This window comes from Acomys russatus, chromosome 2, assembly GCF_903995435.1.
Source record: "Acomys russatus chromosome 2, mAcoRus1.1, whole genome shotgun sequence".
Lineage (NCBI taxonomy): Eukaryota > Metazoa > Chordata > Mammalia > Rodentia > Muridae > Acomys > Acomys russatus.
Window position 1 is genome coordinate 36,395,580 of NC_067138.1, and position 72,089 is coordinate 36,467,668.

General features: G+C 40.2%; 3 protein-coding genes across 4 annotated transcripts in view; 1 reads left to right on the forward strand and 2 right to left on the reverse strand.

Moving 5' to 3' along the window:
* Tmem67 (transmembrane protein 67) overlaps positions 1 to 7,708 on the reverse strand; it is a 45,844-nt gene extending 38,136 nt beyond the window's left edge. Inside the window, exons 1-3 of the mRNA XM_051160405.1 lie at positions 7,470 to 7,708; positions 5,822 to 5,910; positions 786 to 879 (exon numbers count right to left, since the gene is read on the reverse strand). Coding sequence (XP_051016362.1) covers positions 786 to 879; positions 5,822 to 5,910; positions 7,470 to 7,692 — 406 coding nt within the window. The 5' untranslated portion in view covers positions 7,693 to 7,708. The remainder of the gene's footprint in view (positions 1 to 785; positions 880 to 5,821; positions 5,911 to 7,469) is intronic.
* Positions 7,709 to 15,029: 7,321 nt separating this feature from the next.
* Positions 15,030 to 21,846, forward strand: Rbm12b (RNA binding motif protein 12B). 2 transcript variants are annotated; one of them, XM_051160418.1, is made up of 3 exons: positions 15,030 to 15,205; positions 18,293 to 18,342; positions 18,885 to 21,846. In XM_051160418.1, the coding sequence occupies exon 3, from the start codon at positions 18,913 to 18,915 to the stop codon at positions 21,463 to 21,465; it is 2,553 nt and encodes an 850-aa protein (XP_051016375.1). In that variant the 5' UTR covers positions 15,030 to 15,205; positions 18,293 to 18,342; positions 18,885 to 18,912; the 3' UTR covers positions 21,466 to 21,846. The 2 variants fall into 2 exon arrangements, with proteins under 2 accessions (XP_051016375.1, XP_051016384.1); XM_051160427.1 differs by lacking the exon at positions 15,030 to 15,205 and adding an exon at positions 15,296 to 15,424.
* A 4,863-nt stretch (positions 21,847 to 26,709) lies between these two features.
* Cibar1 (CBY1 interacting BAR domain containing 1) lies at positions 26,710 to 47,780 on the reverse strand. The gene is made up of 9 exons (XM_051160440.1): positions 47,533 to 47,780; positions 46,823 to 47,057; positions 44,447 to 44,515; positions 43,682 to 43,783; positions 41,759 to 41,779; positions 39,950 to 40,054; positions 32,449 to 32,562; positions 28,234 to 28,353; positions 26,710 to 27,016 (listed from the first exon to the last, which is right to left on the reverse strand). The coding sequence occupies exons 1-9, from the start codon at positions 47,763 to 47,765 to the stop codon at positions 26,933 to 26,935; spliced, it is 1,083 nt and encodes a 360-aa protein (XP_051016397.1). The 5' UTR covers positions 47,766 to 47,780; the 3' UTR covers positions 26,710 to 26,932.
* Positions 47,781 to 72,089: the final 24,309 nt, after the last annotated feature.

The window sequence follows — 72,089 nt, forward strand, 5'->3', positions numbered from 1 at the left end:
TTTCTTTTCTTTTTTGGTGTTTCAAGACAGTGTCTCTCTGTGTCAGCCTTGGCTGTCCTGGAGTAGCTTTGTAGACCAGGTTAGCCTCGAACTCACAGCAATCCTCCTGCCTCTGCCTCCTGAGTGCTGGGATTGAAGGTGTGCACCACCACACCGGGCTACTTTTATTTTCTCACATCACATTTTCTAATGACTGTTTTATATAGAATATGTCTTTTTAATATTAATTTTTCAATATCCCTTTCTAAGAATGGGCATTAGGAAACATGTTTACACCTTTGCTCTATTAGGGTTGATGGCTGTCATACTTGGTTGGGGGTACACACCTTTAAACCCAGCCCTTGGGTGGCAGAAGCAGGCAGAGACTGATCTACAGAGCAAGTTCTGGGGCAGCCAGGGCTATACATAGACACTGTCTCAGGGCCAGCAGGAGGGCTTGGAGTGGTATCTGAGGCCCATGTAATTTCTGCAAGTTGTCTTTTGATGTCCACACCAGCATGCAATACACAGGTGCACATCTAAGTGCTTGTGTGCACATGTACACACATAAATAAAAAATATAATATAGATATCATATCATGTTTTATTAAGGAAATATTTAATTTTGAATTGGGAATGATTCTTAAATTTTCTTTTCAATGCCTGCTGTGTTAAGCGTCATGAAAATTTGTACTACAACAACTTTTAGACAACTACAAAGCCATATTAGTTAATGTCATTTACAAAATAAGCACAAATAAAAATTCATCATCACTATTCTATAAATATTATATTCTTCTTCTTACCTAATATATAGCCAGTGGGACAGTGGCATTTTCCTTCAGCAGTTAAGCCACTAGGGCAAGAAATACAGTCCCATCCATCTTTGGTAACACCTTTCTAAAGTTAAAAAAAAAAAGACGTTTTCTTTAGTTGATCATATAAGTTCAAATAATATTTGTCAACATTGCATTCACAAATATAAAAACAAAACAACTCAAGATAATTTTATAAATAAAAGCCAGTTATCAGTTTACTTTTACTTGTCCTTAAATATTCTAATTATTAAAAATCAAGTTTATTGGCTTTTAAATTTTAAGTTATGATTCCAAGTGGGTTAATGACATGCCAACTATAAAGTTATTAATTTGATTCAAGAGAATTCAATAAAACACTGATCCAGTTCATTAGTAAAAGTGTACTAGCAAAGGTTTTAATAAATTTTAAAATTATGAAGACTTGACCTTCTTATAGTATATGGTTTAAGAAAAATCCAGAATAAGTCATTAAAAATACAGTTATTCTAAGCATTACAGCAGTGAGGAGAGGAGGCAGTCATAGTTGATCTGAAGGTTAGGTTCTTTGATTCATGTAGAACAAGTTCGGCTTTGACCAGAGGTACAGTCCTGTTTATGAATGCACAGAGGTGTAGCTTTAAGACCTTATTAAACAAGCATTGTTAACTGAGACCAGTGACCAGCAAGCCCAGACACAAATTCTGAGCTCGGGAATCAAAGCAGCCACAGAAAGCAGTGTCAGCAGTGTTAGCAGCATCAGTAGTGTTGGCAGCATCAGTAGTGTTAGCAGTGTCAGCAGTGTCAGCAGTGTTAGCAGTATCAGTAGTGTTAGCAGCGTCAGTAGTGTTGGCAGTGTCAGCAGTGTTAGCAGTGTCAGCAGTGTTAGCAGCGTCAGTAGTGTTAGCAGTGTCAGCAGTGTTAGCAGTGTCAGCAGTGTTAGCAGTGTCAGCAGTGTTAGCAGCGTCAGCAGTGTCAGCAGCATCAGTAGTGTCGGCAGTGTTAGCAGTGTCGGCAGTATCGGTAGTGTTAGCAGTGTCAGCAGTGTTAGCAGTGTCAGCAGTGTCAGCAGTGTTAGCAGTGTCAGCAGTGTTAGCAGCATCAGTAGTGTTAGCAGTGTCAGCAGTGTCAGCAGTGTTAGCAGTGTCAGCAGTGTCAGCAGTGTTAGCAGCAGTGTTAGCAGTGTCAGCAGTGTCAGCAGTGTTAGCAGTGTCAGCAGTGTTAGCAGCATCAGTAGTGTTAGCAGTGTCAGCAGTGTCAGCAGTGTTAGCAGTGTCAGCAGTGTCAGCAGTGTTAGCAGCATCAGTAGTGTTAGCAGTGTCAGCAGTGTCAGCAGTGTCAGCAGTGTTAGCAGCATCAGTAGTGTTGGCAGTGTCAGCAGTGTTAGCAGCATCAGCAGTGTTAGCAGTGTCAGCAGCATCAGTAGTGTTGGCAGTGTCAGCAGTGTTAGCAGCATCAGCAGTGTTAGCAGTGTCAGCCATTTTAGCAGTGTCAGCAGTGTTAGCAGTGTCAGCAGTGTTAGCAGTGTCAGCAGTGTTAGCAGTGTCAGCAGTGTTGGCAGCATCAGTAGTGTTAGCAGTGTCAGCAGTGTTGGCAGCATCAGTAGTGTTAGCAGTGTTGGCAGTATCAGCAGTGCCAGTAGTGTCAGCAGTGTCAGCAGCATCAATAGTGTCAGCAGTGTCAGCAGCATCAGTAGTGTCAGCAGTGTTAGTGTCAGCAGTGTTAGCAGTATCAGTAGTGTCAGCAGCATCAATAGTGTCAGCAGTGTTAGCAGCATCAATAGTGTCAGCAGCGTCAGCGGTGTTAGCACCGATAGCTGGTGGCTGGTGGCTGGCGGCATCAGCGGAAACAAAACCAATAAACACAGAACACACAAAGCTCACACTCTCAAAGATAACCAGTTAGAAACAAAACATGCAGTGGTCACTATCATTCATACAGTCAACCGAGCTTGACTGATTTCTACCTCACTCCTGTATTTACCACACAACCTATGGATACGCCAGAAAACACAGGCCTTTTGCCCTGGATGGGAGTGAAAGGGTTTTGTAAGTGGATGAGGGGTTTTAAGTGCCCCATACCCAAGGATCCACCTGGGAAATTGGCAATGGAAAAGATGTGTCAGCTTGTGTGGTTTGGAGGAGGGGAATGGCTTATGAACCTGGGGTCAAGTGGATATGAGGAGCAAAGGAAACAGAGGCTCCTCCTTTACCTACAGCATCCCTCCCCAGCAAGGGGACCGGAGAGCTTGGTACCACTAGGAAGGAGTGAGTCAGGGGAATGCCTCTAAAGATACAGCTAACGGGTAGGGTTTAGTAAGCCTGGCCCTCTACTCCGATAATAGAGGAACGAGAAGAGGTAGGTTCCCCAAACTCCATTAGGACTGAAAAAGTGTCCCTGGTGCCCAGAAGGACGCTGAGTGTGGTGCCCACCGGAGGCTCCCTATCAGAGACGGCGGTGGTCGGGCCAAGGGAACCAGGGCCTCCTTGGTCATCCACGGCCAGATCTAGAAGGACATGAGGACAGTCAGCAGCTCAGTGTCCCTCTTGATGGCGGGTGGGCACAGCTGGAATGTTTTGCAAGGGTTTGGACAGACCTGGCCCCAGTGACCCTTCTGACTGCATTTGAAATGGGGACCAGGAGAGTCTCTGGCTGTGGGAGCCTGGGCAGCTGCTATGGCCAGCTGACTGGGTCTAGCTAGCATCAGGGTTTTTCATCTCTCCCGAGGTACATCTTGAAGGCCACGGCTAAGACTTCTGTCTGTGGAGTCAAGGGTCCTTTTTTAGAGGCCAGAAGGAAAGGATGAAAACTGAGCTGGGGTGGGGGTGGGGGCTCTTTTCCACAGGAAAGGATTGGGGAATGGCGTCACAAAAGCCATGAGACCCTAGGGAAGCTGTGGGATTCCAGGCAGCTCCAAAGGGAAGGTGGGAGAAGAGGGCAGGAAGGGGTGCAACAGCCCAGTAGGGCCTAAGGAACTTCAGGGTTACAGTTCTGAGAGTGGTGGGGTGGGGCCAGGTGAAGAAAGCTTGCTGTAGACTTAAAGACCATGGCTAGGGGGGTACCTCTGCCTCCAAGAGTATCATAGGGGTGCCAGATGCTGGATGGTCACTTCCTCTGACTCAGGGAAAGGTTTACACCAATCAAACAGGAAACAACTAATTGCCACTGGTGAGCGAGGAGCTGAGCTCCTGCTGAGCCAGAAAGTGAGTCTGTTGCTGGTGCACAGAACATGAGGAATAGCGTTCCAGTGAAGCTGAGATCTCAAGGGGAAAGGCAGGTACCAGGGGAGAGCCTGTCCAGTCACAGGACCAATGTTAAGTGCTGCAGCTCTGAGGAAAAAGGTATCGTGGCAGTCTGGAGCCAAGTCACACCACACACCTCACACAGGAGATGCACTGGGAGAGGGAATCTCAGGAGGGTGGCTGCCTCTGCTTGGATAAGAAGCAGCAGAGGACTGAGCAGAAGCCAGGGTTTATAGAACATTTCTTGGGGAGGAGATTTCCAGGATTGGGATTGGTGGGATTTCAAGTCTAGAGCTTGGGACCAGCCCAGGGATTTGGTGGGATTGCAAGTCTTGATCTTGGACTTTTTACTCTGTAGGGTAGAGGCTAGGTCCAGCTATTAGAACAGATAGAATGTTCTGTGGATAGAACCTAGCAGGTGGAGGTCCTGAGGGAGAGGCCTGGCCACGCACATGGCTTGCTCAAGGGGCTTACAGTTATGCCTGAAATCAATAGAGATGAATGCCAACAACTAGTGAATGACACAAATTAGACTTTGTTGAAGAGACTGGACCTTATTAAGAAATGTTTCTGGGCTGGAGAAATGGCTCAGTGGTTAAGAGCACCACCTGCTCTTCCAAAGGACCGGGGTTCAATTCCCAGCAACCACATGGCAGCTCACAACTGTCTGTAACTCCAAGACCTGACACCCTCACACCAACACACATAAATTTAAAAAAATAAATAAATATTAAAAAAAAAGAAATGTTTCTACATTGGCATGCTTCTATAACACTAAAAACTACATTAGTTTCAATAATGTCACTGGAAAATAAACCTGTCCCCAGAACTATATCCACAGCCCTTTGTCATTAGTCATTTCACTACAGCTAGTACTTCTAACACATGAATTAAAATAAATATGGCAATCAGACCTACAGAACGAACAGTTCAGAGGATTACTGCTAATGTATTAGACTCTGAGATTTAACTTTCAATAGAATAAGAAACATTACAAAAGGTGGTATCGGCACACGCTCGTAATCCCAGCAGCCTCACGCCTGGAATCCCGGCACTCAGGAGGCAGAGGCAGGTGGATCTTTGTGAGTTCGAGGCCAGCCTGGTCTAGAAAGAGAGTCCAGGACAGCTAAGGCTACACAGAGAAACCCTGTCTTGAAAATACAAAAAATAAAACAAAAGCCAACAACAAAAAATACTCAGAACTGTTACAGACTCCTAATTAGCTTAAATGATTAGAAAATATATCTTTATTCACTATAATTTAGGCCATGTAGCACCTGCTAATTGGATTTTCCTGATGCAATGAAGTCCCAATATGCAATGAACTGACTAACCAAACTACAGAACATATTTAGATTCCTACTGATGCAATTAGCATCTCATAAACTTATTGTACCTTGCATAGCATTATGAATATCAATTATCACATAAGATGAGTGACACTGTAGATGTAATACACTGAAAACCATCTGTATCAAAGAATATTTACCCTGAATTGTTCTACATATGTAACACTCACCTTCTCGTCTCTATATCTGAATTACTCTATGAAGAAAGCGGACATAATTTTTCACAGCTTTGTTCTTTGGGATATCTGACGCAAACATTTTCCTAACAAAATGAAATTTTGTTTTTTTCCCCCTAAGTTTTCATATAGTTTTATTGACCTCTCAAAAGTTACACTAACAAAGTTAGCTTAATAACGTTAAAGTTTGTGAAGAATGGGAAAGATTATATTGAAGTTTGAGAGATGAAGACATTTATTAATTTTTTCACAAAAGTTATTTTAAAATAAATTCTTCATACCATGTTTTCTGGACACTTTTTACAAATAATGGAAGGTCCTCCGTTATTAGAGAGCATATAATATCCTGGTAGACATGCACATGAAGTTCCTAAAAAGAAAAAGAGACAATTTTGTCCTTAGTAAATAAAACTCCGAGACAGGAAAACTTAGCAGTTCTTAAGGTTATGAAGCTGGGAGCTGTGGAGTGTGCTTGTAATGCTGATACGTGGGGGTGGGAGGTGGCAGGAAGATCAGGCAGGTGTGCACTCACAGGGGATTTACGTGAGGCAGCCTGAGTTGTGTGTGTGTGTGTGTGTGTGTGTGTGTGTGTGTGTGTGTGTGTGGTGTCTGGGTCTCTCTGTGTGTATACATGTGAACATTGAGTGGGTCACTGATTTATAACTTAGCTTCTTGCCTAGTAAAATGGAGAAAATAACAGAAGCTACGTAATAGGGTCAAGACTCAGAAATATGTCTGGCATACATCTGGTATTATGTTGCCACCTTTTAAATTGCAATTATTATTAAAATACGAAAACTACTTACTTGCTATAGGAATTACACTCCACGTCACTAAGCTGTGTATGTGTGTTTAATGAGTTTTAATTTTGCCAATATCTTATTGGGGAATTATTTTCATTCAAATATATCACTGTTACTCTTTGTTTAGAAGGACAGCAATTGCTGTTCAGTAATTACACCTCAGCTTGTCTAGGTAAGTTAAGGAAAGACTTCTCCAAGCAGAAACAGCACCCATAGGAGTCTATATGCAACACATCTTCATTCATAATCATGAAACTGACACAACACAAAACACGTTTTCTCTTCACCACGCCCCCAACACACACACACACACACACACACACACACACACACACACACACACACACACACACACACACACTCTTCTGCGCTGCCCAACAACTTCAGTGAGACTATCAGGCCTAAAGACGGTAGAGTTAACCTAATTGAGACGCCAAGCATTTCAGATTTTAGTAAACAGAAACACACTTATTCGGAGTAGTTTCAGTGAGAACTAGATCAATTGATGCTACTAAGTCTAAAAGGACATTCGGAGCCAACAGTAAGAATCAACAATAAAACAGGCAGGTCCTAAGGGAATCTGGAATCCTAGATGCAAAGCTGGGAATACATAGGTGGGGGGGGGGGGGGCCGTGAGAGAAAAGAGACAAGAGTTCTCTTAACTTCTGTGTAAGGCACACAACATCTGGATTTCAGTGTCCTTTTGTGTACAGTGTAGAGTCTGATCACAGTTACTGTTGCAACCAGCTCTAAATCTCTTGAATTTGGAATTAGAATAAACGGTCAGGAAAGTTTGATTACTAATTCACATTTCGCTGCCCCGCCCCCATCCTTTCTTTCCTGTCAGGGCACCTCACTCGTAAGTTATTTCTATTCGACTTTTGTTAGGAGACTTTCTAGATGCTATCTTAAGGATTCCCTGCAGTGATTGACACCTGGAAATGATTCCTGGTTAAGGGTAGGGTGGTGGGGCCAGCGTTCCTAATCTCTTAAGTGTGCGAATTGCAACCCTCCCAGGAAAACCTTTTCTTAGGCAAGGTGGCCGTGCGTTTTCCTCTAACAAGATATCTGGCTGTCAGGAGACTGTCATTTTGGTCAGGGTCCATCCACCCTCAAGCCACCTCACCTAGAGCATCCCGCCTCTGGTTGGCACCACACGGGGCACAGGAGAGTGCTGAGATGTCGAAGTACTGGTTGAGGTCGCACGTCTCCGGCCGCCGGAAAGGGAAGGAGAAGATCTGAGCCCATGAGACTTCGCAGAGTACCAAGAGAAGGAACGCAGTGCCAGTCCGGGCTGAAGAGCAGGATCCGGCCGCCATGGCCACCACAGGCCCTGCACGCGTCGCCATGGTACCCGCACCCAAGGTAAGCTGTCGCCCGCTCCCCAGCAGCCTCCGCGGCGAGTTCGCTGAGCTGATTGGACAACCCGGTTCGGCACTCTCAGCTTGGCCCCGCCTGGTTGCTAGGTTACAGCGCACGCAGGAAAAGATGGGTCAGAGGCTAACTACTGTTTCAAGAAGGTGGCAATGGCATCCACAAGAGAAATAAGAGGCAACATAATTTTCACAACAAAGGAGCTATAGTATGTATTTTTAAAAAATCTCACTGAGGACAGGGGTTGTTTCAGGTCCTGAGCTTGATTTTCAGCAAAGTAAAACAAACAAAAGCATTGATTTCATATGCAATATCAGAATACCTTTATGACAAAAGACTTGGGGAATCCCTGGCCTACTAGACCTTTTTTTTTTTTTTTTTAACTTTCCTTGTTAGTGCTTAAAGCATGTGTATAAAGCTCATCTTACTTGGTTGAAAACCAAATTTGCACATACATGAATGTTGCCTTTAAAGTAGACACCCTTGAAGAGTGTTAGTTCATTACACTCATAGATAATTTATGCCTCCCAAGACAAAATAGCCTTTAATACATAAAGTTCAATTCTATTTTACTGTGTGTGTTTGTGTATGTGTGTGTGTGTGTGTTAGACTTTTGTATCTGTTTATCCTTTTCTCCCCAATAAAATCATCTGGCATATGCTTTTTTTTCTTATCAGTAGTAGCTTGCCCTGAGTTTTGTATTCTCAGAAAAGTTAAAAGTTTTGTAATAAAAATGGTTCTCTGACCTTAGTAAGGAGGATATATATCATTGTCTTTCTCAAAAGACTAACTCTGATCTGGTTTCTAGAATGTAAGAAAAGAGTTGTTTGCTCTTATGAAGATTCTCCCTCCAAAGAAATATCTTAAAAAAAAAAAAAGCTTTTGAGTCATTATCTTATTGAGCTTGAAATAACTTATCTGGATGCATTTAAAATTGATGAAGACTAAGAAAGGAGAATTAGAAGGGTTGGGACTAGCCTGCAGATGTGCCATGGGTGTGTCTAGACTCCAGTCTTCTTGATGGAGTGCATACTTGTTGCTGATCTCCAGAGAACATTAAAGCACTGCCACACACTTCCTGCCCACTGTGTAATTAATACAATACTTTCCGCTCATGATGACCTCACACTTTGCACTGTGCCAAGCACTTGAAAGCTTTAGTCATAAGTTTTGAAAACAACTTTTGAATGAAGTACTATTCCATATTAATGAAAGTAGAGATGAGAGTATAAAAAAAATGGTAGATGGAGACAAAACTAATACTATCTGTAGACTCAATTTTCTTAACCAAAATATTTTATTAACAACTTATTGACCGAGCCTACGTCAATTATAACCCGATTAACCAAAACAGTAGGAAATGAAGGTTAATTGACACAAAACAAAACCTTAAGGATATCAGTCCCGGGGAACGATTCTCCGGTTGGGAGCCGCAGGATTTCTTCCACTGGAACCGGGGATAACCAGACCCCAGAGCCTCAGCAGGAGCCTGAGCTCTGAAGCCTTCCCTCAAGTGTTTTTCTGTAGGAGCTTCTTGAAGGGCAGTGATGAACAGCCAAATCTCTCCCAAGTCTCCAATCCTTGGCACCGCCAGTTCTGGGCTCATTTATATAATCTCCTCCCAGAGTCTGTTCACAGGATCTTTTTCATCTGGTAGCAACTAAGCTCCTGCATGAGGTGGTTGCTCTTCTAGTGAATTAACATCACCTGTTCTCTCACTAGACCGTCCCGATCCCACACTTGGGATCCTAAAAAACAGGTTTCTCTCCTTCAACTATATTTTGCTAATTCCAAAATTTGTTATCTCTTTACTATATTAAGTGGCTGCAAGATATATAGATGCAGGAAAGAAATGCCTCGTTTACATGCACCCTCTCCAGCTAAGAGGGAAGCCACAGTCATATACCATCTACACAGGATATAACTGCCCAACACCTTTGGCCACCGAATTTAACAAAATTTCTAAGAAATAAGAATTTATCTGTAGTACAAGGACTTGACATTGACAAACACAGATAACGTCAAGATAATTGTACTGTAGGTTCACCAGGCAATATGAACATTAGGAAAGAATGTAGACTAAAAAACTATTAGGCATAAAATTGAGATTGTATCATTTGTATTGTTTTTGTTGCAGGTAATTGAAGATCATACATCTTAAGCCAATTCCTAATAGCTTCAGTGAAAATAAAAGCGTAGGGCTGAAGGTTTGTGGTGGCTGATGTTTGGTGTACTGGCTCATCCCTCGTAATTGTAAGAGGCTGCAATATGCCAGACACGAAGTTCAATTTTAAGATAAGAGTAAGGACTGCTGGTGTGATGTGATGGTGCACGCCTTTAATCCCAGCACTGTGGAGGCAGAGGCAGGCAGAGCTCTGTGAGTTTGAGGCCAGACTGATCTACAAAGTGAGTCCAGGACAGAGGGGCTTGTTACACAGAGAAATCCTGTCTTGAAAAACTAAACCAAAACCAAAACAAAAAACTATAGGAATAGGGAAAGAAGCCAAACAGCACATATCTCTTGCCTCCTTCTCCTTCATCAAACATGCAAATATTTCCTCATATCTTGTATGGGATTCTGTACGTGTATATATCGTTTTGATCTTTTTAAAACAACCCTAAGCATGTAGTGCAATCATCTTCATTTACCAGGCTTAGGGACATGTTCAATATTACCCAGTTAAGATAGAGGAGTCATTTATGAAAGTGGCAGAAACTAGGGGAACATGGTTTAATGACAGCTTAGAGAGAAATATACCAGACAAAGAACTGCTTCAGAGAGAATAACACAGGTTATTGAGTAGCAGCTATGAGGTAGCCACCAAACTATGCTCTCCTTTATAAAAGCAATACTAATCTGTTATCATCTTTCTGCAAATCATCATTGTTCTATTAAATGGAGGTAAGAATTAAAGATTTAAAACTCACTTAAATTCTGTTTTTTTTTTTTTCTGGGCCCAGGGGTTCTGCTCAAACTATGGCACCAACCAAGGGCAATACCTAAGGTAAGCATCAAACCCCTACCCAGATCTAGCCAATGGACAGAACATTCTGCACAGTTGAGTGGAGAGTGGGGTATGACTTTCACACGAACTCATATTTGACCATGTCTCCTGGAGGGGGAGACCTGGTGGCACTCAGAGGAAGGAAGCAGGCTACCAAGAAGAGACTTGATACACTATGAGCATATACAGGGGGATGAGGTCTCCCTCAGTCACAGTCATAGGGGAGGTGAATCGGGTGAAAGCGGGAGGGAGGGAGTGATGGGAGGATACAAGGGATGGGATAACCATTGAGATATAATATGAATGAATTAATTAAAAAATAAATTAAAAAATTTGAATTTGCAGAAATGAACTTTGAATTTTGTTAGTCAGTTAAGCTGTAGGAATGGTTTAACCGGAATGCTGTGCCTCCTAACAATGTAAGTGCTGCAGAGGCGGGTTACATTAGAGAAATAGTCTTCGGAGCCAGCAATTGAATGGTCACGGTTTACATGGAGAAGTATGATTTCATTGTAGTGCTTGGACAGAAGACATACAGCATCAATGAGACATAAGAATGAACAGAAAAAAATATTTTGAGATATTTTGCAAAAGAAATTATGTAAAAGAAGACTTTAAAAAATTATTTATACAGCCAGGTATGTTGACACACACACATTTATTGCCCCAGCACTCACGGAGATAGAGGCAGGTGGATCTCTGTGAGTTCGAGGCCAGCCTGGTCTACAAAGAGAGTCCAGGACAGCCAAGGCTACACAGAGAAACCCTGTCTCAAAAGACAAAACAACAACAAAAAAAGTTATAAAGGCTATATATCTGTAAATAACGAGGAGAGATTTAACATAAATACTGAATTTCCTCTTGTTCAGGAGAAGAGTGAAGGACTGAGGCGGAAGTCTGGGAAGGCGGAACTTCACCGGGGGAGATTCGTTCTTTCCCAGAGCCCTCAAGGAGAGGAAGAGAGACTCATGAAGCCAAAATAGAGCCCAGCGGGGAGGTGAGAGAAATCCAACACCATCAGTTTTCTGAGAAAAGAAAATGAAAACAAGTAGGAAAATTTTTGAAATGACATGGTGAGTAACTGGGGAAAAACCACTTTCAGATGTAAAAGAAATGGCTGTATTCTATGATGCAGGGGTAAAGCGTGTTGGCATGGGGGGTGGGGGATAGAGATAGCAGGTAGAGTACGTAAGTCCTAGAGTAGGGGCGAGCAGTGTGTGGAGAAGACGGGGTTTGCTTAGCTATGAGGTAGGGAGGAATGGCAGAGACGGATGTGGACCAGGTCCAGTGCTTGGTGAAGAGGTTGAAAGGGGACGTCATGGCTATTCACGAGGTCAAACTGACGCTAGAGAGATATAACCACCTGAAAACAGAGGTGACGAGACAATTCAGAAAGCCACTTAGCCTTGAAGAGGCCTTCAGTAATTTTTTGAGACATTCATTCGGCGTTTCTGTGATATAGACATTTGTTCCTAAGTGTCTGGAAAGAAGCAAAGACTCTCCATAGTTCAATGTGATTATTTCATCTTACAGTCTATGCTTTGCTGTTCTGGAAACTTTAGGTTTTCTATTTGTAAAAATGCTTAGGTTCAATAATGAGATCACCATGTGGTCACACTGACAAGAACTTCCCTTTTTATATTACAATGGTAGAAATGATGGACATTTACTGTGGTATCCTTTTTTGGGCAAAGTCTCTGGGAACTGAAGGGGTGTGGCCAGCCCAGAGCAATGTGGGAGGTAGTTGGGGTTGGCAATGCCTGTCAGTATGTTGAACGTCTATGAACATTCCTGTCCAGGTGAATTAAGTTCTCATTAAATCTCGGCTGAACTGTCTGTAAACTTGGGTGAAAACCATCTCAAGTACCCTTAACTGAGAAACACGTATTCCTCATCTATTCTCATCTCTTGGCCCCTTCTACCCCCCTATGGTTATGTGTGTGTGTGTGTGTGTGAGAGAGAGAGAGAGAGAGAGAGAGAGAGAGAGAGAGAGAGAGAGAGAGAGAGAGAGAGAGAGAGAGAGAGAGATGCATGCATGCCACAGCACACACATATAGGTCAGAAGACAACTGAGAGGAATTGGTTCTTTTTGTTCATGTCCATGGGGTCAGGGACTTGAACTGAGGTCACTGGGCTTCTCTGAAAGTACTTTTACCTATTGGGCTATCTGACCATCAACCTGGGTCATGTTTTGAGATGAGGTATTCATCTTCTGTTTCCATTCTTAGCAGCTTTCTGTAAGGATTTGATTTCATGTAGAAGGCACATAAAGAGTAGACCTGATCTCAACTTTGCTTTGCCAGTGTTTCCTCTTGTTACTGAATTTTGCTGCTTAAGAGTACCAGTTGAACAGGCTTGTACTAAGGAAAAATGCTCTAAGATTTCAGACCCTCTCTGCATGGTTTCTGGAAGCAAATCACTAGGGTTCAAATTCTGGATTTATCTTTTACCGTTTATATTACCTCAGGGAGGCTGTGTAATTTCTTACATCCCATTTTTCACTTATAGATAAAATAAGAAAAGAATACTATTTACATTTGAACAAAGTTCTGAGACTAAAAGGAGATAATGCATAGGCCTGACACATAAAACCTCAATAAATGTTAGTAAGCTTTTGAGATTAGGGTCCTGAGCCCTCAGTTCCAGGGCCAAAGCAGGGTTAAGCTATCTGGTAGTCAATGAATCGCGCCTCTCATGACGTCCTCTGCTTCTCTGTGGATCAACTTGACATTTCAAAGATCTCACCAGCACTTGTAATACTGCTTTACACCGTCAGTATTTCTCTCAAGCCGAGGAGGCAGGTGCTCTTATTATCCCCATTTTAGGACAGCAAACTGAAGCACAACAGAAGGTGTTCCAGAAACATCTTTTATTCACTTGTCAGACACACAAGCTCTTGATTCGTTTTCTTTCCTTCTCTTTCTTCCTTTCTGTTTTATTTTTTCCCTTTTTCTTTTTTGGTGTTCCAAGACAGGGTTTCTCTATAAAGCTCTGGCTGTCCTGGAACTCACTCTGTAAACTCAGAGAGATCTGCCCGGCTCTGCCTCCCAAGTGCTGGGATTAAAGGCGTGAGTCACCACCTCCTGGCAACCTCTTGTTTCTTACGACACCACACTTAGGACATTATTTTACAGTGTCAGAAACTAAAATCGTGTGTTCTAAGATTTAAGTGTGTTTCTGTTTTCTTCATGAGCTTTGCATCTACTCATACATACACGCTGTGGTTATTTTCACGTAATTAAGGAAAACCAAACACAGAGCAGGCGCCACAGAACACGCTATTTTTCATTTCTCAATTCTCAGAAGTGGTCTCTTCGTTTCGTTTCAAAAACTCCAGGTGAAATTGAATTTATAAAGGTACTTACCAACGTTATTGATGTCTATTAGATTGATTAAGCAGTATTTATTAAGCCCCTACCTTAACATTGAACTTGCGCACAATCCACAGCAGTAAAATGAACATTTCTGGGCTTTTCGGAAAGTTGAAGTGCCTTTCAGAAGACGCTTACACCTGTGGGAATGTGAAACCAAAACAGGAGGCACACTGATAACAATGTGTTATATATAATATTGCTAAGTCTCCATACCGTACAAGAATAAGTGTCTGTTGTCTAAGCCTGCAAACTCTGTTTTTTAACCTATGCCGAACTTGTGACCCCATGATGTCTGCCCACCCTTTTACCTTGCTAAACTCTTGAATCTGTGATATATGATCGCCCTTTTAACTTACGAAAATATATCTTCCCAGAAACCTGGATGGCTCACTCCCTTCGATATGAAGTAGTCTTGTACTAATCTACCTCACAGGCAGCCTTGAGCCCTGATTCCCCCACTCTTCTGTCCAGATGCTAACAGTTAGCTCAACAGCTGTTTTCTATCAAAACCCTAACCCTTCCCCATAAAAGCGACCTCAAAAGCCAGCGAGGGGCTGCTCTCTGAAGTAGCGACTTTGGGAGAGGCAGTGGTAGGCTGGCCAGTCTAAATACAGCTTGCTCTAATTGGACAGCCGTGGAATTGTTTTTTGTTTTGTTTTGTCCTCCCTCGGGTCTAACAGAAACCGCAGCAGTGAAGGACAAAGGAATCTCCAGCTTTCCTCCTTTGTATCTTCTCCCTTAAACGGAAAAGATAACAAGAAGTTTGTCTATTTCTGCAGTTGTCTCCAGCAGATGGGAATTTCGCAGGGGGCGGGTCCCAGCTCCGGATTGGCTAGGAACAGAGCACAGAAGCTCCGTGCTACCCAGCGCGCAGCCTCCCACGCTCACTCCCCTTGACCACAGCGAGGGGCGTTGAGGGTACGCACATGCGCAGTCCGGGCGCCCGGGTTGCGGGTTATGCCTGGAGAGCGCATGGGCAGATTCACCGCACGTCGGTTTGTCCCGACGGGAAGGCAGTGTGGGCGCCATCTTCTCCGGGGCTACCTTGGGGCTCAGCTGGCTGTGGGGAGGCTGCTGCGACGAGGAGCGTCCCAGCCCCCGTTTGTGTGGTGTGTGCTCATTGCCCAGTGTGAAGCATTTCTCCTGGGGCGCCGGGAGGGGAGGCGGGGTGCGAGCAGGAAGGGCGGGCGGGCGGGCGGGGCTGGGGCGAGCGCAGGTAGTGCACAGTTAAGAGCCCAACCGACTCCGACCCCCTCCCGCCGGCCTCCGTGTGGCGGGGTGTGCACTTGCAGGGATCTTGACAGCGCAGGTCTCGGAGCATCGCCTAGGTATTTATTTTCTTTGCGATGTCCGCGTTCGTGGCGGCGCGGAAAAGCTCCGTAGGCCAGTAGCCTGGAGCTGCAGGGGTGCAGAGCGGTGCGGTGAGGCTGGAGCCATTCCCCTCGGGCGAGCCAGGGTGGAGCATTTGCCCGCAGGACAGCGGAGCGCGAAGGCACGTTGGTTGGGAGGTCCTGGTTAATTTGAAAGCCAATTTGGCCTCAGAGTCTGGGGACTGTATCGGATCTGACATGGCAAGTTGGCCTGGCGCTAAAAGACGGAAAGTCTGAGCCTTGGGAGCACGGATAAAGGCGTCAGGCCACCAAATCGATGTCTTCGGAGGACTCCCCATTGATAATGATGGATGACTTGGGAAGTGTGTGTCCTGTGGAATCAATCTTCTTCACTTAACCGTTCCTTGACCCAGGACTATGGCTCTATGTAGTCATGCATTTTCTTTTTTAAAAATTTAAACATCTACATTATAAAAGGCAGATTTTATCATAGAATATTTGTGGACTGGGGTAGATTTTCTGCAAGGAAATGTATGTTTTGAATTTTAATGGTTCTTCATTCTGGGCAGTAAGAGATAGTTGGAGGCCATCGTAAAACTTTTGTCTCTTTTACCGGGTCTGGAAAATGACTTTGTTAGTTAAAATCAAGTGGATCTGAAATTATAGCTCTTAAACTCAGTCTCCTGTTTTTCTCTGAATTTTGATGAAATGATGCACACTTAAGATCCTTTAATTAGGTTGGTGATTTAAATGTAAGGATGACCGTGGTAAAATTAGCAAAGTGGTTTAACATGTGTTTATCATTAAATGAGTTTTTAGGGCTACCCTTCTTCACAGTAGTTCATTGTGGCCTGACATCAACACCAGCACTGATCACGTTGGTATTCATAACTAAAATAGGGTTATTGTATGTTTCGAGGATGTGCAGTGGCATTCAAAAGTAGAACAGGACAATTTGTGTGTTGACCTTGGTGCAATCTAATGTGGCAGTAGATTTTCTGGAGATTGTAAGGAAATAGTATATTGGGAGAAATAAACTTTGAGTCTCTCCGAGGTGTTCTAGATGTTACTGTCCGGGTAAATGGCACCTTTCCCTACTATGACAAGGGCAAAGAAGTTTAAACATTAACTTCTTTTTGGCAATTTACAACAAACTTTAGGTCTCTTGAATTGGAATTCAATAGCTTTGTGCCAGTGAAACTACTTACTGAAGATGGATTTAGTTATATACTAGATAGTGTTTTGTTCTGTTTTAAGCTAGGATGTGCTGTGAGAGACGTTTTGAACTTGGTATGTACTTATTTCCTTGAATGTCTCCAAATTCATGTACTTATAAGCGAATTTATGTCCTCAGGATAAATCCGCTTTGAATTTTAAAAAGTTTAAGGACAAACAGGTTAAAAAGCAGCCAAGCCAGTTTACACAGAAGTCTTGGAATTTGAATGTGGACACGAGTTTCAAGGAGCCATTTATAGTTTTTGTTGGAAGTGTTGGGTATGAATATTGAATTGTTGAAGTCAGGCCTACAGTTGTTTTTTCGTTTGTACTACAAAGATATTTTAATAAATTTCAATAATTTTCAAAAGTAGTATGTACCATTATTTTATTAACTTCTAGTTTAAGAAGTTTAATCTATAAACCCTCCCCCTTTTTAAAGACAACTTTTCAAATTTGAAGAAATATATTTGTGAATAGTGGTGCTTCAGTTTAAGGGAACAAAACTTCATTTGCACACTAATTATAATGATTAATTTGGCACATTTAAAACGCTATTTGGTAAATATTGTTTGGTTGTCTGTGAAAATGCTACAAGCATGTTTCCTTAAATAATATTGAAGTTATTTTTCCCCCAGTAATGAATATTGGTAATCCCAATATTCCAAACTAATTGTTGTTTACCTTTCTATATTATTATTAAGGTTTTCATAATATAAGTATGGAAAATAGTTTTTTTTTGAACTGGCTGTTGGCCAGTAATAAAGTTACAAACTTGATATGTTTGTGTGTGTGTGTGTGTGTGTGTGTGTGTGTGTGTGTGTGTGTGCGTGCGTGCGTGCGTGTGCTTGAGATGCATTTTAGTAGTCTACTGACTGTTGTAAGTATATTGGATAAGGAGTGGCATTGAGGTGTGTGTGTGTGTTTTAGGGATGCTATAGTATTTGCTTTAATTATATCATAATGGCATTTGTTTCTGTATTTAATATGCAGAACGTAAAGTTGTATCCAATGGTAGCCATTGATTAGGATTTATTGCATAATAATTGATAGTCTCAAGCTTTGAGACTGTTTTCCCTCATTTTGAACTGTTGCTTTGCTTGACTTAGTGTTCTGTTGGGAAGGTTGGAGAATGGCAAGGGAGCTGGATGTAAGTGTGAACTATGTGTTTGCATCACCATTAGATGAAGTGATGTAAGGTCTTTAAAAATATTTGGTTTTCAAATTGGTGTTGTACTTGTAAGACCATTTTCCGGTACATGTTAAACTTGTATATATTAGCTTGTGATAAGCTTGGATTTTAATGATAGAATTCAATGAGCTTTGATGCAGTTATACATTCATGTAACCACCACTACACTAAAAATATCAAATATTTCCTTCATATCTTTTTATGCTAATTCCAATCCAGTAGTATAATTTTCAGCACATATTTTTATTTTTTAATACTTCCCAGTTGTCCTGGTTTTATACTTCCTTTTTGCAGAAGTATTATTAATCTCCCTTTGGAACATAAAACAACCATTTTGTAATGTCCATAATTATGATGCTTTATATTCTTTTACTTAAATAGATAATTCTGAAATGGATTTCAAGCATTGAGATCAATTAGAGTTCAAAGATTAATTATATTTCATTTTCTTTCCACAGTTAAGTTGCTTTTACAGAATTAACAGGTCTCCAAGAAATAAAAGGAAAAGGTAAGAAGACATCAGAGTTTAAGGCTTTGCACAGAAGTGTGACAAAATCAGATAGATTAGTGGATCTCTGTACTCGTTCTCTTCTTTACATGGCCAGTGATACAGTGTTAGGCAGCCGAATATCATGAGCAGAAACTGTATGCTGACCATAGACGGCTTTTCTGTACATGTAAACTTTCTTGTGGTTAGTGAAAGACAGACCAGTAGGAGACACATTTCTAAAGCATCTGAAAGTAGTTTGGTTTTGTTGTGAAGCAGCATCTGGCAGACGTGCCGAGGAAGATTTGGTATTTTGATGTTCCTATTGAGCAGGATACGTGACGTGAAATGTGCCTGTTAGGTAGTTGGCTTATTTGTATCTATGTTTAGATAGGAGAACGTGTATTTGTTTTCTTTTAAGAATTAGATCAGATCAGTTTTTGGTGAACTTGTTTCCATTTATTAATGCGGAAGGAGGCAGGAGTGAGGTAATTACTAAGCTAGTTTGTGCTAAGCTACTGTAAAAATAAGCCTTGCTGTTATGTGTACCTTTCTGTCTGCAGGTCGTTATTGCTGTGGCTTGAGCTCAGCATGGCTGTAGTCATCCGTTTACTGGGGCTTCCTTTTATTGCGGGGCCTGTGGATATCCGTCACTTCTTCAAGGGATTGACTATTCCTGCTGGAGGAGTGCATATAATTGGAGGGAAAGTTGGGGAGGCTTTTATTATTTTTGCAACAGATGAAGATGCAAGACGTGCCATAAGTCGTTCAGGAGGGTTTATCAAGGATTCATCTGTAGAGCTTTTTCTTAGTAGCAAGGTAGAAATGCAGAAGACAATAGAAATGAGAAGAACTGCTCATGTGGGAAGAGGGCGACTGGGATCTGGGGCATCAGGAGTTAGCACCTTGTGCCGCTTTATTGATACTATGAAGGAAGAGGGAAGTTATTCTGGATATGGCTCTTCAGTTAATCAAGATGCTGGGTTTCATACTAATGGTACAGGACTTGATTTAAGGCCAAGAAAGACCAGGCCATCGAAGGCTGAGAATCCTTACTTGTTTCTACGAGGTTTGCCTTACTTAGTAAATGAAGATGATGTACGTGTCTTTTTCTCTGGTTTGTGTGTGGATGGAGTGATTTTCTTGAAACATCATGATGGCCGAAATAATGGTGATGCTATAGTAAAATTTGCTTCATGTATTGATGCTTCAGGAGGTCTTAAGTGCCATAGAAGTTTCATGGGTTCACGATTTATAGAAGTCATGCAGGGCTCAGAACAACAGTGGATTGAATTTGGTGGTAATGCAAGCAAGGGTGGTGACACTCCTCATGTGAGATCTGAAGAACGTTCTTCTTCAAGAAGGATTAATGATAGACATCTTCGGAAACGGTCTCGTTCAAAATCTCCTAGAACACGTTCTCGCTCTCCTCATGGATTTTATGTTCAGTTAAAAAATCTGTCCTTAAACATTAGCAAGAGGGATTTAAGAAATTTCTTTAGAGATACTGACGTGACTAATGAACAGATTAAATTTCTATATAAAGATGAACGAAGAACACGGTATGCCTTTGTGACGTTTAAGAATCTAAAAGACTATAGTACTGCCCTGGGTTTGCATAAGACTGTTTTACAATATCGTCCAGTTCTTATCGATCCAATTTCTAGAAAGGATATGGTGAAATTGATTGAATTCTATGAAAAGAGACCAGGGTCTGTAGAGAAAGGCAGGCCTGGGCGTGTTTCACAGAAGTACCCTGAAGAAGGCTCCTCTGATCGAAAGCTGTGCATCTATATACGGAATTTCCCATTCGATGTTACGAAAGCTGAGGTGCAGAAGTTCTTTGCAGACTTCTCCCTTGTTGAGGATGACATTTATTTGCTTTATGATGACAAGGGAGTTGGTTTGGGAGAAGCACTGGTGAGATTTAAATCAGAAGAACAGGCCGTGAAAGCTGAACGTTTAAACCGACGGAGATTCTTAGGGACAGAGGTGTTGTTAAGACTTATATCTGAGGTACAGATGCAGGAGTTTGGTATAAATTTTCCCTTCGTGTCCAATGAGAAGACACAAGCCCGTTCCCAGTCACAGGATGGAGATGGCCAATCCCGACTGTTTGACTTAAAAGATCCACTGGTATGTTCATTTGGCCTGCGTGAAAGTGTTCATTATCAACCAAAAGACACACGGAAAATGGGTAATTTCAAACATCCCTACAAGTATTCCCAACAGCCTGACAGGCACCCTCCAGAAGACTTTCAACACCATACTGAGGACTTGAGGTTCACTCCGGAGGACTTGAGGCAGTCCCCAGAAGACTATAGGCACCTCCAAGAAGAACATATCGCACACTCTAGGGAGGAAGACTGGAGAAGGCCTCTTGAGGATTGGAGATGGCCAGTGGAAGATGATTTCAGGCACTCTCATGAAAAAGATTTTAGGCAGCCACCAGAGGAGGACTTCAGATGCCCTTGGGAGGAGGACTTGAGATGGCCACCTCAGGAGCACTTCAGGAGGTTATCCCCTGAACACTTTAGAAGGCCACCTCAAGAACATTTCAGGCATTCCCAGGAGGAAGAGTTCAGGCATGTGGCAGATGAAGACTATAGGCACCCTTCTGATGAGGACTTTAGGACCTCGCAAGAAGATTTGAGGTGGCCCACTGACGAGGACTTCAGGCATCTGTCTGTAGAAGACCTCAGGGAAGTTCCGGAGGAAGACAGACTTCCTGGTAACTTCAGACCTCCTGGAGAGGAGTTTTGGACCCCACCTGATTTTAGAGGTCACCATGATTTTGCGAACTTTGGTCACCTAGAAGGTGGCAAGTTTCATCTTGGAAAGTATATGAGAAGTTTTCCTGAGGGAAAATTTATGCCTGATCTAAAATTAAATTGTGGTTCAGGTAGAATAACTCCTATTAAGATAATGAATCTTCCATTTAAAGCAAATGCTAATGAAATTTTAGACTTCTTCCATGGTTATAAAGTCATACCTGATTCAGTTTCAATACAGTATAGTGAGCAAGGATTACCTGTAGGAGAAGCCATTGTTGCTATGGTAAATTATAATGAAGCTGTAGCTGCTATTAAAGATCTAAATGGCAGACCAGTTGGTCCCCGCAAAGTTAAGCTCAGTTTGCTTTAGAGAGCCTTTCTAAGTCCATAGTCTCCACCTCCCCTCTAGGGTTGATGCAGTGCAAATACATTTTTAAAAAAAGCTTATTTTTAATTATCTTATTAAAATTTTAAATTTTAACCTGTGAATGGGAAAAATGTGTTATGTAAATCTGGTTTTCTTTTGCTTACACGTGGACATTCTTTACCCCCTAATTTAAAATTGCATATGCTGTTTTTCTTTGATAGGGGAGAGAGCACAAATTTTCTGAATTCATTAGTTTCATTGATATTATGGAGAAACCTCAGAGTCTTGTAAGAAGTGGAGTTATGTTTGGGGAAGGTAAATGTATATTAGATTTTGTTTTTAACATCTTTTCCTCAGACTGTATAAGGAAATGACGGATGGCTGACCAGGTACTTTGACTGCTACCTGCCCACAGAACTCTCATTTGTCTGAGATGCTGTGGTAAGGTCTCTATAAACTCTGAGTCATCCAGAAAACAAACAAACTATGTGAGGTTCAAATTTACTTATGCGAGAAGCTTAGGAAGTTCTCAAAATTTGTGTTTATAACTTTAAAAAGTTTCACAAAAATAAAACTTCAACTGAGATATTTATTAATTTGTATTTGTATAACAAGAACAAAGACAAAAGAATTGCCGCTGGGTATTAAACAGGTTCTCAACAGCTATATTAAATTATGTGGTGAGCGGGACCAAATGACCTGTAATACTAATGTACAGGGCTATGATTTCTTCGACAGCATTTTATCCTAAGCACTGGGGCATAGTGGCTATCCTAACTAGATTGCTAAGATGAACACAAAATGTTTGGGAGACAGTAAAATAATTTGTTTAGGGCAAAAGAGGAACTCTCAGGCTGGGAAGAGTATGGCAACCAGATATAGTTTTTTTTAGGAAGAATTTACTGGTGATTCACTATATTATATCCTGTTTTTAGCTTCAAAACTTTGTATTTACTCACAGACTTGCTAAATATATAATTTCTGAGTGGATTCTGACTTCTTTGATACTCAGTATTTATATTTTGATTATACTTAGCTTTTCCTTATTCACAATAATAGAAGTAGCTGACATGGACACTCATATTCAGCAATACACACTTTATGTGTATGATCTCAGTGTCCATTATCTCTACTTCACAAGTATGAAATGATGTTTAGCGAGGTTGCCTGAATCAGACTAAGTCAGGGAACCAGTTTCAAGCCCAACAGAGCCCTGATTATACCCCACCCATAAATATTTTTGTGTCACTTTCTTACATGGTATTTTTAACTTTAGTAAGACCATGATAGAAATATTTTCAGGAGTGAATAATGTTCTTTTGTCTGTTTTGATTTTAAAGTTGCATTTAAAAAATGGTAAAGGCTATGAGATTAAACGTTAGCAAATTAAGGAGAAGGTAACTTAAGAATTTATAGTTTCTCTTGGGAAATGTTACATATATTGGTTTCTAATTCAAAATTCATTTTCTCTAATTTGATTTATGATTTTTATACTTTATATGAAACAAAGTTTACCCATTTTCTTCATCCACACATTTCCCACACTGAGTGACTATGAATCAGCCTTATTTTTTATGGTATATCATTTAGCTACTGCAGAATTCAGTATCCTGAATTAACAGTCAGTGATTTTAAGAATCTAAGAGAAGCCTGCAGACGTTCTTGTTTTTAATAATTAATGTCCTACTTAATAGTAAGAATAAATTGGCAAATTTTGTTGGAAAAAACCCCACATTGTGAGTCTTAAAACTAGTAAGCTTTTACACATGGAATGAAAAATTTGGAATACCTAAGCCAACACAATGCTACAACTAAGATAAGCTTAAAGTGAAGATGACTGATGATGTGATTGCTTCTTCAGCTGGGCTCAGGCTGGACAGTAGTGATGGATAGAGACCAGCTGGTCTTGATTTGCGATCACTTAATATTGTATATTTGTGAGTGCTTTGCATGCATGCATGTGCACCGTAGGTCTGCACAGGTAAGAGGAGCGCATCACATTCCCTGGAACTGGAACTACAGACAATTGTGAGCTACCTTGCGGGTGCTAAGAAGTGAGCAGTTTATGCGCCAGCCGCTGAGCCATCTCTCAGCCTTGGTTTTTCAAATTAAGTACTGTGGCTATTTTATCCCAACTATCAGGCATAATCTACATTTATTGGTGTGTTTGTATGGAGGTGTCTTGATGTTTGATGATGGTGTCTTGCTCAAACACTTTACACTTTTTTGTGAGGCAAGGTTTCTCATGAACATGGAGGTCACCAGTTTGCTTGACTGGCTACCTTGCAACCCCTGGGCATTGTCTCACATTTACCTCCTCAGCGCTTTCAGGCGCTTATGGTTGTGCAGCAAACACTTTACTAACTGCGCCATCTCCCTCAGCTCCAGGCTTAATATTTAAAAAAATATTATAGAAAACTTGTTTCCTAAACAGTAGTATGGGATCTAATTTTGTATCTCTAATACTGCCTTGAGTACATGTTGACTTAACTTGAAGTGGCCATGATAGTAGCTGCTATTTATGCCATGGAACTCAGCAAGTCAGAGTATTGCCTTTGTTGGTCACCCGTAGGGAACTGCACATTACAGACATGAAAGAATAGTCTGAAAGCTTCACGTTTTCCCTAACCAGCTTCGGTAATCCATGACCAGTTTTCTAACTAGTGACAGTAGGTACCCTGGGAGTGTAGTGGCTCTTTTAACAAGATACCCAATGTCAGTTTGCATTCAAGTCATACTTCTTTTCTGTTCAGAATGTATACAAGAATAGTAAAACATCTAGAAAGTCAACTCTATCCTGCATGATATATAAAACCATCCGAGAAGTGTTCAGTTACCAAGCAGCTGAGCATATTGTTAAAAAGCCGTAGCTTTTGATCCTTATTACCTACTAAACCGTGACATTGCCACTTTTATTTTCACATTACATATTAGCCGTTGATGCTCATGACTACCAATTTTAATCATCTTAACCTTTATTAGAGATGCTAAACTATAGGCTATTTAACATGTTGTGTTCTTTGCCTGTTTTTTTTTAAATTTTTTTTATTAATTTATTCTTGTTACATCTCAATGGTTATCCCATCCCTTGTATCCTCTCATTCTTCCCTCCCTCCCATTTTCCCCTTACTCCCCTCCCCTATGACTGTTCCTGAGGGGGATTACCTCCCCCTGTATATGTTCATAGGGTATCAAGTCTCTTCTTGGTAACCTGCTATCCTTCCTCTGAGTGCCACCAGATCTCCCCCTCCAGGGGACATGGTCAAATATGAGGCACCAGAGTACGTGTGAAAGTCAGACTCCACTCTCCACTCAACTGTGGAGAATGTTCTGCCCATTGACTAGATCTGGGTAGGGGTTTAAAGTTTACCGCCTGTATTGTCTTTGGCTGGTGCCTTAGTTTGAGCGGGACCCCTGGGCCCAAATCTGCCTATCATAATGTTCTACTTGTAGGTTTCTAGGACCCTCTGGATCCTTCTACTTTACTATTCTCCCATGCTTCTCTCATCTAGAGTCCCAATAGGATGTCCTCCCCTCTGTCCCAGTTTCCTGGTAAGTGAAGGCTTTCGTGGGACATGCCCCTTGGGCTAGTATGCAGATATAAGTGAGTATATACCATTTGAGTCTTTCTGCTTCTGGGTTAACTCACTCATTATGATCATTTCTAGCTCAATCCATTTGTCCACAAATTTTGGGAATACCTTGTTTTTAATAGCTGAGTAGTATTCCATAGTGTATATGTACCACAGTTTCTTTATCCATTCTTCTGTTTTTAAAGTGGTATTGGGAACTGAACTGAGGGCCTCATCATGCATGCTAGGCTAGTGCTAACCCCCAGCCCAGGTTTCACATTCTTAAATGTAGTCACATCCTAACTGGCTGTGTAAATTATCATATAATAGCCTCGTTTTAGCCTTATTGCCCACAAAATGTGATATATTCTTTTTTTTACAATATACATGTATATAAGTAATCTTAATGTTCATTTTTTTTGACAGTCTTATGTACACCATACTGGTCCTGAACTCACTGAAGCTCACGATGACCTTGAACAACTGATCTTCCTGCCTTTACCTTCCTAGTAGTGGGAAACAGGCTTGCAGCACCACACTTAGCTCTTGTATAGAACAGCACCTGTCCAGAACTGTTTGCTGCATCAGGGTTTAACTTGGTAGACGAGGCAGCGGATACTTGAGAGAAGTCACTAATTATTGAGCGGCGACAGATATACCACAGCTGTCTTCCCCAATCAACTCTAACGTCAAATTTGAATACTGACCAAGAATATAAAATTTCAGTAATAACATCACTTCCTTAATACCTGCCTAGGGCTTTAAGACATTCTTAGTATTTCAGCTTTTTTTTTTTTTCTGTAGTATTTCATCTTAAAAAGTACCAAAGTAATTTAAAAAGTATTCTCAGAAAGTAATACTTTGTAAAAAAAATTTTTTTTTCTGTTTTGATAATTGCCTTGAGATTTTTTTGTTTTGTTTTGTGTTTGATACAAAGTTTCTCTGTGTAACAGCCCTGGCTGTCCTGGAACTTTCTTAGTAGACTCTCAGCAATCCTCCTGCCTCTGCCTCCAAAGTGCTGGGATTAACAGTGTGTGCCACCATGCCTGGCTGCTTTGAGATTCATAAAATAGTAATTCTTTACCAGAAGGAGAAGAAATGTCAGCTATAACAAAAGTTTAGTAATTTTATGAATAAAGTATATACATGCTTCCTGGCTGTGGTGGCCTGATAAAATATGAAAGTCTGAGGCAACGTCTCTAACAAATTACTTGCCTTCCAAGTATTCTAACATACACAAGCAGTACATGCAGCGCTTTAGAGCGAGAGGAGTTTGGTTTTAAAAACCAGTGAAGTTGAATGTGGCCTTTATAGAAATTTTATCATTATGTACAATGTCAGTATCTTGTGCCTTTATTGGGTTACATTCTTGTTAAAAACACTAAATTTACATACCAGATGATGAAACATAATGTTATAATAAAAGTAAAAGAGATTTTTTTACTTAAGGCATTACGGTATAGAACTATTAACTGACCTCATCTGACATTCAGAACTTGGAGTTTTAACCTAAAAGAAACTCAAAAGAATTATTAAACTTGTTCCCCAGTTTTGCACCTTTAATAGGCATACATACATATATATGTATATATACATGCATACATATGTATATATATGTATGTATATGTATTGCATTAAATCTAAACGCTTTGAAGTACAGAATTTTTTTAATATAATATATACGGAAAAATCATACACTACTATAGATAGGACATTGAAAGACTGGTATGCAATAAAAAAATCTTCATTTTCTTTCTTGTCAGCATAATTCCTTTAATCCCCCTCCCCCATTTCATAGTAGCATTTCATTTTGAAGTTTAACTTATCAAATGAGTATAAAGTGATCCTGGATTTCAAGTCATTTGACATGAGAATGGAAATGTGAAGTTTTCCTAAGGTTAGTTTTCGTCTTCTGTAATATCTAACTCATCATCTTCTTCTTCATCTACTTGTTGATCCTTTCTTGTTCGACAGGTGGGTATCTGTTAAAAATTAACATGTGGAAAAATAAAAACAAGTGTTTTATATGTTTGGCATATTTTTACATGTTTTAATAGCAAAGGGAATATAGAACAAATATTTCAGAAAATGACTAAATTCCCTGTGAATTTTAAGTCTTTACCAATGCATATGAGGTTAGTCATATTTGATTCCAGTAGTATGCTTCAGTAACATAAAATATCATTACTGTGTATTCTGAAATGAATGTGAAAGTTAAACACTTTACAGTATTTGAATGATGACCACCAAAGTAGATGGTAAAACCAGATACATCTATCAGACAGCAATACTGACAATAGAAATAATGTGTAGTGAGTTGAAACCAACTCACGGGCTGTACATTTACTCTTCCCTTGGATATCTTACTTAAAACATCTCTGGGGGTGATTTATAGCACCCAGGAGATGCCAGACAAGGTTTGGGTACCAGAGTTGGTCACATTTTGGATGTGTGTTGCTATGGACAGATGCTGCTCAACATCTTTACAGGCTACATACACGCAGCATCTAAACCCAATGTCTCCACATACCTACAATCAAGGTAGTAGGGATACATATAAAAAATATCTTAGTATATAGGTCCTGAATTGATGATATATAAGATTTAGTTCTAAATAGAATTTTATATGGACTATGAAGACTAAAATTATGGAGTACATGTGTCAAGGCTAAATGTATAGAAATGTAGTTTGGCTAGGGGGGAGAGGTGAATGTAAAACAATACACAGAATCCAATGACAGGAAGTTTTACCTTTAGCAGTTTTACTTAAAATTGTATTTTGAGATTGTTTTATCGAGTTTTAAAATTCTGGCAATATCAGGTTTTGGTACATTACAGTTACGTTATGGTTTTGGCTGTTGATCTAAAGAGCTATAGGTCTGGGTCCATGAGTTATACTAGGAAAAAGAAAACACTGTTAGGTATAATTTCTACACAGTTAACTAAGCTCACCGTTTGACTTTAGAATTTGTGCTTCTATCAGACACAGCAAATCTACATTAGTGCTGTTCTGTCTTTCTTCAGGATTCTGCTCAGAAAGTAGAGTGTGATTATAGAAACTTTTCTTCATTTTCAGAGGAAAAACTACTATGGCCAGAGAGAATGCATTGCACGAGGCCACAAGGGAAACAGTACAGGACAGTTCCAAAGGCAACAATTCATTCCTTTACAGTATATTTATTTATTTATTTTAGCTCACCTGTCCGGTTCCAGATGTACACTTAGCTGACAGTGATCTCTGCAGAGGTGACTTGGAATTTGCTCTTACAATATCTAAACGAGATGGATAATCTGGTAGATACAGAGAATTTCGGAAAACCTATTGCAATATAAAACAACATTATAAATGATCTAAACGATCCTCCAGATAACCAACTTACATTCTTAAGTTTGAGTTACTGTCAGTTTATGAGGAAAAATTAGCAATCTGGTCAAATTGGAAAAGAAGATGAAAGAATTCTACTACACTCATGCAGTCTGATAACTGCTGTGCAGTAGTCATGAGAGCATCTGACTGAGGCACTCAAACCAGGGTGCTAAGCATGTGTCTGTTTGCTTTGCCTACCCTCAACTGGCACTCCAGGACTGTCCCTGTGGACAGTGCACACTGAAGCCACCCTAACCGTACATGGATAGCAACAGCATTAGAGTCTGACTTGTCTGTCAGCACTCTCAAATGTTAGTCCTAACATAGATGAAGAATCGATATTATCAGGTGTGAATTTCCCTACAATCTTTTTATCCCTCCCCCTGTTTTTTTGAGACAGTGTTTCTCTGTCTCTGTGTAGACCTGGCTATCCAGGACTCACTTTGTAGACCAGGCTGGCCTCAAACCCACAGAGATCTGCCTGCCTCTGTCTCCCTGGGTACTGGGATTATTGGTGTGTACCACCGCACCCAGCCCCCGTTTTGTTTTTTAAAGCAAATGTCATTCTAATTTTTTCCAAATGTGTATTTTCCCTTCACTATCTTAACTACAAATTTACAAAGAGTTTGGTTCCCTCAGGGTCCCTCTTGAACAGGGTTCTCAACTTTCCTAATGTTGTGACCCTTCAGTACAGTTCTTTATGCTGTGATGACACCCATGTATAAAGTTGCTTCCTTGGTACTTTGTAACTAATTTTTCTAGTGTTATGAATTATAAATATGTTCTCTGGTGACCTCCAACACCAAAGGGTTATAACTCATAGGTTCAGAACCACTGGGCTAGAAACAAGCATCTACTCAGTATATAACTTTAAAAACTGATCAGTAACTTTACTTCACCTCCCCACTACCCCTGCCCCTGAGGCTAGAAATGAGACATTCATCCCAAATTGCTCACCAGAATCCTTAAATCATTATCTCCCCTGACCCCAACTGTCCCCCTTCCCGTGCCAGCACGTCACTGCCAGCTAGCTTGCCTCCTCTATTGCTCCATCTGTTTAAAGCCCCATCACACAGACGGAGCCTATCTCTTCTACTGCTTACATCTTAACTATGTTTTAAGGGTTTGGTCACTCACTCATCTTCCCACCTACCTTCTATTACAGACTAATACTGTCCAATAATGTGTTCTGAGATGAAGGAAATGTTTGATGTACAGAAGTCTCCTGGCTATGTGTGGCTGCTAACTACTTGGAATGATTCATGTGGAATTTTGGTTTTTTTCAATAATAAGATAGGTGCATAAAACTAGTCCTGCTATACTGAGTGTAGACTCAGGTTTATAACAAAAAGCTTTCTATCTAGCAGCACGGGCATTCTACTTAATTCTTTACCTGAGGTATTTCTAGCACTGACTCTACATACCTTTCTTTATAGCCAGTTTAACTTCATATTATTGCAGACAAAATATTATCAACCAAAATTCCTTTTTGTGGATCCTACCTACCAGAGACATGTTTTGGGTGACCTTGAAAGACTCAATGTCACTCACACTCACCTAACACTCTTTATTCTACTCTAGAGAACTGACTCATGTGGGGAATGACATTATACTGTGCCTCTTTAGTGCTGGCTCCTCAGGGGGATGTCTCGGTAGACTTACTTACCAGTCCTTAAGGCTCAGGCAAATGCTATCTTTACCTATTCAGTAGCCAGCACTGCCTAGTCTTACTCTCAATGGTAACTGTAATGTTACTATTTTGATCAGATGATTCCCCAACTAGCCTTAAGTTCCTCTAGTGAAAGGAATCCTGTTATCTTTCCAGCTATTCCAAATAAGTGATGCTAGTTAATTCACGTTTGCCCAATAGATTCTAACACAAATACATTTTGTGGAAGAAAAGAACCAAACTAAGGGCTGTTCCCACACATTCCTGTCAGCCAGTGGTTCTCAAGCTTCCTAATGCTGCGGCCCTTTAGTACAGCTCCTTATGTTGTGGTGACCGGCCAACCACAAAATTATTTTGTTGCTACTTCATAATTGTAATTTTGCTATGTTACAAATCATAATGTAAATATCTGTGTTTTCTGATGGTCTTCGGTGACCTCTGTGAAAGGGTTGTTTGATCCCCAAAAGGGTCATGACCCACAGGTTGAGAACTGCTGCTATAAGCCTTCCAATAGTGCAGGATACAACAAGGGATACAATTTAGGCTATAACAACTGTAGTTTAGTTGGGTATCGTGGCACACACCTATAATCCTAGCACTCAGGAAGGCAGAGACAGGCAGATCTCTTTGAGTTTGAGTCTACAAAGAGAGTTCAGAACAGCCAAGGCTACATAGAGAAAACCTGTCTTGAAAACAAAAAGAAAAAGAACTATATTTTAGGAGAGTTCAAGGCTAATTAGGTTAGCAGATTTTTTTTCCTTTGTAAACTTTTCTAGCAAAGAAAAAATTAACATGATATAGAACCCTTGAGATAAACATTTAAACCCACTACTTAAATGAACCTTTTTGCTATAAAAATAACAGAATTTTAAAAAATGAAAGCATTGGCAATCGATTTTTCAATGTGGTCCAAGATCAAGAAGTAATCACAAGATCTGTATATCTTCAGAAATGAATGCACAGAAAATAGTTTTGAAGGAGAAATGGACCTGAGCTATTTAAGCGAAAAAAAAGATGGTTTGTAATAAGTGCAAAAAGTTAGCTGCTGCTAACCATGGCACTCAAAGTATGACCATGAAGAAAAGCAAGTTATATCCTTCTCTTCATTTTTCTTCTTGTTTCTAGAAATCTTTAGGTCATATGAATGCCTATCATGTTTCCCTTGGTCCCAGAGACATAGGTGCTAGATGGTGTAGTAGAGGTTGAGGGCTGGGTCTCCATTCATTCATGCTAAATATTTAAAGCACATTGTTCTTTATTCACAGTAGCCTCACAGCCTTTGCATTATCTATGCCAGCATAAGGTTTTGCTTGGCATTCTCACCTCAAGCTTTTTGGCGTTATAAGACTGGAACCTTCCATCACACACACATATGTTCACATGTTATGGGACTGGTTGCATTATAAAACTTTAATGCTACTAGAATTTGTTTTCTTTTCTGATATCACTGGTGGAATGTAATTTGCCTTGACAATATAGACTATTTCTTACTTATAATCCCAGCACTTAGAGTGGTGCTTGGCGTTAACAGGTGCTGCAGGAGGAAACTGCTAAGACATCTCATGAGGTAATAGCATAATTTCCACTGTATCACAATGATGAAGTCACTTTGTTCAGTACTACTTCCCTGGAATGTCAAAGAAGTTGTTCACAAATGAATCTACTACACAAGCATGAACCCCTTAGGTTTTTAAAAAAATCTATCTTACTTGGTTGGTTAAAGTGGTAGTAAGCTATAAATGGTGTAGTGTGACGTGTAGGGCCTCTAGAATGAGGTGAAAAAGCTTAAGGACAAAGAACTTGAATATCAGTTACAAAAGGAAATGTTGGGGAAAGGAGACTGATACTTGTAAAGGGGGCTCCAGTTCTTCAGGGAAAGTACAGGGATCACTGAACCTGCACCAAATGGTGCAAGACCCTCATATTCAACTGTAGTTGTAGCCTTGAGTATAAAGCATTAAGAAATGTGTTGTGATACCTTTACAGTTGACTCCCATCCATGCTACTAAACTAGCTATCAGAAGACCTCTGAGAAATTTCTTTACTATGTTTCAGTTCTCTTATCCTTAGAGTGAGGAAATACTTTTATTAAAGTTGATAGAATAATTAGCATAGTTAAAATATAGATCTGTTCAAGGCAATGATTACAGAAATTTGCTATTTTATAATTGTCATGTAAAAGTGTAATAGTCTTTTTAAAAAAACATGGAAAGGGGTGAAAATGAAAAGTTAGCTTGAGTACTTGAGGAGAGTGATAGTCATGTGTTAACAGAAAGTATAAATGGAAAGTCACAGAAGATCAGTTATTTGGGTTACGCATGACAGTGTAGATTATGACCCGTATAGAGTCGCAGATCTGAGTTTAGACGTAGGCCTACCTCTATATCTTCATCCTCATCAATCTTTTGTATATTTTGGTAGGCAGCGGTGAAGACCTCTAAAGCTTTGCCATGAAATAGCATTTCAATTGTGATAAACTCAGAAAATATGTTCTGAAAAACACAAAGGTTAAAATTTTAGGGTCTTACATTGTTTTTTATGTATTTAAGAGTTTATTATGGAACCATGGCGTTTTATACCCTCCATTATATAGTCTTAGTATTTTGTGTTACTAAGATCCAGGAATCAGTTTTGTACAGGACAAAAATATAACTGAAATAAAAAAAATTCGTCAAGATTTTTACAGCAAACAATACATTGTTCAAAGTGTTGCTTTGATCACTCTTCACTTCTCTCTTTTTTCCTTTTTAGTAATTAGTTCTTTATACATGATAGTTGACATTTGGATGAGAAAATGATGCAAATATACACAGCTATATACTCCAGTACTACAACCTATAGATACTTGTGTTAAAAATTTAAAACTGATATTTTTAATAACTCCCACTGTTGTAAGAGAAGCCTGACTTTTGAGATGAGACAGAAACTATGACCGACAATAGTTGTCACTCTGTGCAGCAGGTCATAAGTGGCCATGCTATACTAGAATGTATAACGAAGTATCATAATCAAAAGCTGTGTGTTTAGGTACCATTTGGAATTTCATACTAAACATCTCCAGAGATCTACAGGGATCCCTTAAGAGCCTGAGTAGCTTCTGACTAGGCTTAGGAATTAATTCCTTAATTTTTAGTTGCCCTAAGATAGAGTCAAAAAATCCACAAAGGAGTGATGGCATTGTGCTACTGTGTAAGGACAGAGTCAGATCAATAAGACTCCAGCAAAATGAAACATTTTCAACAAAAGTGCCTGCCAAAGCCATTCACAGGGTATATAAAAAGAAGGCTACTTAACCCTGAATTCAAACAATGTAAAAATAAGTGCATCAGAGACTTTTTATGAGTGAAAACGACAAAACGATTAGAGGAAGGCTGAGAGAAATCACCACCTGAATTGACAATGGAGTCTTAGCTGTAACATTAAACCACAAGCAGCAGAAAAAACTGAATACATGTCACTAAAATTGAAAATGTGTGTTCATATGATGCCATCAAGAAAGCAAAGACAGCTGACAATGACAGTTATTATTTAGTAAGTAACTTATATCCAGAACATGAAAAAAACGACCCTTATAACTTAATAGCAAAGATCACCCAATTGAAATATAGACAAAGACCCGAATTAGCATTTCTCCAAGGAAAATATACACAAATGGTAAGAAACATTACTGAGGATTGCAAATCAAAACCACAAGAGATATTACTTTACCCACACCAGTATGGCAACAATAAGAATATTCTACTAAGAAGAAAGTACTTGAGGGAGGGGTCAAAAGAATGTGGAACCATCATACAATGCTAGGAAGAGTGTACTATGACAAAGCCAGCTTAAACAGTTTGGCAATTTCTCAAGTAGTTAAATATTTACTGTATGACCCAGCAATTTCACACACATATGTTTCAGTATATATAGTATATATTTTATATAGAACATATATATGTATGAAAATAAATTTCCACACGAGAATGTGCATATGAATGTTTAAATTAAACTTATAGTCAAAAGTAGGAAATATTAAAGTAGCATTAACTGATTAACAGATAAACAATATTGTACAAATTTATTTAGCCCAATCAAATGAACAGTGATGCATGCTACAACATGGATAGGTAGGCCTGCAAACATGTTAAGTGAAATAGAACACAAAAACTGTTCCTTTCATGGTGAAATGTCCAGAATCACCCTATCCATAGAGACAATCTTAATGATTTCTTAGAACTAGTAAGCAGGCAGAGAAGGAAAGCCAAAGTGTACACAGTTTAGGTGATGAAAATGTTTCCCAAACTGGTAATGGTTGCACATACCTTAATTTTTTACTTTTGATTTTGATACCTACTTTTTCACAGGTGAAGTTTTCTCCTGCTCCTTTCTCCTTGTCAACTTTTCAAGGGGGATGGTATTGCAGACAAGGAGAGAAACCTGGTCACACGGCGTAGCCATCTATTTCAGAAAGGCCCTGGAAGTTGTCACTAAAGCTAGGAATTCTGCACTTACTTTCTTTGCCCCAGTTTTGCTCTCAGTATTGAGCAGGACATAACTCCTGTAGAGGTAGCTTGCATATAGGTGGGCTACAAAAGCAAACCCTAAGATTATCAACTTCACATGAAAAACATTTGCAGGTCCAAGGAATGGATAGCTGTTAAGTAGCAAGGGAATAATTCTTCATTCTTATTGCTCAAGTTAATGCTAATTTTCTTAGAACGTTTAACTCTAGATTTTACAAAGAATGCCCGCAGCTACAGAACTCCATGTCTCCCATATTCTCCCAGCTTGGAACACGTTTATTTCAGAGCAGCCTCTTTAGATACTCTGAGCGGTAACCTGCTTTTACCTAGCACAGCACAGGGCCTTTATTTAGAGGCCAAAATTCTGAAATACTTTGAAACGATGATCAGCAAATGGTCAAATGAATTGCTTTCAGAGATGAATTGCCTAGTTGAATTGTTCCATAATTCCTATTTAAATTGATAATATAGCAAAATAACAAAAATAGTTGTAATAAGAATTAATTTTTATTTGCATATAAAATGATCATTAAGCAATATTTAAGATCTTTCAAAGAAACCTAAAACATTTTTGTCAAAAGACCTGCTGAAACGTATCTGCAGGTTTGTCACATAATAAAGGCAATTGTGGCAGTTTATCATTGTGGGTACAGATTTATGTACAGTTAGGAGTGATACTTTTATGAAGAACCACCATGACCAAAAGGAAGCTGGGGAGGAAAGGGTTTATTTGGCTTCCACTTGAATATTTTAGTCCATCACTGATGCAGAGGCCATGGAGGGGTGCTGCTGACTGGCTTGCTCATCATGACTTGTTCAGCCTGTGTTCTTATAGAACTCAGAACTACAAGCCTAGTGATGGCTTCATTCAGAGTGGGGTGGACCTTCCCTCATTAATCTCTAAAAATGTCACACAGGAGAATCTTCAGGAGGTATTTTCTCAATTGTATTTCCCTTGTTTCCAATGACTAGGTTGTATCAAGTTGACATAAAACTAGACATTAACTATCTAATTAATCTTTTCACATCTTTGAAAGTAATATGGCTACAAATTTTGTGCCATAGATATTAATGACAATCAATCTACTATAATGGAAATCAAAGATTAAAAGTTTGCTTATACTTCATATTTTTGGTTGGGGTTTTCTGACTAAGTTATTTTGTGCATTTGCTTATTCTTAGTAACTACCATATAATCCAATCGGTATAAAGGGCAACAATTTGTTTAAGGTGCTTGAAATAGTACATAAATACGTATGTTATATACATAGATATATACATACATAAATATATATGTTAGCTCTTGTTAAGTATATAAATGGAACCTCTTGCTCCACTCCACCTGCTTCACTGGAGGCCATGTTGGTACCAGGGACCCCAGGAAAGGCCCTATGCCTGCCAACTCCCCTTAAAGTACAACCAACATCTGTAAACTTCACACCATCACATGGGCTTCATATTATGTCCCACAACTTCAGCAGAAGACCTTTGCTTTCCCAGAGGACACTGGTTCTAGGGACCCCAAAGACAATGTTAGCATCCGGAACATCAAAGGTCATTGAGGTCACAAAACCCCAGTGGAGACACTCTACTGGACCTGAAGACTTGCTGGTCACCAGAAACCCAGGACACTGAGGCCAGAGGACCAGAGAAGAAACAGAAACTAAGGGAAAAACATCCCCAAGACACCTATCTAACAAAGATAAACTCAGAGAGCAGCACGTAAAGCTATAATAACCTCAAAATCCAGATGACTAGAGGCCAGTTTAAGAACACAACACCACGCAAGGCAATACAGCATCAACAGAGCCCAGCCATCCTACCAGAGCAAGCCCCGGATATTCCAACACAGATGAATCACAAGGGAATGACCTAAAATCCAATCGTATGAAGATGATAGATGCTTTTAAAGAAGAAATGAATAATCCCTTAAACAAATACTGGAAAGTACAAACAGGTGAAGGAAATGAATAAAACTTTTTAAGACTTGAAAATGGAAGTAAGGAAAACACAAACTGAGGTAATCCTGGAGATGGAAAATCTAGGTAAGGAGGAAGTACAGGTAGGTGCAAGGAACAGTAACAGAATATAAGAGATGAAAGAGAGAATCTCAGGCATAAGAGATAAAATAGAAGAAATTGGTACATTGGTTAAAGAAAACGTTAAATCTAAAAAGTTCCTAACACAAAACATAAAGGAAATATAGGACACTGAAAAGACTAAACTTAAGAATAATGGAAATAAATAATCACTGGTCATTAATCTCTCTCAACATCGATGGACTCAATTCCTTAGTAAAAAGACTAAGAAAACAGAATCTATCATTCTGCTGCATTACAAGAAACACCTTAGCAACAAAGATAGGCATTACCTCAGAGTAACAGGATGAAAAAAATTTTTTTCCAAGCAAACAGACCAAAGAGACAAGCTGGAGTAGCCATTACAATATTTAACACAATAGATTTTAATCAAAATTAAAAGAGATGGGAAAGGACACTTCATACTCATTAAAAGAAAAATACACCAGGATGAAATCTCAATTCTGAATATCTATGTCCCAAAATCAAGGGCATACGCATTTGTAAAAGAAACATCACACTAAAGTTTAAAACACACACCAAACCCTACATATTAATAGTAGAAAACTTCAACACACTATTCTCACCAATGGATAGGACATCCAGACAGAAACTAAACTGAAAAATAATGGAACAAACATGTTATGAGTCAAATGGATCTAACAGGATATCTACAGAGCATTACACCCAAACACAAAAATACATTCTTGTCAGCACCTCCCAGAACTTTCTCCAAAATTGGCCATATACAAGGCTCAACAGATACAAGAAAACTGAAACAATTTTATCAGACCACCATGGATTAAAGCTGGACTTGAACAACAACAGAAACAATAGAAAGCCTATAAGCTCATGGAAACTGAAAAACTCTCTAATCAATGACCACTGGATCAAGGAAGAATTAAAGAAAAATGACTTTCTAGAATTTAATGAAAATAAAGGTACAACATACCCAAAGTTATGGGACTCAGTTCTTAGCCCTAAATGCCTTCATAAAGAAATTACTAGGGACTTAACAGCACACCTGAAAGCTCTAGAACAAAAAGAAGAAACCCAAGAGAAGTAGAAGGTAGGAAACAAACTGAGTAAAACAGAAACAAAGAGAACAATATAAAGAATCTAGAAAACCAAGACCTGGTTCTTTGAGAAAATCAACACAACAGACCCTTAACCAAACCAACTAAAGGCAGAGAGAGACTATCCAAATTAACAAAAATCAGAAACAAAAAGACAGAACAGACACAGGGGAAATCAAAAGAATCATTAGGTCTTACTTTAAAAACCTGGAGGCCACACAATTGGAAAAATGTAGCCAAAATGGACAATTTTCTTGATAGAAATCAAGATCAGGTAAACAATATACCTATAACCCCTAAGGAAATAAAATTAGTCATTAAATTAAAAACAAACAGCCCAGGGTCAGATGGTTTTGGCTCAGAGTTCTATCAGACATTAAAAGAGGAGCGAATACCAATATTTTTCAAACTATACCACAAAATAGAAACATTGCCAATTCATTTTATGAGGCCACAGTCATCTTGATACATAAACCACAAAAAAAATTCAACAGAGTTTCAGACTAATTTCCCTCATGAACTTGATGCAAAATTAATAAAATACTGCAAACCAAATCCAAGAATAAATCAAAAAGATCATCCACCATGATCAAATAGGCTTTATCCCAAAGAGGCAAGGATGATTCAACATATGAAAATCTTATCAATGTAACCCACCATATAAACAAACTAAAAAAATAATCATCTTATTAGATGCTGAAAAGCCTTTGACAAAATTTAACATCCCTTCATGATAAAAGTCTTGGAAAGATCAGTGATACAAGGCACATACCTAAACATAATAAAAACATCAAATTAAACAGAAACTGAAAGCAGTTGCACTAAAATCAGGGACAAGGTTCTCCACTCTCTCCATTTCTCTCCTATATAGTACTTGAAATTTTAGCTAGAGCAATATGATCAAGGGGATACAAGTTGGAAAGGAAGAAGTCAAAGTATCACTATTCACAGATGATTTGATAGTATTTAATAACTACCAGGGAACAAACAGAGCTGTTAAATACCTTCAGTGAAGTGGCTAGATAAAAAATAAACTAAAAAAACAAAACAAAAACAAAAAACAACAAAAACCAAAACACACACACACACACACACACACACACACACACACCCCACCACCACCACCACCACCAACAACAACAACAATAAAAGAGCAGCCCTCATTTCTACAAACAATAAATGGGCTGAGAAAGGAACTAGGAAATTGACACCCTTCACTGTAGGCACAAATAATATATCTTGGTGTAACTTAACCAAGCAAGTGAAGGACATGTATGACAAGAACTTCAAGTCTCTGAAGAAAGAAATTGAAGAAAATAGCAGAAGATGAAAATATCTCCCATGCTCATGAATCAGTAGAATTAACATAGTAAAAATGGCTATCTCACCCAAAGCAATCTACAGATTCAAGACAATTCCAATCAAAATTCCTACACAATACTTTGCAAATCTTAAAAGAACAATATTCAACTTCATATGAAAAAAAAAAAAAACCAAAGGATAGCTAAAACAATCCTGTACAATAAAAAGTTCTAGAGGTATCATGACCCCTGATTTCAAGTTGTACTGCAGAGCAATAGCAATAAAAACCACATGGTATTGACATTAAAAACAGACAGCTTGATCAATGGAATTGAATCAAAGATCCAAAAGTAACACCTATGGACACTTGATTTTTGACAAAGAAGCCAAAATTATAGAGTGGAAAAATGAAAGCACCTTCAACAAATGTTGTTTTTCTAACTGGATGTCTGTACGTAGAGGAATGCAAATCTATAGATCCATATCTATCACCCTGCACAAAATTCAAGTTCAAGTGGATCAAAGACTTCAAAATAAAACCAGAAACACTAAACCTGACAGAAGGAAAAGTGGGGAAGAGCCTTGAACTCATTGGTACAGGAGACAGCTTCTGATAACCATGGGAGACTTTCCCTTTTCTGAAGAGAAAGGAAGGAGGGGTGGATGATGGGAGGAAGGGCTTGGAAGAGAGGATGGTGGGAAAACTGCAGTCAGAATATAAAGTAAGTAAAAAAGTTACTTAAAAAAAGAATATAGCCCCTTTAATATGCCATTGTGTTTATAACAACACTTGATAAATATTGGTCTACAATTTTATCTTAAGAATTCTGGGCTAAAAAATCAGTATATTATTTCCAAACACTCCCCCCCCCCCCCAGCTTTAAGTAAAGTTAGGAAGTATTCTGCATTGTTAATTACCTTTATGTCCTTTATTTTCTGCTTTTCAAAATTATCAATAGTTTCCTCCAAATGACGACTTGTGCGAGTAGCATCTATGGTGGCTCTCTGTAATTCAGTTTCTGCCTAAAAAAGTGAACCCCCAACAACAACAAAAAACTCATCAGAATCTATGTAGTTGAATCTTTTGGTAAAAGTTACCATTCCTGTGTTGGCTTTCTGGCCTAAATGTGTAAACTGTTCAAATTTACCTTTTACCACATACAATGAAAGAACTGCATTAGGTAGTACACACAATATAGAAGTTTATTAAGTGACGTTCAACAAAAGTCTTTTCTTTAAAACTGTTTTCCCTGTTGCCCTTGGGTTTAATGTAAAACCATTTTCTGTTTTCTGCCACTTCCCTCTATTTCAGACTGTGCCATTTATCACACAGCCCGGTTTCTAATCTCTATCTCCTTCACTCCTCATCTCTAAAAATAACCTTATAATTTGTATTTTCAATGCTCTCACAGTGTATTAACCTGTAAGTACAGGTTATCTCACAATATTACCATATAGATTAAATGAAATAAATAAATCTTTGTGAAGGACTAAGAGCACACATTAAAAAGACCTACAACTATAATGGTTTCCATTACAGAAAACCAAAATTTTTATTATTACAATATGCAAGTTCTTGAAGCTAGTGAGAGTCGAGTGTCTCATCACTATTTACTTAAAAAAAGATGTATTTATTTATTATGTATACAGTATTGTGCCTGCATATGTGCCAGCAAGCCAGAAGAGGGCACTAGATCTCATTATAGATGGTTATGAGCACCATGAGGTTGCTGGGAATTGAACTCAGGACCTCTGGAAGAGCAGATAGTGCTCTTAACTGCAGAGCCATCTCTCCAGCTCCACTGTTGACTTTTACGACTTCCCCAAATGCATTAGATGTGTAATTTTTAATTGTTGAGACAAGGTCTCCCTATATGGCCTGTGCTGTACTAGGATTCTCTAACATTGGCGGATGTGAATTCATGTTTTCCTGCCTCTGCCTCTTGTCTGCTATGATTACAGGCGTGTATTATCATGTCTATGAATCTATGCTTATATATATATCATGCAATTTTGGAATAAATATAACATGGTCTATGCTGGCTATAAACTTACTATCTGGTGGAAGAAAACCTTGAACTTCTGATCTTCCTTCTACCCTCCAAGTGATGGGATTACAGGTATGTACCATCACGCTCAGCTTAATCAGCTTTTGATTAGCTAACCACACTACATTGTTTCTGGTCATTATTTACATGCCAGTAACTAATATACTAAGTGACGAGTTTTAATGCTTTGCTTTATACATGGTGACATGCACTTGTACTATCTAGAACTGTGTTGTAAAATCAATTATCATGGATACTCTCTAATATTGCTATTTATTTGTGGATAGACTTTTAAAAACTGCTTCCTAAGTTATTCTAGTTGCATACCAAGAATTCAGGTAGCAACAGTACTGTTACGTGCAGAAAACTCCAGTTTAATCACGTTATTTCTCTTTAAGCATCTTTCCTTTAGGACAATAGTTGTTTCCACATATTAAATGTTTTCTCTACCAAAATTATAAAGACATACCTCAATTTTATGATTAAATTATTCCTAATAAAGTTTTGTTCCTTCTATAATAATTATATTTTCTCTAAAGTCATATATCATTTCATATGAATTTGTCATCCAAATTTTGAGATCTAATATTCTGACATTAAGCTATTGCTTTCTTTTAAAAGAATATATATATTGAAACAAGTAAAAGGGTTTACTCTCAGGATCCATTTCTTGACACACCATTTTATTGCCCACCTGCGACTGAAAAATTTCATAAAGGAAAAAAATATGTTTTAAAGAGGAATGAACATTTTAAAATAAAATCACATACCTTTCTAAAATTGCTCTAACAACCGCCATATACAGTTCTTGTGACTTCTATTTTGTATCTTGTCTTTGTCCTTCTAATTTCCTGATATTTCAGTTTAAAACTGGGAGCCTCTGTACATGTTTAAACTAGGAAAGCATGGGGGAGCAGAAGCCATAGCTGGGGTCTCTGCATTCCAGCCTCAAGCAACCTCCATCCATTTCTCAAGTTTGACATGCTCTTCCTGAGCATAGAACTCACCCAGAGTCAGTCTTTGAAAATATACATTTGTGATGATTATTATAATCACTGGAAATTGCTCAAAATTCTACAATGAACCAATTGCAAGCAGGAAATGTTAAGAACAATTGGTATGTATCAGCATAGTTGGCCAGGACATTCAAATGGTGACAAGAAGGGAAGCCAGACTGTACTTTGAAACTGTGCTATGGCCTGTTCAGAAGTCACTTGGGGCCTTCGGGGTGAACAGTAGATCCTAGGATTATCTTCATTGAAAAGGGGCAGTCTGATTTATTTCCATATTGCACTGCACTTTAACATACTTCCAAGTAAACAGGTGAGTTGTAAGGGTCGGTCTGGAAAAAATACTATAATGCTCTTGACCGTTTTTACTTTTATATAGAATATATTCACATCTAAGTTGTCACTCAGGCTCTTGCTTCAGGCTGTGAGAATCCTTCTGTAGATCTTATCTAACGAGCAGAACAACTCAGCTGCAACAGTAGCTTGTGTTTGTCCTGCCTTGTTTGCGGTGTGCCATAGACTGCCCCCTTTCTCTACAACAGTGTTAACAACATTTAGGAGTCAGAAGTTTGACTCAGCACTATGTTCATTTGTGGTTAAAGGTCACTATGAATACTTATGGTTCAATCAACTATTATGTAGGATTCCAGATGATATATCTTACCTGCCTCCAGAGACTCTTTTTCCCCATGAACAAAACAAATTTTTATTACTGACTTCATTAAACATTGGTGGCTTCCTAGTCTGACAGAGACCTCTAGCTGTCAGTCATGAATTTGTTCTCTGGTTTGCCCCGCTTGCTTAAAACACACTCCAGTTTAAAATATTAAGCTGAAACAAATGTCCAACAAATGTTTTGCATCAGCCCAACTTAACTGCCTCTTTGTGTTTTTCTTTTTTTAAAACAGATGGTTGGCCTTTTGTACCTTTGGTCCAGAAGAAGATGAACCAGGCAATTGGTGCAGCCCCAAATCACTGCTCAGGGGATTCCCAAATCTCTGTGGTGTCTGGCTGGGCTAGGGAGAATCCACCTTGAGTGAGAGGGAGATCAATAAGACGGAATGGGTAGCAGGGGCTGTTGGTGCTTTCCCAGAGGCTGCTAGCACTGTATGTTTTTGTTGGTCACCAAAGAGACACAGTCTAGTTCAGGAAGTAACTGGAGTCTAAAAGCTCCCTTTTACAGCAGACAGCCCTTCCAGACAGACCTTAGTTATACTGCAGTCTCCTGAAGGCTTGACTGAACGTTATAGCTATGATTTCACGTTGTGTGTTTGTTTTGTTTTCTGATAAAGGACATTGTTAGAACATTTCCCCTTCCTTAAAAGTACTGCAGGTGCGGCACTGAGACACTGGCGTTTACTGAGACATCTACATTTCTGAGTGGACTGGGAGATAACATATCCTGAAAAACAAAGAGGACTGGGTTAGGAGGTAGAACTAGGTACTCTACAGCTGGCTAGTTTCTATTCCTCAATGTTTCTTTTTGCCACCGACAGAAAACACTTAGAACTAGAGATGTGTAATTTCATACATATTTACTTTTGTACTGCATACCTCACAAAGCTTTTTTAAGACCCAAATCCAAAGGATACAATCACGTGCCGATCAGATGGGTTTCGTTGGCGTGTCCTTTCTAACTGAGATAACTGTTTGGCTTCTCGATTCCTTGCTGTTAATGTTGCTTTCAGATCATCCTGTAAATAAGCATGTTTGTTAATAAGACTTTCTAACTTAAAGAAGTAGAACACTCTATCTTAAGAATGGAAGAATAATTCTTGTTTGATCCTGGTACTGTGAGCAGATTCTGACACCATGAGCACAAAAGGCATGTGTGCTGGAAAGATGGGGGACAGAGAGAGAAAGGGGGGATATGCACAGGAAAGCATGCATATTTCATTGATATTTTCTCAAGACAGAAAATGAATGGAAAATGTACCATACCAATACATGATTATAATATTGGTTATGGTGATGCTTACACAAAGAGCATATATATTTATAAAAACCAAACATAGAAAAATAAGAAATTTATTATGTGTAAATTTTACTCTAAGTTGACTTCCATAAGTTTGTCAGTTTTTAAAAATACAAGCCACCAGCTTTAAAACAAAAATATATACACATATTCATCACATATTATAATATTTTTCACAATAATGATTTTTTACTGCTTAAATAGAATATTAATATACCTAGCAAGCTTTGCAAAAATGCTTCATCATTTTTAAAGATCCAAGAAAAAAATTTTCAAAAGTATGTAAAAAGAATAACTGCATGTTATTTTGTATGTTATGAAAAAGACAAAAAAATCTCCTACCTTGTCAGAATACCAAGGATAAAAACATGGATTTACTTACTCGTTTCATTTTTACAATGGTCCCATAGGCTTTCAAAGGTTCAACTACTTTGGCTTCAAGTCTTTCAACCTATTAAAAATTATATAACATATAACTGAAAAGAAACATAGAAATATCAAAATTTAAATACTGAAATAAAATCTATGTTGTTTATCTGAAATAAATACGGTATAGATTAATAGTTTTGAAATGTTAAGGTGATACTCTTTGTGACATTTTAAAGATAGATAATCATCTGGCTATTGCTAATACTCAAAATCTAATCTCAGGCACTGAGAGCATAAAAGATATAGCCACAGTAGCAGACAAAATACACCTGAACCACAGCCTGACGGGGATGTGCCTGGCACTTCCGAGCAGCTCTTCCTTGAGCAAGCACAGACTTTACCTTCAGTCATAGCTTCCAGCAAGTTTTAAGACATCTCTAGTTTTAGTACAGCTACCATTTTCATGTGTTCAAGCGCACACTGTCTGGCATTACAGATTCTGACTCCTAATTCTCATAGCTCAACTTTCCAGAAAAACTAAAGCTGAAAGATACCGTGTTACTAAGAACATTTAAAGGAACACAACCCTCAAAAGCAAACTGCTTAGGGACTATTGTATTCGCTGCATTAAAAACAAAACAAAACAAAAACCCAGTCACTTGTATTTAGCAAAGACCCAGACAGAGATGGATGGGCTTCGGTGCTGCTGATCTGCCAAACCGTACAACTGATCTCTTCTTAGCTAGATACAAGCAGTTTATCATACTCGTTTAAATTTTCATCACAAAATGAATGAAAGTGCTGTGTGTGTGTGTGTGTGTGTGTGTGTGTGTGTGTGTGTGTGTGTGTGTGTATTTCTCCAGACAGGGTTTCTCTGTGTAGCCCTGGCTGTCCTGGACTCACTCTGTACAACAGGCTGGCCTGGAACTCACAGAGCTCCGCCTGCCTCTGCCTCCTGACTGCTGGGATTGCTATCATGTGCCTGGCTAATAACAATTCTTCTAATAACTGTAGGGCACTGGAACTTTGTCAGAGTGCACAAACAAATGATATCTATTGCTTGAAACAAACATTTGTACAGCAAATAAAATGCTTTTTTAAAATGATACATCTTTACCTAATAATGCATTCTATTTCAAATTTATTCTTTAGTTTCTGGAAAAGATGTTATATGAATGTCTCATTTTAAACTATTTTAGGAAAATGTAAAAAAACAAAACAACAAAACAAACTATAAGCTTTCATCAATCATTTCCCTATCCAGAATTCTGAAATCAATGCTGTGAATACTGAAGACAGTTTCATGTGTACCATTTCTAGTAACCTCCACTGTGAGGACTTTCGGAATCTGTGCTAACAGTTCCCTTTCCTTTCCTTTGCCTACCTTTGTCATGGTCATTAGCATCTCCACCATTTGGTAAGCAGGGAAACAGAGCAGAGCAAATGCAAATCAATTCACGTGGCTACTTGATACCTAGCATACAAAATTTTCTAGAGAGGGGAAATTATTGGCGAGATTGGACTTTAGGATTATCTGTGAGTTAAAAAAAATACCTTTGAAACAGTCAATCTCCAATTTCCATGTATAATTGCGTATTGCTTGTTACAGAAGAAATGTACGCCAAGAACTTCCTTACAGGTCTCTCTGAGTGATTAGTACTCAAATTGTGTATGTGCTATGGCGATAAGTTCCAAGATTATTCCTCTCATTTTAAGTTTGGGAACTGAAACTTGTTTTAGGCTTTAAGCAAGAAAAAGAGCAATGGTGCTTGTTACAAAAGTAAAGGAGCAATGGCGTTTAAACTTGGCAACTTTGTAAGTTAACTGGCATCTAAAAGAAGTGTGTGGAAATGCTTGTGCAGTACCAAAGGTAAGAAGAATATTGGTTTTTAGACAGCTCTCACAAGAGCAAGACTCACAGCAACCACACAGCTAACCTCTCAAGATGCATCACTTGGTTTGTTTCTGTGTTATAAATCAGCTTCCTGATTATTCAACTTTCAAACCGCGGGGCTATCAGCACCGTGTTGCCCATTCATTAGTAACCAGCTCATGCTGTCACCCTCAGCATTTCCAGCTCTAGTTATCCTTTAAAATGCACCCCGTCCCCATGAGCACATATCTGCCACTTTTTCTGAACGCCTGCTGCGTCATCAAAGTTGGCAAATGAACTGGTAAATGCAAGACTTCAAGCACACCTAAAGTTTAGTTTGAAAGTTGTCAAATCACAGAAAGCTTCCCTACGGTGGACTCAAGCGTTAACAGTCAGGAAATGCATTTATCAAGCGTGCCTTCACCATGTTGGATAGGTTATAATGGAAAGGCTGCACAGTTCCTACGCACTACTTCTTGGGCTTATAATTAATGACACCAGAACCTCATTTCATACCTCTGCTTGGCGGTAATCTTGAAGTTTGGCAAACTCATCAGCAAAGTTTTTCAGACCCTGCTTTAAATTTGGGGTCTCAGTAGAGGCATAAGTGTTGATTTCATTCACCAGGAGGTCAGCTTTGTCTCGCAGCCTGGCAGTTTTCCGTACATAAGCAGCAAAGATTTGGCAGAGCTCTCCAAAGTGCTTCTCCACATTCGTGACAGCATCCTGCAGCTGTTTTGTCTGTGCATCTCTAGAAAAAGGAGACACAGAGCGCTTCTTAGAACAGTAAGATAGTGTCTCCATAATTTTTTATATGCGAACATTCCCCGGGGCATACCGAAGCCCTGAAAAGCCAAAATTCCCAACTCTCCGGGAGGCCCGCCCTTCGCTAGGATCCTATTCAGGGTCTGGTCCTGCCCTAGGACTGTGCAGGCCCAGGAAAGGGCCTCGGCCCGGTCCACCGTGGATAAGCGACAGCTGTGCCGCGGCCCGAGCACCGGCGGCCTCCCGGGCTCGGTACCACGGCGGGGCCCGGCCGAGCTCAGCCGGGAGACTCTCTCGGGCCTGCACTCCCTGCAGCCGTGGGGGACAGGCTGCAGAGAGCCGCGGTAACCATGCGGCCTCCTAACGATCGGGCCGGCTTCGAGGCCCTCGGCCAGGCTCCCCCTTGCCCACCCGGCCCTCTCCCTCGGGAGGCCTGCACGACAAGGCCCCGGGGAAGTTACCGGTCTTCCAGGTTGCGCCTCAACATCTTGCCTTGCGCGCCGCCGGGGACCCCGGGTGGGAGCCCAACGAGCGCGGCTCCGGGGCGCCAGGGCGCGCGGGAGCAGGAGCCGCCGCCACTTCCACCAGGAGGTGAGAGCGCGCTTTGCGCGCCGCCGCGCCTGCCCGGCGTTTCCGTGGCAACGCGGCGCGCGCCCCTGCGGTCAAGAGCAGGGCAAGGAAGACCAGAGGGCATTGGGCAGAGAGACCGCCGAGCATCCTCCTTCAGTGTACCTCTCCAGGCCTCCCAGGCCGCTGGCTGCAAAGGAGAAAAATCAACCCACCAGTAACCGGAAGGGGCACTTGAAAGTAAGGGTGAATGGGGTCCAGGCTCTGCTTCTGGTAGTGTAGAGTTAATGCTATGCTTGGCCTAGAGCTTCTCTGCTGAGCTTGACAATGTGTGGGCTCCTGGAAGCTGCCTTTGGAAAAGAGCGGCTGTGTTAGTTAGATTTCTATCGCTGAGCTAAGACCCTGACAAAATCAAGTTGGGGAGAAAAAGGTTCCTTTCATTGATAACTCCCAAGTCACAGTTCTCTGAGGAACTCAGGGCAGGAACCCAGAGGCAGGAACTGAAGCAGAGGCCATGAAGCAACACTGCCTGCTGGCCTATTCAGTTGGCTTTCTTACATACCCCAGGACCTCTTGCTCAGGGCTGGCAGCTGTCCACTGTGGCCTGGGCCCTTCCTCATTAACCATCAATCAAGAAAACCCCTGCTGTAGCACCCCTACATGCCAATCTGATGGGGGCATTTTCTGAATCCAAGAGTTGCCTCTTCTCAAATAACTCTAACTTGAGTCAAATTGACTCAAACCAAACCAAACCAAACCAAACGAAACCAAACAAGCCAAACAACCCCCTCCAAACCATAACAAACAAACAACAGCAACTAGGTAGCTTACTGCCTCATCTTTAACTTCATTTTTCGCCCCCGCAGTTAACTGAATTTCTACTTTGTGAAAAAGACTGTTAGACCTGGGAATAAGTTAAAATATGGGCCTGAATAAAGGTCCCCAGCTTGAAGAGACATAGCGCTTTTCCCAGAGCTTTTTCTTTAACTCCTGAACACCCAATGGCCTGGATATGTGGAGGGTGGGGAGGGGGAGGGGCGGTGACAGGGGAAAGAGGCGGGAGGGAGGGAAGGAGGGGGAGAAACTTCTCTTCTAAGTCAGCCTAGGGTCCAAATTCAAGCTTTAGCTTTTTCACTGAGCTGACACTGTGCTTGACTCAACCCAGGCAACTTCTAGTACACTCCTAGTTTTGTACTGACTCCTTGAAGCGGAGGAAATGTGCCTCCTGCAGCTCTGTGAAGGGTCAGTTTGTACAAATGGATGTCCCAGTTTTATGTAACTTCTGCTTTAAATCTCCCCACTCCTCTCTCCCACTCCCCCCACCCCCTCATGTGGTAAACTCCTCCCTTCTCCCTTTTATTCCTACAGCAAGCCAACTGTGGAGTGCCCATAGTCTGAGAATAGAGTCCTAACCTAAGGTCAGAATAGTCTTTGTTTTTCTAGAGCTCACAGCTCTGCAGAGGGTGTGGCGGGTATGGGGCATGTGGAGGGTCTGGTGGTGGGTGGGAGGGTGAATCAAGCTAGCTAAACAATCAAACTCATGTAAAACAAGACCCAGAAATGTGCCACTGTATCAGCTTTTGTTGCATAACAAATTATAAAACCTAGCGTTTACCAAAAATCCATTAGAGAGTTCAGGGTTCTGTGAATGGGATGGTTCTTCAGTTCTGTTCGGTTCAGCCGGACTCTTCTGCCTTTCCTCTAGGTGATGAGTCTGCTGGGAGCTGCATAATCTCATTAACTGCTTTGGTTTGGATGTGGCTTGACTGTGTCATCCAACAATTCATGACTCAGAGGCTTGCTTTGCTCCTTAAAGTATGATGAGAGGTGCAGACATTTGAGCCGAGGAGCCTAGGGGGAGAACATGGAGCCATGGAGACTACCATGCTTGGAAGGGAATGGAAGGAAGGGATTAAGGTTTATTTGTTGCTGTTGTCCTTGTCATCTTTTTGAGTCCATTATTATCAGTTGTCTGGCGAGGGTTGTCGACTGGAGTCTGGCCCCACCTGGATGTGATCTTCTCCATCCACACATGGTGCTGCCATTATGACTAAATCTGCTATATGAAGTCTTCATCAGAGCAGAGCCACTAGCACCATGTCCTCAAATATCCAAAATTGTGAGCCAAATAAAACTTTATTTGTATACACCTGCCCAACTCAAGCATTTTTTAAAGTCTTATTTTGTTTATGTGTATGCATGTGTGCCTCTTGAGTTTGTATGTACCATGTGTGTACAGGAAGGCCAGAGGGGGCATGAGTTTCCCTGGAACTGGAGTAGCAGGGTCTTGTGAACCACCATATAGGTGCCACGAGTGAAACCAAATCCTTGGCATGAGCAATTAGCACTCTTAACTTCTGAACCATTGCTCCATCCCACTAGCCTTAGGTATTTTATAACAGTAATACAAAGTAGACAAATATAGATGGCCTAGCTAACATGTCATGCTGTAGGGAGTCTGTCATCTGAGGCAACATGCTTTTTATTTTCCAGCAGGTCAGCCAGGATTCTTCATCTAGCTTTTTTCTAAAGTGGCCAGCAAGTCAGGGCAAGTGCCACTATACACATGTCTTTAACCTGCCTGCCTTTGTCATGTATGCCTCTGCGCTACTGGTTGATGTGAACTTCACGGTCCACTCCAGCATGGTACACTAAATACCCAGGACCTGGGTGGTGGCTGCTTTCGTTTGCTAATCCACCTATCAAGTGGACCTGCGTGGCACCAGGAGGGCATGTGCTAACAGCAGAGTTTTGGTTTGACTTAGTTGAAGAACTTTCTGAAAAGGAGACATTTAAACTAAGACCCAAAGAATGAAAAAGGGTTAACTAGGTAAGAGGGGGATTAAAATTAGGCCAAGGAGGGGGTCAGCATAGGCAAATTGTCTCCCTCTTCCCAAAGGCAGTTCTTTTCTCTCTCCAGAATTATCAGTCTCAGAAGATGGTACCATCTGCCAGCCCAGCCATTTCTTTTAGCTAACCACACGGGCTACTTTCACATGTCTCACCTTCAAATGCACGCTGTGACTCACTCCTTCCTTTCTTGTATGTCTTTTTAATTCAGCCTTAACACCACCTCCCACCATTGTTTACCGTCCTCCTCAAGACCATGGTTACAATGAGTACCATCAAACATGCACACCACATCATCACAACTTTTCGAACCGTTTAGAGTCCTTAAAAATCAAATTTAAGCCGGGCGTGGTGGCGCACGCTTTTAATTCCAGCACTCGGGAGGCAGGGGCAGGCAAAAAACGAGTCCAGGACAGTCAAGATTACACAGAGAAACCCTGTCTCGAAAAACCAAAAGAAAAAAAATTAATTAAATTTAAAATTCTTATTCTATCAAGACTCTGGCTCATTCCTGCCTACCCAGGTGCCTTCTCTTGCTGCTCCACAGGGTTCTTCTGCATCATCTTTCTGTTCTTGGCACACACCAAACTTATTTCAGACTGGGTCGTGTGTGTGACATTCCCTCTGCCTGGATCCCCCATCTTCAGGTCTTCAGATGGTTAGTCTGTTTGTAGACTGTATATAGTTGTGCTTATAAATCATCTACAGACGGAGGCATTCTCTTTCTCACATCTCCAAGTGGCTCTGACATCCCCCATGATGTTTTCCTTGAAGCACACACTGCTCTCTGAAATTAGCCTGCTTATGTGCTGTTTTGCTCTTTATTGAGAAGGACGCCCTCCATTAAATTGGTTTTCTATTTTGCTCACATTGTGTTGCTAGCACTATGCCCCTGCTAGACCTTGGCAGGAACTCACTGATGAGATGTCATCAGTGAATAAATGATTGAGTCAAAAACCCCATACCTGAGTGTTTTCCTGCGTGTGGAAGAGTAGCAGGAAGCCAGCGAGGCTGTAGTGGAGGTGGCTGTGGGACATGATGGGAGGCTAGCTAGGGGACAGGTTCTGCAGAGCATTTTGGCTAATGATAACGGATTTGGACCTTGGTTCTTATGTGAGTCAGGGTTCGCCAGAGGGAAAGAACCAATGTGGTATGTACGTATATAGTACATAATAACAGTTCAAGAGTGAGGTCTAAGAACTGGAAAAGCAGGTGCTGTGACTGTCACCATGGAAGGCGGATGTCTCTAGTCCTCAGAAGTGTGTTTGAGTCCTAGTCTGAGGGTCAGCTAAGGCCAGCATCTCAGCTCATGCCAGAAGCAGGCTCTATTCTATTCAGATCTTTCTTACAGGCTACACATGCACCTATGATGCATCATCTCACTGAGAGAAAATGGGGACCTGGGAAGTCAGGACCCAGGGCCAACATCGCACGATATGACAGTTAGGCAACGTTTCTTCTTAAATATTCTTTTCTTCATTCTTAGATATCTTGGTTAGGTTTCTCCCCTGCCCTCCCCTCCCTCCCTCCCTTCCCCTCCCCTCCCGTTCTCTCTCTCTCTCTCTCTCTCTCTCTCTCTCTCTCTCTCCATGACACATGTCAGCATAACATTATTTTATAAGACATTTAGTGACTCTCACTTTATTTAGTATGGCTGAGGAGGAGCCCAATGGAGACATGCTTAATTAGCCTATACCCCTACTATTAAGCACTAGTGATGGAATGGAGAGATAGTCATGTGTCTATTTGCTGGACTTGTCATTCCTAAACTCAAATATTTTAAGTAAGGTGGGAGGACAGAACATACAAGTGGATTGCTAAAAATGTTTTCTAATCTTCTACTTTGGATTTTAGAGGCCAAATACACTTTAAGTTAGAATTTTTGTAATTTAAAGAATGTTACTATTTTGTGAATCTAAGCTTGCGTTCTCACTTCCCTAGTCCTACTTAATAAGCAAACAAACAATATCAGAAGGGCAGGAGTGTCTTTCTTAGCATACATGAGACTGTGGGGCTCATCCCTAGCTCCTAATTCCCCCCACTAAAGAAAAACAAATGTGAAATGATCAATTATAATATATTTTATTTTGTTGATAACAGTGAGTTAATACCTGAAAATATAATTTCTAAAAGAACCGGTCCTTATGCAGCAGGTTAAACAAATTGCTTTAATGTCAATGCATAGCACTAGATATTTTCTTTAACAGAACACACACACACACACACACACACACACACACACACACACACACACACCATGACTTTTGTGTTTGTTTTATGGCTGACCTATCTAGGCTAACCAGGGCCATCTGTGTAACTATTGCTTTGGAACTATCTACTAAAACATGGCGGGTCACCAATGGGTACATGACTGCAGCCAGTGATTCTTTCTTCTCCCAGAATTTATCAGCAGCACACAGTTCAGCACAAAGCGCGAGGTGGGGTCTCCCAAGCTTCTTTTCCATCCATGCTGGACTGCTGACAGACCCATTCTTGGTGTGGGTAGCTGCTCTGAGTTTGGGATTGCAATAGCCGTACCTTGCATGGTTGTTGGCATTTTGCAGCCCCTCCCCCCATTATCTAGCTCTTAGATTTTTATTTGTAGCCCTTCTTGTGCAATCCCCTCTTGAACTTTAGAGGGGATAGGATAAATGTCTTGATGAGGACTGACGACTTATCTGTCGCTTCTTCTCAAGAACTTGTGTGGCAATTTGTCTTTGTACTCATAAACGTTCAGTGCTAAAAGATGCTTCTCTGACTAGGCTAAGATTAGCATTTGCCTATGGATATAAACACAATATATAGAAGGCAATACTCTGTCAGTTTAGCTAAACAATATTCACTTCCCCTCTAGTATCTATGGCCTCATCTATCATTGATTTATAACGCCAGACATGGGTTCCCTTCTGTGGAGTGGGCCTCAAATCCAATCAGAGAGTAGATGACAGCCCTGTAACCGCAGTGCCCTGTTGTACAGTGAGCACATCTTGCCTGGAAGGTTGCGCTCACAGTTCGTGTGGCTCACAGTTGGGTAAGACCTCTGATGCTTTTTATCCTGCACTTCAGTGCCATATGGGACTGTGGAAGCTAGCTGGCACAAAAGAAGCTCCCTGCTCAGTCACAGCTCTATTTCTGTACATTGTGCAGCTAAAGTGTGTGGTATCTTCAGAAATAGTTCTGTGGAGAAACCAAGAGGAATTAGAAACACCTGTATGTTTTTGGTATTGTCTCTGGGACTGTATTGACCAATAACTCATGAGGAGGTGTCCCACCCCCGGCACAGAGTTTTTTCCTTTCATCATCTTCGTCATTTAGAAGCGTCCTTTCCCCAGGCACACAACTTCAAACTCCTTTAACCAGTTACATTTTTAAAACGTTTGCTTACAAGATATTAGTTTGCCCATGCCTTGTTCTAGGAAAGGATATAGGGACTCCCTCTGGTGGCAAATTTAGGCATAAACTTATTTAGTCTAGTACTATCAGCCAAGGAGATAGATTGATGCTTGGTACTTCTTCTTGACGTTTAAATAGAAATGACCTGAAATTAGCTTTCTCCTCTGGACAGTGGATAGAGGGCATGATAAAGTAATTATGCACAGGGATTTTTGTGAGCTCTCATTTCTCTGACGAAGAATTAGGTTCTGGCATCAGATTGCTGAGAAGCATTAGCATGTATCTAAATCTCCTGGAAAGAATATTAAAATACACCTTCCAAGCCCCAGAACTTGTGGTTAGAGAGGTCTTTGGTGAGGTCAAGACTGTGCAGTTATGATGCTTTTTTAGGATGACTCTGTTCCTTCTGGTGCAGGGAACCACAGTTTGGATGTGTGATCTGGGTTTCTGTCATTTACTGATCCAAGGTTTATTCAATTGATTTGTGGGTCAGGCAGGTGGCCCATTCCTCTCTCATGTGTCTCTGTGGTCCTTCCTCAAGACTTTGCTGACAGGAGAGAGGATGATAGCTCTTTGGTCAAGGTTATATGAGTAGCTGTACTCCCTGCTAGATCTCCACACACGCTCTCAGGGACTGCGCTTTGAGATCAGTGGGCAGCTTTGCATTCTCAGAGTGTAGCCATGGGGTCGTTGTGAAAGACCAATAGAAACACTCACTGTTCAGTGCTTATCATGATATCTGCTACAGTATGTACTCTCCAAACCTAGCCCCTCTACTGTCATATATATATCAATAGAACAAGAGGCCATGAATTTGACAGAGAGCAAGGTACAGGGCACATGGAGGGCGGGGATAAAGTTCACGGGAAGAGTGGAGGGAAGAAAGGAAAAGAGGTAATGAGGTAATTATATTTTAATTAAAAATAAAACACACATATATGGACCTGGGTTCCATCCTCGGTAATACATCAAGCAACAAGCAAATAGCTGTAAGAAACCATTAGCATTTCAAAATTCTAAGTATGAGATAGAACTTTTAAATAACATCGTGGAGTTTATATGTTACTTGAGTTACACTGGCAATTGTACTTAATCACCAAGGCCTTTGTGCCTAATAGCATAGAAATCATTAGCATAGCTCTAGCATTCTCCTACTTGTATATTAATCTTTGGAATATTCATTAAGAGTGCACATGTGGCGTTATGACCAAAGGAAGCAAGAATCGCTTGAAGATCTCCAGGGAATAGACTCAGAAGAGTCTGAGCAAGAAAATAAAGTAGTTATGGGTTATAACCCGAAGTAAAAGATGGATAACCCTGAGTCCATGTCAAGATAAAAGAGTGATTGAATGAGTAAGTAAGTATTGAGATAAATGGAGAAGAAAGAAGGACTCCCTGTGATCTATACAGACACACTGTCTTCAGTGGGCCAAGTAGCTCTTATGGACAGACAAAAACAGTATGGTCCGTGGAAAAAAGAAAAGAGAGAGGTACGCTATAGCAGAGAAACATAACAGACTGCCTAGCCAGGTGTCCAGTGTCAATACTGATGGTGAAAGGAGATGCTATTAATATGTAACTCTTATATAAACATCTTATCACATGATGAAAACAGGACAAGAGAGATAGCGTGACAGTTAAGAGAACTGGCTGCTCTTCCAGGGGATGTAAGTGTCATCCCCAGCACCCTCACGGGGGTCACAACTGTCATAAGACATTCCCAGGGTATACGATGTCCTCTTCTCACCTTCATGAGCACCAGATGCACACACAGTGCACAGACCTACATGTAGGCAAAACACTCATACACATTAAAAAAAATAATAAAACCCATAGTGGAAATGGCATTATACACACTTGTGATCTTTGACTTCCAAGCTGATAACCCACCGTAATCATGAGAAAAAGATCAAATAAATGCCAGCACAGTCATATTTCAGCAACACTGAGTTGTACTCCTCAACTGCTTTCAAGGTCATAAAATTTTTTTTTTTAATTTCTATGACTAAGAGAATCTAACTGAAACACGAGATAGGACAAGTACATGAAATCCTGGATGAATTCTGGAACAGAAAATACACATTAGATAATGCAATGTGAGTAAAGCAGGAACTATAGCAAAGCCTTTTGAGAATTAGAAGAAACCTGCCACATCACAAGCTTGTTATTAGAAGTCCCATGAGTATTGAGAGGCATTAAAAATGCCTATAAAATGCTACTATTAGGACTTACCCCTTCTCTTCAATCTTCCTCTCTTCCCTCTCCCAACTAAGTAGATAGGCAGAGCATACCTGCCACTAATGTGTGCACAGTGAACAGAGAGGTAATCTTATAAAAACTGTGTGCATGTGTGTGTGTGTGTGTGTGTGTGTGTGTGTGTGTGTGTGTGTGTGTGTGTGTGTGTGAGAGAGAGAGAGAGAGAGAGAGAGAGAGAGAGAGAGAGAGAGTCATGATAAAGTGTATGAGTGACAGTCACAGGAAAATGTCAGGTATTAGTCCTCACCTTCTACTTTGCGTGGAGCAGGGTTTCATTTCAAAATTATCAGAAAGTAAGATATAAAAACCATTTCAAAGTATGTATATAACTCTGTATTCAGCTTCCTCCATCACTAGCACTTCACCTCACTTGACCTCCAGGGTTTCATTTTTTAAAAATACACAAAATGATCAATCCAACAAATAATTTCCTGTATGTCACACAAAAGCAGATATAGAAAAATTACAGAGTTAATATTCTTATACATTGTTTTCTGTGCTGATCTTTGAAATTATATTTTATTTAAAAATTGCAGTTATTTCATGATATCAATATCTCCATCAGACCTTTTCAGTAGGGCACTAATTATAGTTATAATTTTTTGTCTTGTTATAACCTGTATTTTGCTCCTTTCTTCCATCTACCTCTGACATAGTAACACTCCTTCCAAAGTGAAAGTGGGCAGCACATCTCTGGGAGACCCAAGAGGTCTGGAGAAGAGGCAGCAGCAGGTTCTGTGTAATTCCCAGGCACTGTTTATTGATCATGCAGCCACCCAAACTGAGTCCATTTCTTCCAGCAACTTCATTAGTTTTCTTACTTACTCTCTTTGTATATGTACAAATCTCTCTTGTACATTTTACTGAACCTTGAGGGATACATACATAAAGCCCTTCCATCTTAAATATCTTTTGTGTATATTTAATAATAAAAATCCTCTTACATAATATTAATGTGTTATTAATATTTCATAAATTTAAACTAGTATAGTACTTCATTTACCACTCATATTCCAATTTGGTCTGCCCACCTAATAATGCCACTGGTAGCATTTCTTCTTCCCTAGTGAAATTCTGAGCCCACAGGAAATGATTGCACTAATTATTGTCTTAGTTTGCTTCTCCATTGCTGTGATAAAACACTGACCAAAAGTGATACGGAAGAAGAGAAGCTTTATTTGGCTCACATGTCATGATCATAGTCCATCATTGAGGCATGTCACAGCAGGAACTCAGGAGCAGAGGCAGGACCCATGGAAGACAGCTACTTACTGGCTTGCTTCCTTATACAACCAAGGAGTGGCCTTGTTAGGTTGGGCCCGCCCACCTCAATCACTAGTTAAGAAAATGCCTCCACCATGTGCCTGCAGGCCAACCTGATGGACTCAATTCGTCCATTGAGGCGCTTTCTTCCTAGGTGACAAAAACTAACCAGCATGATTGTCTTGTCACGTTAGCTCAGTTTACTGAGGAATACTTTCACAACTTTCTTTTTTCTATTTTATGTCTTTCATATTTTTTTCCTGTAAATGGAATTTTTATTAATATAAGTAAATATTTTATATTTATTGTGCGTGTTTTTATTTATTTTTTATTTTTTTTCTGTATTTTTTTATTAATTTATTCTTGTTACATCTCAATGTTTATCCCATCCCTTGTATCCTCCCATTCCCCTCCCCATTTTCCCATTATTCCCCTCCCCTATGATTGTTCCTGAGGGGGATTACATCCCCCTATATATTCTCATAGGGTATCAAGTCTCTTCTTGGCTACTTGCTGTCCTTCCTCTGAGTGCCACCAGGTCTCCCTCTCCAGGGGACATGGTCAAATGTGAGGCACCAGAGTACATGAGAAAGTCGTATCACACTCTCCACTCAACTGTGGAGAATATTCTGACCATTGGCTAGATCTGGGAAGAGGTTTAAAGTTTACCTCCTGTATTGTCCTTGGCTGGTGCCTTAGTTTGAGCGGGACCCCTGGGCCCAAATCTGCCTATCATATTGTTCTACTTGTAGATTTCTAGGACCCTCTGTATCCTTTTATTTTGCTGTTCTCCCATGCGTCTCTCATTTAGAGTCCCAATAGGATGCCTTCCCCTCTGTCCCAGTTTCCTGGTAAGTGAAGGCTTTCGTGGGACATGCCCCTTGGGCTAGTATGCAGATATAAGTGAGTATATACCATTTGATTCTTTCTGCTTCTGGGTTAACTCACTCATTATGATCATTTCTAGCTCAATCCATTTATCCACAAATTTCGGGAATTCCTTGTTTTTAATAGCTGAGTAGTATTCCATAGTGTATATGTACCACAGTTTCTTTATCCACTCTTCTACTGAGGGGCACTTAGGCTGTTTCCATGTTCTGGCTATTATGAATAAGGCTGCTATGAACATGGTTGAGCAAATTTTCTTGTTGTGTGCTGGAGCATCTTCTGGGTATATTCCAAGGAGTGGAATAGCTGGGTCTTGAGGAAGCCCTATTCCCATTTTTCTGAGATAGCACCAGATAGATTTCCAAAGTGGCTGTACTAGTTTGCATTCCCACCAGCAATGAAGGAGTGTTCCTCTCTCCCCACATTCTCGCCAGCATGTGGTGTCGCTTGAATTTTTTATCTTAGCCATTCTGATGGGTGTAAGATGGAATCTCAGAGTTGTTTTGATTTGCATTTCCCTGATGACTAAGGAGGCTGAGCATTTCTTTAAGTGTTTCTCAGCCATTTGATACTCCTCTGTTGAGAATTCTCTGTTTAGTTCCAAGCCCCATTTTTCAATTGGGTTATTCGGTTTGGTGGTGTTTAATTTCTTGAGTTCTTTATATATTTGGGATATTAGACCTTTGTCAGATGTAGGGTTGGTGAAGATTTTTTCCCAGTCTGTAGGCTGTTGCTTTGTTCTCTTTACAGTGTGTCCTGCCTTACAGAAGCTTCTCAGCCTCATGAGGTCCCATTTATTAATGGTTGACATTAAGGCCTGGGCCGTTGGTGTTCTGTTCAGGAAGTTGTCTCCTGTGCCAATATGTTCCAGGCTCTTTCCCACTTTTTCTTCTAAGTGCTTAGTGTCTCTGGTTTTATGTTGAGGTCTTAATCCACTTGGATTTGAGTTTTGTGCAAGGTGACAAATATGGGTCCAGTTTCATTTTTTTACACATAGACCTCCAGTAAGACCAGCACCATTTGTTGAAGATGCTATCCTTTTTCCATTGAATGGATTTGGCTTCTTTGTCAAAAATCAAGTGACCATATGTGTGTGGATTCATATCTGGATCTTCGATTCGATTCCACTGATCAACCAGCCTGTTGCTGTGCCAGTACCATGACGTTTTAATTACTATTGCTTTATAGTACAGTTTGAGATCAGGTATGGAGATTCCTCCAGAGCACCTTTTATTGTACAAGATTGGTTTAGCTATTCTGGGTTTTTTGTTTTTCCATATGAAGTTCAGAATTGAACTTTCAATGTCTTTAAAAAATTGTGGTAGGTATTTTGATAGGGATTGCATTGAATCTGTAGATTGCTTTTGGTAGGATGGCCATTTTTACTATGTTAATTCTCCCGATCCATGAGCAAGGAAGATCATGCCATCTTCTCAGGTCATCTTCAATCTCTTTCTTCAGAGTTTTGAAATTTTTTTCATACAAGTCCTTCACTTGCTTAGTTAGGGTAACTCCTAGATATTTTATATTGCTTGTGGCTAATGTGAAGGGTGTGGTTTTCCTAATTTCTTCCTCTGCAAGCTTGTCATTTGTGTATAGGAAGGCTACAGACTTTTTTGAGTTAATTTTGTATCCAGCCAATTTGCTGAAGGTGTTTATCAGCTTTAGGAGTTCTCTGGTAGAATTTTGAGGGTCACTTATGTACACTATCATATCATCTGCAAATAGGGATAATTTGACTTCCTCCTTTCCCATTTGGATACCCTTGATCTCCTTTTGTTGTCTTATTGCTCTGGCTAGAACTTCGAGTACTATATTGAAGAGATATGGAGAGAGTGGGCAGCCTTGCCTTGCTCCCGATTTTAGAGGAATTTCCTTGAGTATCTCACCATTTACTTTGATTTTGGCTATTGGCTTGCTGTATATAGCCTTTATTATGTTGAGGAAAGTGCCTTGTATCCCCGATCTCTCTAAAACTTTAAACATGAATGGGTGTTGAATTTTATCAAATGCTGTCTCTGCATCCAAGGAGATGATCATGTGGTTTTTTATTTTCAGTTTGTTTATATGGTGGATTACATTGATGGATTTCCGTATATTAAACCATCCCTGCATGCCTGGAATGAAGCCTACTTGGTCATGATGAATGATATCTTTGATGTGTTCCTGTATTCGTTTTGCAAGTATTTTATTTAGTATTTTTGCATCTATGTTCATAAGAGAAATTGGTCTGAAATTCTCTTTCTTTGTTGAGTCTTTGTGAGGTTTAGGTATCAATGAGACTATGGCCTCATAGAATGAATTTGGTAATTTCCATCCATTTCTATCTTTTGGAGTAGCTTGAAGAGTATCGGTATTAGCTCGCCCTTAAAGGGCTGGTAGAATTCTGCACTGAAACCATCTGGCCCTGGGCTTTTTTTTGGTTGGGAGACCATCGATGATTGCTTCTATTTCTGTAGGGGAAATGGGACTATTTAGCTTGTTTATCTGTTCTTCATTCAACTTTGGCAAGTGAAATTGTTCAAGAAAATCGTTCATTTCCCTTAGATTTTCCAATTTTGTGGCGTATATGCCTTCAAAGTAGGATCTTATGATTCTTTGAATTTCTTCAGTGTCTCTTGTTATGTCTCCCTTTTCATTTCTGATTTTGTTGATTTCAATACTGTCTCTCTGCCTTTTAGTTAGTTTGGCTAATGGTCTGTCTATGTTGTTGATTTTCTCAAAGAACCAGCTTTTGGTTTGGTTGATTCTTTGGACTGTTTTCTTAGTTTCTAATTTGTTAATTTCAGCCCTGAGTTTGATTATTTCCAGGCATCTACTCCTCTTGGGTGTTTCTGCTTCTTTTTTTTCTAGGGCTTCCAGTTGTGTTGTTAAGATGCTTATGTGCGATGTTTCCAATTGCTTTTTAAAGGCCCTTAGTGCTATGAATTTTTCTCTTAGCACTGCTTTCCATGTATCCCACAAATTTGGGTATGTTGTTTCTTCATTTTCAGTGAATTTCAGAAACTCCTTGATTTCTTCCCTGACCCAGGTGTCATTTAGCAGAGAGTTGTTTAGTTTCCACGTACGTGTAGGCTTTTTGTTATTTCTGTTGTTGTTGAATTGCAGCCTAAGAGCATGGTGATCTGATAGGATACAAGGTATTATTTCAATCCTCTTGTATCTATTGAGGCTTGCTTTGTGACCTACGATGTGATCAATTTTGGAGAAGGTTCCATGGGGTGCAGAGAAGAAGGTGTATTCTTTCTTGTTTGGGTGAAAGGTTCTATAGATATTTGTTAGATCCATTTGACCCATGGCATTGGTTAATGATGTTATTTCTAGGCTTAGTTTCTGTTTCAATGACTTATCCTTCAGTGAGAGTGGGGTGTTGAAGTCTCCCACTATTATTGTGTGGGGATCGATGTGTGGTTTAAGCTTTTTTAGCAGATCTTTTACAAATGTGGGTGCCCTTGTATTGGGAGCATAGATGTTCAGAATTGTGATGTCATCTTGGTTGACTTTACCTTTGATGAGTATGAAGTGTCCTTCCTCATCCCTTTTGATTAATTTTGGTTGAAAGTCTATTTTGTTCGATACTAAAATGGCTACACCTGCTTGCTTCTTGTGACCATTTGCTTGGAATATTTTTTTCCAACCTTTTACCCTGAGGTAATGTCTTTCATTATGGGTGAGATGTGTTTCTTGGATGCAGAAAAATGTTAGATCTTGTTTATGTACCCATTCAGTTAGTCTGTGTCTTTTTATTGGAGAATTGAGGCCATTGATGTTGAGAGATATTAATGACCAGTGACTGTTAAGAGTCTTAATTTTGATGTTGTTTCCAGTCGAGCGTTTGTGTAGTTGTGTTTTTGCCATGGGATAGTTATCTATTTCCTGGGTAGTTTTGGTTGTAGCTTGACCCTTTGGGATGGAGTTTTCCTTCTAGTACCTTCTGTAAAACTGGGTTTGTGGATAGGTACTGTTTGAATTTGTTTTTGTCATGGAATATTTTGTTTTCTCCATCAATGGTTATTGATAATTTTTCTGGGTAAAGTAGTCTGGCCTGGCATCTGTGTTCTCTTATGGTTTGCAGGATCTCTGTCCAGGCCCTTCTGGCTTTTATGGTCTCTGCTGAGAAGTCGGGTGTAATTCTGATAGGTTTACCATTAAATGTTATTTGGCCCTTTTCCCTTGCAGCTTTTAATATTTTTTCTTTGTTCTGCAAGTTTTGTGTTTTGATTATTATGTGGCGGGCAGTTTTTCTTTTCTGGTCAATTCTATTTGGTGTTCTGTAGGCCTCTTGTATGTTTATAGGCATTTCTTTCTTTAGATTGGGGAAATTTTCTTCTACGATTTTGTTGAGAATAGTTTCTGGGCCCTGGAGTCTGATGTCTTCTCTTTCTTCAATGCCTATTATCCGCAGATTTCTTCTTTTCATGGTGTCCTTAATTTCTTGGATGTTTTGTGTCAGGAGTTTTCCAGATTTGGCATTTTCTTTAATGGTTGATTCAATATCTGTGATTGTATCTTCTAGCCCTGAGATTCGTTCTTCCATCTCTTGGATTCTGTTAGAAAAGCTCACCTCTGTGTTGCTCGCCTTCTTCTCTGAGGTCTCACGTTCTCATTTTTCTTCTGTCTGTGTGTTTATTATTGAATCCATTTTCATTTTCAGATCTTGAACTGATTTTTTGATTTCTTTCATCTGATTTTTTGTGTATTCCTGAGTTTCTTCCATTGCCTCTTTATAGGTCTTCAGAGCTTGAACCGTTTTATTTATTTCTTTCATCTGGTTGTTTGCATTTTCCTGCAATTTTTCCAGTTCCACTCTATGTGCTTATTTTATGTCTCTCACCTGTTTGTCTGTGTCTTCCTGCATTTGATTATGAATTTTATTTGTTTCCTCCATTATCATCCTCATTACTAAGGATTTGAGGTCATTTTCTTGTATTTCCGTTGTATTTGTGTTCTCTGGGTTGTTTTCTTTAGGATAGCTGGAAACTGGAGACACCATGTTGTTTTGGGTTTTATTGCGTATGCTTTTTTGTTGTCCTTTAGACATCTTGCCGTCTTTGTTTTTGTTGGGTAGCTTCCAGAGTTGAATGGAGGGTGTCTGACGATAGATTCACTTGTTTTCTCACGATTTCCCTAGGCTGCGAGCTCAAAGCTTCACTGTTGTGGATGTTAGGAGGTTAGCCCTGTTGTTCTGGTCTCTCACAGCCAGCGATCCTCAGCCCCCCTCTGCTGTGGATCCTGCAATTGTTCTGGGTCTCTGAATGAGCATTGGGTCAGGCCAAGGTATCCACCGCCTTCTGTGTTCCCTGCCAAGTCCAGCCAGGAGCACTGGGACTGAACCACAGGCAGAACTCAGCTAGATTCTCAGGGCCTGAACCGTCTGCCAAGCTCAGCTAGGGATTTTGGGCCCAAATTGCACACAGGGTCCAGCCAGAATTTTTGGGCTGGGACTACGCACCAAGCTCCGCTAGGGCCTTTTGGCCCAAAGTGCGTGCTGTGGTCAGTTATTGACTCAGGGCCCGAACTGACCACCAATCTCAGCCAGGAATTCTGGATTCAAACTGCACACTGTGTCCAACCAGAGTCTTAGAGCTGGTGGAACAGAGAGCTCTGTCCAGCCTGCGCCACAGCAGGAGTACTGCGGCTGCTCTGAGTTAGCGCCAGTGGTGGAACAAGTGCTCCGCCCAGACTGTGTCACCGCAGGGGAGCTGCCGCTGAGCTGAGGTGGTGCCTAGGATGGAACTGAGCACGTCACCAAGCCTGCGCCACAGCAGGAGAACTGCAGCTGCTCTGAGTTAGCGCCTGTGGTGAAACCAAGTGCTCCGCCCAGACTGTGTCACCGCAGGGGAGCTGCCGCTGAGCTGAGGTAGTGCCTAGTGTGGAGCTGTGAGCTCAACTAAGCCTGCGCCACAGCAGGGGAGCTGTGGCCACGCTGAGTTAGTGCCTCAGGCAGAATTGCTTGCTGGGCCGGGCCAGTACCCGGGACTCTGGGGCCGAACTGTCTGCCGAGTCCAGTCTGGGTCCAAAGGCTCCACGCGACCCAAATCCTGCCCCGAGTCCCCTCTCCCGCAGCAACTCCCACCAGCCACCACACCAATCGCCTCCACCGGAAGGCTATGAGCTGCAAACCTCAGCCGCTGCTGCTGGTGCCGCTGGTGCTGCTGCCTCTGCCGCTGCCGCTCTGATCAGAGAAAAACCATGCTCCTCCCGTGTGCAGGGGCACGCAGGTCCTCCGCACCCTGGTCCCTCTGAACCGTGGAGCACTCCCGCTTCCGTGATGTTCGGACCTCGGTGTTCCTGGCTCAGAAATCTGTGCAATTCCCTGAATTGTTCACTGGAGCCTCCAAACGCGGTCCACACTGCTCGCCGCCATCTTGGATCCCCCATGTCTTTCATATTTTAAAAGAATACAATTTCTATCTCCTCCACACCCTCTTTTTAGTAAACTGTTTATCATTTTGTACTTGTCTAATGCTTCCTCATATTATATTGGCCAGTGCACAACACACCTGATGCTTTGTCATTTTCAGGATATCATGCCTGGAGCTATTTCTTGAGACCTCACTAATTCTGGTGGCGGTAATAGTCACATACAAAATCTTTCATGGATATGGTGGGCATGTACACTGAGCTCAAAGATGAAGAAAGTAGCCAATTCATTGTGGATAGACTATGAAGTCTTGGAAGAGAAAATATATATAAATAGAAAACAGCAGCGACATAAGTTGAGTGGCATGAATAATGAAGCAATTAAAGTAGGGAGTAACTAGGACCAAGAAAGTTATAATCAGGGCTATGTTACACAAAAGCACACTTATACATGCTGATAGGTGTTTGAATCCATATCACATATTGTGTTATACTTATAAAATTATTCTTTAATAAATAATGAAAAAGTATATGTATTTCAAAATAAAACTGAAATAAAAATATGATATATAGACATATGCAACTTCTCCTCCTCCTCCTTTTCCTTCTTATTTTGAGATAGAGTTTCTTGGTGTATCCCTGGCTATCCTAAAACTAGCTTTGTAGACGAGGCTGCTGTCAAACTCAGAAATCTATATGCCTCTATTTCTCAAATGTTGGGATTAAAAGCATGTGCCATCACACCCAGCCCTGTACACAATTTATGTCTTTATGACACAACAATAATTACAGAAATGTATACATTTTAATATTTTTTAAAGATTTATTTATTAATTATAATATAATCAGATCACATTACAGATGGTTGTGAGCCACCATGTGGTTGCTAGGAATTGAACTCATGACCTTTGGAAGAGCAGACCATGCTCTTAACTGCTGAGCCATCTCTCCAGCCCAAATTTGAATGTTTTAATCATAGAAAAACATATTTGCATGCTAAGAGTAAATGATCATATAAAATTATGTAAATTTAGATTATTTTTTCTAATACATTTACTATTCAATGACAAGTGTTGTTTACAAAAGTAAGGCTTCCACAGAATCATAGGTGTCAATACATTAAAGAATTTCAGGGCTTTATTATTCCTGTTTATTTCTCTTTGAGTGAAGTCCAGCTGTATAGATGAAATCATAGAATTCAGACAAGTTAAATGCCTCAACAAGCTCTCTATTTCTGTAGGTCCACCCCCCCAGTCTCATCCCAGGGTCTGCAGCAGAACAACCTTGGCACCCTTCTTTGATGGTCCCGCCCCCATCTCCTGTGGATCCCACAAATCTTACTCCTCTGGCTTTCCTCTCCCACACTCATTGCTTTGTCCCAGATCCGAATCCCAGAAGGTACCTCCTGATAGCCCAAGGGTCATTTCTCCTAGGGCAACAAGGAGGCCAAAGGCAGACATACACCTTTCTTACTGCTCTTAAGATCGAATGCTCCCAGTCTCATCTTCACTTCTATAGCAGAAAGCTGCTGTGGTCTTCGTTTTCTCTCTCATCCCATTCACAAGGGATCACAAAGACCTTTTTCTCCAACCTTCTTTCCCCAACTCATTCCAGTATCCCAGCATCCAATATGATCAAACATTCCCTTTGAGCCCAGCAGATGAACAGGCCAGAAAAGCAGGCAACACACACCCATCACATTCTCAGAAAATCCAATGAGGAAACAGTAAGCAAAGAACAAAACACCAACCCAGTAAAGACAAGTCCAGAAAATAGCACCTAGTCCTATAATCATTCCAAATCCAGATGTCTAGATGCCAACATAAAACCACAAGTAATAGCAGCCAGGGCAATATGTATCCATGAGAGCTCAGCTACCTTATCACATCAGGTTCTGAATCTTCCAATGTAGCTAAAACACACAAAGAGAGATTCTAAAACCTATGAAGATGATAGAGATCCTTAAAGAGAGAATGAATAAATCCCTTAAAGAAAGTCAAGGGAAAAAAGCAGTTGAAAGAAATGATTAAAACCACCCAACATATGAAAATAGAAATAGAATCAAGAAGGAAAACACAAACTGAAGGGATTCTGGGAATGAAAATTTTAGGAATTAAGAACAGAAATTACAGAAGCAAGCTTCACCAATAGACTATGAATGATGGAAGAGGGAATCTCAGGCATTTATGATACATATTGATAGTGAGAGACATCAATACCCAACTCTTACCAATGGATAGGTCATCCAGAGAAAACTAAACAGAGAAATACTGTAGCTAACAGATGTTATAAGCCAAATGGACCTGATAGATATCTACAAAACATTTCACCTAAACACAAAACAATATAACTTCTTTGAGACTCGTGGAACTTTCTCCAAAACTGACTATATACTTGGACACAAAGCAAGTTTTAAGAAATACAAGAAAATTGAAATGACTCCCTGCATTCTATCAGACCACCATGGCTTAAAGCTGGATATTGACAACAGAAACAACAGAAAGCTTACAAACACATGGAAAATGAACAATTCATTACAAAATTGGAAAATTTGAAAGAAATGGATAATTTTCTTGGTAGGTACCACTTACCAATGATAAATCAAGATCAGATAAAGGATTTAAACAAACTTAAAACCTCTAGTGAAATAAAAGATGTCATTAAAATGCTTATCAAAAAAAAAAAAAAAAAAGCCCAGGGCAACATGGTGAAGAATTCTACTAGACTTTCAATGAAGAGTTAACACACACACTCTTCAAATTATTCTGTAAGTAGGAACAGAAGGAACATTGCCTAACTTATTGTATGAGGCCACCGTTGCCCTGATATCTAAACCACATAAAGATGCAACAAAGAAAGAGAATTACAGGCCTTTTTCCCTTATGAACACTGATGCAAAAGCAGTCAATAAAATACTTGCAAATTGAACCCAAGAGCACATAAAAAAGATCGTTCACTATGATTGTGTAGGTTTCATCCCAGAGGTTCAAATATATGAAAATTTGTAAATGTAATCCACTATATACAAACTGAAAAAAACAAAAACCACATTATCATCTCACTAGAATCAGAAAAGGCCTTTGACAAAATCCAGTACTCCTTCATGATAAAAGTTATGGAGAGATGTATACAGAGTAAAGGCAAGCCAATAGCCAACACCAAATTAAATGGAGAGAAACTCAAAGCAATTCCACTAATATTAGGAACAAGACAAGATTGTCCGTTCTCTCCATATCTATTCAATATAGCACTTGAAACTTTAGCTAGAGCAATAAGACACTTGAAGGAGATTGATCAAGAGGATACAAATTAGAAAGGAAGAAGCCAAAGTTCCTCTATTTGCAGATGATATAATAGTATATATATGTAAGTCACCCAAAATTCCACCAGGGAACTACTACAGATGCTAAACATTTTCAGCAGAGTCGCTGGATAAAAACTTAAGTTAAAAAAAAAATCAGTAGCCCTCCTAAATACAAATGACAAATGGACTGAGAAAGAAATTAGGGAAACAACACCTTTCACAATAGCCTGAAATAATATAAAATATCTTGAGGTAACTAACCAAGCAAGTGAAAACTTGTGTGACATAAGCTCCAAGTCTTTGAAGAAAGACATTTAGGAAGATGTCAGAAGATGGAAAGAACTCGCATGTTCATGGATCAGGAGGATAAACATAGTAAAGATGGCCATCCTACCTAAAGCAATCTACAGATTCAATTATATCCTTGTCAAAATTGCAGTAATATAATTACTCACAGACCTTGAAAGGAGAGTCCTCAACTTCATTGCAACAAACAAACAGGATAGTTAAAACAACAGTAATATGAACCACATGGTATAGGCGTAAAAATAGACAGATTGATCAATGGAGTTGAATTGGAGACCCAGACATACATCCACACATCTACAGACACCTGATTTTTGATGAAGAAGGCAGAAACATACACTGGAAAAAAGAAAGCATCTTCAAAAAATGGTGCTGGTCAAGCTGAATATCTGCATGCAGAAGAATGAAAATATATGTATACTTATTACCCTGTGTAAAACTCATGTCCAAGTGGGTCAAAGACCTCAACATAAAACCAGATACACTGAACCTGATAGAAGAGAAATGAGGGAAAGCTTTGAATGCATTGACACAGGGAATGATTTTCTGAACAGAACACTGATAGCACAGTCACTAAGATCATTAATAAATAAATGGGAGCTCATGAAACTGAAAAGCTTCTGTAAGGCAAACAATACTGTCAATAGGACAAAGTAGAATCCTACCAAATGGGAAGAGAGTTTCACCAACTCCACTTCTGATAGAAAACTACTATTCAAAACACATGAAGAACTAAAGAAACTAGATAAAAAAAAAAAAAAAACAAAAACAAACAACAAACAAAAAAACACCACACAAATAATCCAGTTAAAAATGAGGTTAGATATAAAGAGAGAATTCTCAGTAGAGGCAACTCAAATGTCTGAGAAATACAACATTCAACATCCCTGTCAACAGGTAAATGCAAATCAAAACTGCTTTGAGATTCCATCTTACACCTGTCAGAATGGTGAAGGTCAATAGTGCAAGCAATGGCCCATGCTGATGAGGTTGTGAAGCAAGAAGAACACTCTTCCACTGCAGGTGGGAGTGCAAACTTGTACACTTACTATGGAAATCAATATGGTGCTCCTCTCCCTGGGGGGAGGAGATAGAATAGATTTTTATGGCAGAGTTTGGGTGGGTGTGGATGGGAGCTGGGGACAATCACCGGGGAGAATTGAGTAGAGGGAAAAAGTGCGATGAGAGACAGCTAAAATTGAGGGGGCTCTGTGGGAGGAATTGTGGGAACCTAATGATGTGAAAACTGCTTGGAATGCATGAAGGTGATCTGAAGGAGGACTCCTAGCAATGGAGGATTCAGAATCTCAACTGGCCATCACTAGTAGCCAGGCAAAGCTTCCAGTGGTGGGACTGGGTTACATTCAGTTGAGTTGTTGGCCAAAGGGATCCCATGGAAATATCAAACATCCCAGGCTGTGGCTAAGGCAACAGGTTGTTCTCTGCAAACTGACAGTGGGGCCCTATTGCCAAGGACAGCATCCACACAACTCATTGAAGATGGAGAAGTCATGCTGGTGCCTACATGGAGCCTTCACGTACATTTTTAGGGTGTTTGGTGCAGAAAGGTATTCTTCAGGCTACTGAAAGAAAAATGTGGACAGCAAGACAGCCATAAAACCCTTGACCTACAATCTGTTCTGTCTTCAAAACATGCTAGGGCAATGGGCAATGGTGGCATAGAACTTATGGGAATAACCAACCAGTGTCAGATTTTATCTACAGTATATTCTATGAGAAGGAAGCCATACCAGACACTGCTAGGGTACACAAGAGTAACAGTAGTCTAACTAGCATAGATACCTAGGGTAAACCCAAACACTACTGGTTAAAAAATGTACCAGTAAAATAACTCCTAATGACATTCTTCTATATGCATAGATCAATGCCTTAACGAGTCACCACCAGAATGTCTTCCTCCTGCAGCAGATGGGAACACACGCAGAGACCCACAAAGACAGAGGAATTGGGAGAAGTAGAGGGAAGTGAAACTATAATCAAGACATATTGTATAAGAGAAGAATCCATTTTCAATAAAGGGAAGAAAAGAATAAAAAATGCTTCAGCAAGGTCAAGACTATACAGCTGTATAGGGGTCTGTAATCATGCAGGACGGCAAGCACTTTCCTGAGAGTAATTGATGCTTAATCCATATTTACAAAATGAATGACATGATACCCTTTCTTCCTAGTGTGTGCCATTTTCCACTATTTTCTGTTAACATTTAGGAATTTCTACCTCAGTCAACTTTTCTATTGATAAAATGCAATAACCAAGGCAATTCATAAAAGAAATCATTGCTTTGGGCTTACAGTTTCAGAGAGTTAGAATCCATGATGGCAGTGCAAAGGCATGATGGCATGAACTACCCTGAAAGGGCAGAAAGGAAGCACTGGGGATGATGTGAGTCCTTTGAAACCTCAAAGACCATCATTGGTGACACACCTCTTCCAACAAGGTCACCTCCCCTAATTCTTGCCAAAAAATATACCAGTTGAAGATCAAATGCTCAAACATGTAAGCTTATGGAGGCCATTCTAGACAAATCTACCGCAAGCCCTGTGATCACACTGTTTATGGCCTCTAAGAGTTACAGCTAACACCACATACTGAAGTGGTAAGTTCTTTTGCTGTAAACCACCTAATGTAGTTCTGTCTGCCAGAACTGTAACATGAGCCATGTTTATATTCATATATTATATGGTAGCTATATTCAAAGAAAAAGAATGAAATTAATGTTTTATAACACAATTTATTTAATAAACATATCTAAAACATTATCTTTAAAAAAACTTTAGCTTTAAATAGTTATTACAATATTTTATTATGTCTTAAAAACGTGCTGTGTTTATTACAGTTTCCATTTTCCCAATTTCAGGTGTCTAATATCTACTTGTAGTTAGTAGCTGCCATGTGGTCTGACACACTTAAGTGTGCGTATTAGATGCTGAGGATCTAGTATTGTCCTTGACAAGTCTGTCTCCTGTTTTGCGTTGTTCATTGACAGACGCTACTGAGCCCAGTGAAGGATTTATTTAGTCCATAGATTTAACTCTGGCATAACCTCACTATTGCATGAAAGGATATACTTAGCCAGGCAAGCTAGTACTGTACTTTACAGTTGGGTAAGACTGTTGATTACTTTTTTCCCTGAGTACTGAGCACAGCACTTCCCAGCACTATGAAAGCTAGTCAGTAGAGATGACACCCTAGGTTGGTACCACTTGGGTTCCTCCATTTGGACATAAAAACTTATTAGCCATTTGTATTTCTCCTTTTGAGAAGTCTGACTCTATACAGGAAAATAAATGTGTAAAGTTGAAGAATTCGACCAACAAATTCATTATTTTATAGACTTAATAACTAGTTTTTCCCCTACTTATGAATTTACTCTTACAAGCAGGGAGGATAGGCAGAATGAGTGACGTGCAAGGGTGTAACCAACATTCCAAGGTATGTAGGAAAAGGACTCATCCAGAGTGTGGAAGCCAGTGCTCACATCGGCATGGACTTGCTCTGGCCTTAGTTACTGTGCTCTCAGACCTGGCTTTGAATGAATGCATCACCAGGTGTTCGGGGGCAGGGTACACACCCATGTAGTGTAAGTCTATCTGGAGTTTGGTGAGTCACCCTCTCTGGACTCTAGGAGCATGACCACCATGCTTGTTAGGCTTACTCAGTTCAGGTTCCTGCCTGTGGAACAGTTTAGATTTAGATAATCAGTAAGGTGTGTGTGTGTGTGTGTGTGTGTGTGTGTGTCTGTGTGTGTGTGTGTGAGATCTATAACACTGAACGTGACATGGGTGGCAAGTCTGAATTAATATGACG

Coding starts and splice junctions, on each gene's coding strand:
- Rbm12b (XM_051160418.1), top strand. CDS start 18,913: ATGGCTGTAGTCATCCGTTTACTGGGGCTTCCTTTTATTGCGGGGCCT.
- Cibar1 (XM_051160440.1), bottom strand. CDS start 47,765: ATGCCCTCTGGTCTTCCTTGCCCTGCTCTTGACCGCAGGGGCGCGCGC. Junction 43,784..44,446: donor CCATTGTAAAAATGAAACGA/GTAAGTAAATCC, acceptor GCTTATTTACAG/GATGATCTGAAAGCAACATT. Junction 27,017..28,233: donor GTACATCTGGAACCGGACAG/GTGAGCTAAAAT, acceptor AATTTTTAACAG/ATACCCACCTGTCGAACAAG.